This window comes from Humulus lupulus, chromosome 1 (assembly GCF_963169125.1).
Source record: "Humulus lupulus chromosome 1, drHumLupu1.1, whole genome shotgun sequence".
Classification (NCBI taxonomy): domain Eukaryota; kingdom Viridiplantae; phylum Streptophyta; class Magnoliopsida; order Rosales; family Cannabaceae; genus Humulus; species Humulus lupulus.
Window position 1 is genome coordinate 304787320 of NC_084793.1, and position 70597 is coordinate 304857916.

Here is a 70597-nt window from a genome sequence, read left to right on the forward strand (position 1 = left end):
ATCTGAAAGGGTTTCTGAACCTTGTAAAAATTCGCTGTGTTCTTTATTGTTTTGCACTGTCTTTTTATTGTGTTCAGTTTCTGTCGTGACAAGTTTGGTTTCTGTCCTGACAGAACTGTAATCTGTGTAAACAGTTAATTACCATTCCGCACTTTAATTAATTTACTTGGTTTAATTAATTTGGTAATTACTAAAAACGGAATTTCAAATAGGTTACTATTTTTTAATGAAATTTAAATTATGAGTGGTATTTATCTTATTTGGTTATTTAAAGATACTATTTTCTCATTTAACTACTATAAGATAAGGTATTGAGTGAGTGACTATAAAGAGTTAGAGTCACCTTTAAGGTTACTTTTTATAGGTCTTGTAATTTGACGAGTGACCTAACAAGTTACCAATGATCTTCTACACTTACTCATACATACATCTATTGGCCACTTTTGTGAATTATAAACATTACTTATGGTAACTTGTCATATGTAGTGAGGAAGCCAACATTTTATTTGAGGTGGGGCTTGTATGTTACTTTTCTTTAAGTGGGGGCTTATATGCTATTTTCTATAATAAAATTACAATATTTAATTGAATTTTTATTAATACTTTAAATAATTAAACATTTGAGGTAGGGCTTCAACCTCCACTCATCATAACCTCCCTCTGTGTCACTGGTCATATGATTCCAAAATGGTTACTTTGAATCCAATAGGTAATATAATTTATGCCAACCTCTTAAAATACTCGACACATGTTATGATGAGGTAGAATGTAGTCGTGTTCGGAGACCGATCATCATATGAAGTTTATACATTTTTAGACTATATGTGTTTGTCTTATTATCTGTTTGGATCTTGTCTTTTGAGTAATTAGTTTTTGGACTCTGTATTTTATAAAATGATTCAAATAGACTCCTAAATCCAATTTTGATGGAAAAAAAACGAATATAAAAACACAGTTATTAAACAGAATAATAGTACTTTTGTTCTGAATTATTAATTTGGCGAATTATTTGTAATTTAAGTTCAAAAAACTTTGACTGAAATCAAATTTAGGAGCTCAGTTGAACAATTTTACAAAACATAAGGTCCAAAAAAATATGAACCATTATATGAACAATAATAATTATTATGTAATTTAGTCACAAGTGATGTAAAATTACTTAAATGGGACTAGTCCTCGAAGAAGACTTCATTCAAAGCCCTACTATGATATCTAGTATGTATAATAATAATATTATATTATAATATTTTCCCCTTCTAAAAGATTGAATGGAAAGAAAATTACCATGTTACTTTAGATGACGAGATAGCTTGGGTTATTAGGTTACCTAACAACTTACCGTTGCTTGATCTTATTATTAAAGTTAAAGTAAAACAAAAGTAGCCATAAGAAAAGAAAAAAAAAGAAGCACTCTTTATTTTTATTTATATTTATATTGTGAGTATATCAATACATATAGTTTGTATACAATCACTTTGCTAAAAGCATATTCAATTAATGTTAAATATAAAATAGGAGCTAATTTTTTGAAAAATTTGTAAGTCAGTACTTTTTTGCTAAGTTAGTATATATGTATTTTTTTTTTTGCAAAAATATTCGGAATACGTCCGTACTCACCTTAATAAGCTTGGTAAAATTTGACTTGGTGTCCATGTGACACATTATAATTGGTCCAATTATAATTTTTTTAAAATAAATTTAAATTGATTTTAAAATAGAAATAAAATTAATTAAAATACATTTAAAAATTTTAAAAAATTAAATGATTTTTTAAAAAATTATTTAAATTAATTTTAAGATAGAAAAAATTAATAAAATTGTAATTTAAAATTTAAAACTAAAAATATATATCAAATCTAATTATACCGATTATACCAAAACTTATTAATGAGATCAAATTTCTAATCTAAACTTGATAATCAACATACTAAAATTTCATCCAAAATCAATACCCAACATCTCAAATATTTATCTAAGTTTCATTCAAACCAAAATTTACTCAAATTTATAACAACATAATCACAAATTTAATAAAAAAAATAAGCCCAATTTTACAATATGAACACAATTACATAAATGTGTACAAAGCCACACACTAAAGATCAGCACACCTACCCATGCAAGAACCATCTCTGGCAGCGAACCTACCCACGCTAGAACCACTCCCGACAAGAACCCACCCAGGTTCTGGGTGAGATCTCGGAGGCATAGATGGCGGAGGTGTCTAACTACTGGCTTCTAGGTTTAGAGTTGGTTTGGAACTGGAGGGAGAGAGAGAGAAATCGAGGCGACAGACGACTCACTGAGGTGAGAGGAAAATGGTTTTAATCTTTTAATAGATTTAGTTTTTTTTTTTGTTTTTTTTTAATTTTAAATGTATTTTAATTATTTTTTCCATTTTAAAATTAATTTAAATTTATTTTTTAAGAAAAAATGATAAGTGGACCAATCATAATGTACCCCATGTACACCAATTCAGCTTTCACCAAATCTGTTAGGGTAGGTACCGACGAATACCAACAGAACTTAACATTAGGTACTTTTACTACAAAAAAAAATTACGTACTAATTCACGAGTTTTTCAAAACATCGAGTATTTTTGCTGTTAATTTCCTTATAAAATATACACTTTTAATTTTTTTTAAATTTATATTTGGCAAAATATATTAGAGATTTGTTGATATAAAAGGTTATATCTAACATGAACACAAAGATTAAAAAAATAATATGAATCAAGTGTACAAACAAAACAAAACAAAACCGACCAATTTTGTTTCTTTATTTGTCCTTAAAGGTAACAGAAGATTTGCACCATCTTTGAGTAGATAATTGTCCTTAAATGCCAAAAAAATGAAAAGGAAACAGCTAATAATGTCATGTTCAAGTAGAAGAAAAACTTAATAGATAGAGTTGTCTGGGTCCACAGAAGAATATGAATACCAATCATAGGTAACTAGTTAGTATAATCACTAATTAAATTTAAAAAAAAAAGTTATGTATATATGTGCTAGCACAAAGTTTTGATTAGTATTACTGGCCACAGTGGAAAAAAAAATTTGCATTTCGAATAATATATACTACTCTCTATAGTAAAATCTTAGAAGAATAATTTCTATTTTTGTAAGAATATGAAAATTTAATTGAAAAATATTTTGTTTTCTTGCCCTTAAAACGGTAGGGCCAGCTAGTCCATAAAGCAAATTAGGCTCAATTATTATTATTTAAGAATAAGACTTTAGTTCTAAGATTTTGAAAATATTGAGGTCATAGGAAAAAGGAAAAATATATTTTTTAATTTTTTAGTTTCAAAGATTCTAATAGTGATTTCTTTGTGAATAATAATATACTTAGGTTGTGTTTGGTAAAAAAAAATTGTTTTTGAATTTTTTAAACACAAAAATAGAAATATTATTTTATTTTTGTTTCTTTATTTTTAAAAAATAAAAATATGTTTAGTAACTATTTGTTTTTTGTTTTTAAAAACAAAAAATAATAAATATATTTGATAACTTTTATTTTTATTTTTTGTTTGAGGTGTTTGATTTGAATAGGAGAAGAAAAAAAAAAAAGTTGAAAATGGTTTAAAAAAATTTGAAAATGAAAAAATTCTATTTTCGAAATTTAATAAATTTTAATCAAAATTTTAAAAAATAATAAATAAAAGTAGAGTTACCAAACACATTTTATATTTAATTGGCAAATTTTTAATTAATTAAATAAAAAATTATTTTTTTAAGTGTTACCAAACAACACCTTAATTTTTACTTTTTTCGTAATTTTAAATTAAAATCTACCAATGTATGTTTGGTATCTAAAAATATGCATATATTTGTTTCTTTAGAGTAGAAATGGTAACAAATTCCTTTGTTGTAAAACAATTAATACATTCCATGCAAAAATACATGTATGATAAATATATATTTGAATTATTCTTTATTAATTTAACCAGTTGTATGTTCCAAATATACAATAAATAAATGCATAAGAGAAAAGAAAAACGGACCACTTTATTTCAGATTTATATATTTTAGGCTTTGTGTTTTGCGATTACTTGTTTAAATATTATATTTTGATAAATTATTTTTTGGATCTATATTTTGTAAAATGATTAAAATACACTCATAAATTCAATTTTGATAAAAATTTATTGAATTAAATTTACAAATAATTTACCAAACTAACAACTCAAAACAAAAACACAATTATTATATTTACTAATTGTATTATTATATTCAATTTTGTGATCATAAAAAACTTGTTTAGATGTCTATTTGAACTATTTAACAAAATGCAGAATACAAAACAGATAATATGACAAAACATAATATTAAAAAATATATAAACACTTTTCTTTATTTTCATTCCAAAACTCCAATAATTCATTTTTGAAAATTGAAATAATAAAAGTAAAACTTATGGTATATGATCAATCAGAGAAGGACAAGAAGAACAAAGACTGAGAATATAAATTTGGTGACAGACAAAATATAAATAAAAGTAAATTGAATTTGGATTGGTGAAATTCCATTTCATTCTTTAATTTCAACATAAAGTAATAGAATGATTTTTTTTATTCATTGTTTGAATGAAAAGGCTGTATGAGAGAACTGACCATTTTATTCCTTAATAATATATATAAACTTTTAAAATATATTATTATGACCATTTTTTCTTTTCACACCCCTGATAAACTCTTATAAATTTTTAAAAAAAATTTCCACACACATTCTAGAAAGATCAAAGTACAAAACTATTCAGTAATAAATATTTTTGTTTTTTATATTTTCTACTTTTAGAATTTATTATTAAAAAATTAAAACATCTTTGAAACTCTTAATCAAAAAATACTAATCTTTGCAAAACTAAAACACTAAAGGCCGGTTTGGTACAATTGTACTATAGGGGAAAACAGTTGTAATTGTGCTGTGGAGAAAAATAGTTGTACTGTGAGGAAAAACAACTGCAGTTGTGCTGTGGGAAAAAGTTACTGAGTGTTTGATAAATTACAGATTTTAAAATGTTGTGAGTTTGAAAAGTCGATGCCATATTTATTTTATTTTATTAAAACAAATTCACATGTTTAAATTAAATATGTTTTTGATAAGAGACTAATAAAGTAATCATAAATAAAAATATTAAATTATATAATATATATTTTTGTGTATATATAATAACTACTCGATGCAACTAAAATTTGAATTATAATGATAATAGTATTATATCTTGTTCATAATATAATCATAAATATATAAAACTTAAGTTATCTCAAATCTCTCACTTTTTATGTCTTTAATTACATTAAATTAACTTACTAAAGTAAAATAATATATAATAAATATAAATTACAAAATATTTTTTGAACAAAAAAAATATTCAAGAATTAAATATTGTTTATTTTATTATAATATTAATTTATTTTAAATATTTTTATTTTGAGTAATATATAATAAATAAGTTTATTATCAAGTTTTTCAAAAAGTTGTTTTTAGAAAAAGTTAAAAGCAAGTTTTGTCGGTTTTAATTTTTAGCTGGAGCTTCAGCATAAATTTTTCAATAAGTTGTTTTATGACGGTTTATCAAACAATATTATTACACAACTTTTTTAAAAGCTGTCCTAAACAAGTCTTTAATCGCAAATTTTAATTTTATTTTTTTAACTCAAAATAAGAACAAAATATAAACATAAATAATTTAAAATTAAAAACATATATATCATTAGTAAAATCACTTATAAAAATTAGAATAAGTAAAAAAAATATTTAAAACAATAAATTAATAAATATATAAGTGATATATTAACTTTTTGGAGTTATTATCTGATAATATTTAATAAGGATATTTAGATCAATATACAAAAATAATACATTTAATAATAACTAATTAATTAAAAACTATGAAAAGAGGGATAACAATAGTCACACTTATTATTATTTTTTAATTACACTAGATTTTATTCCATTCCAATTTTATTCCTATTTCTAGTTTGATTCTCATTTCACTTTCTTTTTTCTTTTTTCTTTATTCCAAACAAACAAAACCTAAGTTAGTGAGGAGACTTGAATTGAGGAAGTTTGAGATGAGGGCAAATTAGAACTTTTATTTTATTATATTATTATTTTGAGTTTTGACTAGTCTTCTTAATCAAGAATATGCTCCTCCACTCATAAATAAATTTGACTTGTGAACCAAGATTTTTCTTTAGGTACTTTGTGTTTTAGTATTTCTTAAACAATTATAAGCTGCAGTTTTCCTCATAAATGTTTCCAATACAAATATAAATAAATAAGCATAATGTAGACTTAGACTACCCTAGTATCCAAGTATGTGCTCCCCACTAAGCATGCCCAAATGTTTTAATACTAAATTTATATATATATATATATATATGTATGTATGTAAGAAGAGGGGTCCAATCCCATACTTTCTAAAATTTCATGTACTCACCATTCTAACAAAGAATTATTATGTGTAATGTTCCATGATTGGTTTAAAAATGAGGCCCTATGGTAGTGGTGTGTGGTGACATGCAGGGAATAATTTGTGTACTTATTAATTTAAACTAACTTTGATTAAATAAAAAACTAATTGATTATTTTTGGAGGACAGGAATGATGACTTTTGAGCTTTTTTACAATGGGTCTGTCATAAAGTGGCCAACATATGGGCCCATTAGGCCCACTCATTGCATTGGTATTGAAAATTAACATGAAGCTTGTGAGGGAGCCAACCTGGTACTTGGATTCAATAACCAACTAATACCTTTTTTTTATAAAATAAAATAAAATAATAATAATTATTATTTTATTTAAAATATTGTGAATAGTAGTAATGAGAGAGAATTTCAGAAAATAAAATAATGGGAGCTTTGAAGCCAGCACTTTTGCTTTAATTTTTCTCATTCTATTCAAATACACAATTTCTCTGATTTTGAATCTTTGAATGTTTGTTTGAATCAGATAAAGAAATTGGATTTATTTATTTTAATGAAAAAGGAAAACATTGATACTTTTATAGTGAGATTATGACTGATTATGTGGGGAACAAGCTTCAAACTAATCAAAATAGAAGATACTGACAATGTTTTGTTTCTTTTTTTTTTGTTTGATTTTTTTTTGGGTCTAAAATTAATTGAATTCTGATTCTGTCTAACTTTTTGGTTTTACTTTTTTACAAGTTTCAAATTTGCTCTCTTCACTTATACAAAAGACAGATCCAAGGAAGTTGTCTTTGAAAGTAATAAGCATATAGTATAGTATACATATGATTTGAGTTAGTGATAATTAAAGTATCACAACTGTCCCCTTATAATTGTTTATATTTTTATACAAAATGCATGTCAACCCATACACATGTCTACCAATTATTGTTATACATTAATATTGGTTGTGTTTGGTAAATTTATTTTTATTTTTTTATTTTTAAAATATAAAAAATATGTTTGGTAACTATTTTTGTTTTTAAAAATAATAAATGTGTTTGATAACTTTTATTTTTAATTTTTGTCTAACAATATAAAATGAGGTGTTGATTTGAAGAAGAGAATAAACAAAAAGTAAAAAACGGCTTAAAAATTTTTTGAAAATGAAAAAAATTATAGTTTCAAAATTTAATGAATTTTAATTAATTTTTTAAAAAATAATAAATAAAAATAAAATTACCAAATACTATTTTATGTTTAATTATCAAATCTTTAATTAAATAAATAAAAAAATAATTTTTTAAGTGTTACCAAACAACACCATCAAAATTTTTATTTGCTTATATGTATTTTCTTTCTTTCTTATTTGGTGTAATTCCACTTTCAAGATAACATAAAAATGGCTTAATGGTTTGAGATTTGAAATTAGTTTTATAGTTTTAAAAATTTAAACTTGAGAGGAGCTATTTAAAATAATTGATTAATTGAGCATTTTCAAAAATTAAATTTTATATAGTTTTTGAGTTTTCAAATCATTATTTTCAAAAACTCTTCAAACACTCTCCTACTTTTTCATTTTAGGATTACCAACCAATTACAAATTCAACATTTTAAAACTCAATAACAATAAATAAAGTACAAGCACTCATATTTTTAAAAATAAGTTTTCACATACTAAATTTAAATGTTTGTTTTGAATTCACTTTTTTAGAAAATATAAATCATCAATCACAAACTAAACTGTTTTATTAATTAATAAATAAATCAATAAGCTTAACTACTCCACCAGTGGTAATAAGAGGGTCAGAGAGATATGAGTGGAGATTATTTCCATTTCCAGCATTATTTTGCTATTAATATTGTCTTGTTCTAATTCATTAAATTAAGGATTTTAGAATGTGTCTTATTTGATCCCACTTGTATCAATTATTTGTTGAAAAAAAAATATAATTTTTTTTTAAGATAAACCCATTTTAATATACTTTGTAATTATTAAGGTGGGAATTTTGCCAGCTCCATTGATGCAATATAAGGCTTAAGATAAGATAAAAGAGTTTTCATGAGTTGTGTATAGGGACCAAACCCAAATCTTTAATATATATATATATATCTCTTTTATATAATAAGTGCATAGATAAGAAATTATTGATTTTAATGGTTTTTTTTTATTTTTTTAATGTTAATTTTAATGGAATATTTTTATATTTAATAAAATATTATTATATTTAACAGTAGTTTGTAAATACTTAAATTTAAATAAAATAAATAAATAATTAAAAAAAATTAAAAAATAATATTTTTGAGATATTTTACAATGATAATTATTTTAAAATAATAAATAATTAAATAAATTAAAATATGATATTTTTCAGATATTTTAATATGATAATTATTTTAAAATAATAAATAATTAAACAAATTAAAATATGATATTTTTGAGATATTTTACAATGATAATTATTTAAAAATAATAAAATCATACGTTTTATAACTTAAATAAAATTTAATTGAACTTAAACTCATTTATTAGAATAATATCATATTAAACATATAATATAATCTACTGTGAATTAGTAACAAATTGTTTTTTTTTTAAATTATCAAGAAGCTTAAATTTAAAATACACGTATAATATTTAATATTATATTAAATATATAATATATAATTTCTTATTTTCACTCCCAAATTCAAAAATTTAGAACAAACATAAACTTAAACAAAAATAAATAAATTATTTAATTAAAATAGAATATTTATTTCAAAATTTATATGATATTAATATAAAGTTAATAAAAATAATTAATAAATTCTATAAATAAAACTAATCAAATATGCATATTTCACGTATCTCTTATTTATTTATTTATTTATATATATATATTTGTGAGATTTGGGACCAATTAATAATTGAACCAGAAAAAGAGAAGAAGAGGGTACGAAGTTCAAGTCAATTTGGTGCACCAATTTAGAATGATTGGCACTTGGCCCAACTTAAGTTCAAAAATTGCTATCTCAATTGCCCTACCTATGGACCATTAGGCTTCTAATTAATGCTATGCTCTTATGTTACTATCACAACATTACCTATGTAGAGGTGTTTTAAGTTTTGCATGTTATCCATATTATTATCATTATTATTCTCTTCAACTACCCACTTTATATATCATCCATATCTCTATATATTGTAATTTTTTTAAAGACAAATAAAATTAATGGAATCAAGTCCATATAACTTTGAAAAGCTCAAAAAGTGATTACAAATCTCACAAAGAGATGATGGCTTGAATATTTACTAACTTACCCAAGTACAATAAAATTCACATCGGTAACACATAAATTAAGTAAAATCATATATAACTCCCCAAATAGATACATAATATAATGTATTGCCTTTTAAATATATTATAATCAAGCAACGATATTCATTAGCGAATCAGCAACGCACAAAAAGATCTATGATCCAAAACGGTGAAAATATCATACCAAATTAGAAAAAGCCAAAAAAATGGATTGGTAGTGTCCTCGCGTCCCGATGTCATTTTAAGAATTTATTGGAACTATAGGTGGAATGAAAGGAGATTTGTCCCATTCTTTCTTAATGGTCATCCATATAGTTGATCAAGCATCAGGGCTACTTCAACCTAAGAAGGCAGACCCACAAGAGAGGTAATACTTTCAACTTCACAGTGGCTATTTGGAATCGATCCTTAGATGGCGCAAAGGAGAATTTTGGTAGATCATCATTTGCTAGTATGGATACTCGAAATCCAAACCAATCCAAACTAATTTAATTATAAATTATATAAAATTGGATTTGAAAAGCTGGATGTTAATTTAATAAAATTCGATAGTGAATGATACTATGAAAATCTAATTAGGAATCAATTCATACCAACTTTTATTAAAATATATATTATATTAAATATAAATATATTTAATTATGTTAGTTTTTATTAGCTCTCATTTAGTATATGTTATTATTGTTGTTGTTTTGAAGCTATGTCAGCACCTTAGTTATTGGTTTGAGACTCGTTAGTTTGAAATTTTAATGGCTTAGTCATAAACTTAATGTTTCAGTTGTAAACCCAACCTGTTAAGACTTAATGTGGTAAATTTTAGGTTTTAATGTAATATTATTACTGAATATTGTTTAATTTTTTATTTGTTAATATCTTTAATATTAAAATTCAGATAAAAGATAAAAAACCCAATTAAAATAATTGATCCAACCTTTAATTAGAGTAGATTCACTACTATAAAACACAGATTTTTAGGACACTCACCTAGATGCAAGCCCTAAAAATATCTCTTAGATTTTTTAAGACACTTAGTGAGAGTTTTAAAAAAATATATTTTAAGACTCACAGTACGAACCTTAATTACTGATGTGGGTCCTAAAAATTTTATTAAATTTTTTAGCAAAAAATTTATTATTAATTAAACAGGAAAATGAAAATAAAAACACTTAGCCCTCACTTTTCGCTCTCTCTTCCCCCGATTCTCTTTCCCTCTCTCTCTCCTGCATGCGTCATTGTGAGGACTGACTGCCGCCATCCACCGTCGACACGCGCCAAACCAGGCAATGTAGAAGGCTGCCGACCTTCGACCCCCGCGAGCCCAGCCCCCCACGCACCCTCCTCCATCGCGTAGAGTCGTTCGAAGTCGCGATTACTCTATGTTTCCCACACACTTCTAAGTATTTTTTGACTGCCTCGAGTCACCTCGACCCAAACGACCACCACCACTGCATTCCTGTGCTTTGGGCTTCAAAACCTCTTAAAGGATCGAACTCAATAGTCATCAGAATCGGAAGTCGACGTTCGGCGGAATCCATGGAAGTCTGAGAAATCAAAGTGCAAATCCAACAATTCTAGGTCGTTCCAAGAAGAACCACCACCACCACCACGCTCCCCGAGACTGGGCTTGTCTTCTCGAACCACTATCGTGGAGTGGTGGCACCATCGCCAATGTCGGACATTCTTTTAGCGCAAGCCCTAAAGAACTCACTTTTTAAGGCTCTCAAATAGAAAATTTGCAGAGACATGCCCTGCTAGAACTTTTTTTTTCTTTCTTTTTTACCGTAGTGATTGATTAGAGTTAAAAAGTTATATGAGATCGGATGAACACTATTTGCTCACAACTATAGATAGTAGAAAAAGCCAAAGTTTATTTGCAAGTTTTAGATAAGGAAAGATCATTATGAATTATCTTATTCAAAACTCTACCCCTGCGACTCCAAGAGGAACAAAACAATGAAAGTCAGTCAACAACTTTCATTATTTCATTTTTCAACAATACAATTTCACTATTATTTATTTGGTATTATCATTTTATAGTACAGAAAACGCCATTTAAACTGACAGTTTCGACATTCTTGAATGCATTGTCTCTATTTATGAAAGAGTTAGGTGAATGGAATCAAAGGAATGAGTGTCTTTTTTTTCCTCCAAAAAAAAAACAAGACAAAATGAAATGAAATCTATGAAAATAAGATGAAATTTAATTAATGTTAGTTACTTTAAATTAAAAAAAAACAATTATTCTTTTATTTTTTTCTTGAAAGATTTAATTATACAAAAAACGAAATCAAACCAACTGATGGAGATTTAATGCATATGGCTCTTTAACCTCTCTAAACAACAATTTATCAAGTTAGTAGTAGTACCATACCAACTCCTCAAGAGCCACTTAAATGACATTTATTATTATTTTTATTATAATTAGACAAATGCGTTTTATTCCTTATATCAAATAAATAGACACAACTTTATTGAATTATTAAAGAAAAAAAAAACTCCATATATATATATATATATATATGCTAGTTACATTTGTTTAGATTTATTTATAAAATTTATTAATTATTTTTATTAAATTTATATTAATATTATATAAATTTTAAAATAAATATCTTATTTTAATTAAATAATTTATTTATTTTTGTTTAAATTTATATTTGTTATAGTTTTTGAATTTGGGAGTGACAACAAGAAATTATATATTATATATTTAATATAATATTAAATATTATAATTGAATTTTAAATTTAAGTTTCTTACTAGTTTTTTTTAAAATAATTTGTTGCCAATTTACAGTAGATTATATTATATATTTAATTTGATATTATTCTAATAAGTGAGTTTAAGTTTAATTAAATTTTATTTAAGTTATAAAACGTATGATTTTATTATTTTTAAATAATTATTATTATAAAATATCTCAAAAATATTAAATTTTAATTTGTTTAATTATTTATTATTTAAAAATAATTATCATTATAAAATATCTAAAAAATATCATTTTTAATTGTTTTAATTATTTATTATTTTTAAATAATTATTATTGTAAAATATCTCAAAAATATCATATTTTTATTTGTTTAATTATTTATTATTTTAAATAATTATCATTATATAATATCTAAAAAAATATCATATTTTAATTTCTTAATTATTTATTATTTTTAAATAATTTTTATTATAAAATATCTAAAAAATATCATATTTTAATTTTTTTAATTATTTTTATTTAAGTTTAAGTGTTTACAAATTACTATTAAATGTAAAAATATTCTATTAATATTAAAAAAAATAAAAAATTATTAAAATAAAAAATTTATATTATCTACCCACACTTATTATATAGAAGAGATATTAGAGTATTGATATTTGTCACTTTAAGGTACTCAATAGCACATAAAATGATATTCTATAATTGGTAAATGATATCTCGTAATACTTATTAAATTTAAATAAGTAAGATTGAATATTAAATTATATAAGTAATAATATGAAAACTACTTATCTCCCTTCTATGATGTGTTGGACAACAACCTCTCAGCAATTCACTATATATTATGGGCAGAAAAAGATGAAAGATTTTAAAGAAGTGAGAGAGAGAACAGTATAGAGCCACGGTTTAGGGTTGTCCTTATTCACATCTCAAAATCCCACGTTGGAACCAGGTTAATATCCTTTCCTGTTCCCATTTTGGAACACTTGGATTGAAACATGGGACTCTAATTTCTTTTTTTTTTAAATAAGATTCGACTGATATATGAAATTACATTTTTACCCCCACCCTACTACTAAACTTCCCACCGTTTTGATTCCCGCCTCGTCACCGGTTCACCCGTTCTACCTGTCATTCGGAGCTTTTTGAAAAAACAAAATAATCGCCGATTATTACAGCAATACCGCACCTTATTCTTATTTTATTTTTTTAAAAATAAATTAAATTATTCATATTTCCAAACATTTCACATATACCCCTGAAAATTCATTTATTCACTAAACATATTTTGTATATTTTCTTTTGACAAAAAAAAAAAAAAAACCTTTGAATTTGGTTTGCCTTTTATATTTGTCTCATTTTATAAATAATATTTATTTTATTCGGTCAATATATTAAATTAATATTTATTGATTTGGCTGCTTATTTTTTTTCAAGTATTTATAATGGAAAAATTTGAATGTTTATTTATTAATTAATATCACTACATTGTGTTGGTTATAGGGCAATTAGAGGAGCTAATTTTTTAAAATGTAATCATTTCCAACTACTTTTTTTTAAAAAAAAATATAACATCATAAATAAAACGGAAAATTCTTCTAGAGTGTATTTGAAAAACTAATTTATAATTGAGTTAATTGAGTGTAATTCGAGATAGTTATTAAGTTTGACATGTTTGTTTATCTAGATAATTACACACAACTATGTAATTAAAGATGATTGAAGTACCACAATTACACTATCTAATTCTCATCACTAGAAATTAATTGTAATCACTAAATATTATAAGCTTTAAATAGTAATTATTACACAATATATTATTTTGTTACGTAATTACTATCGGTCTTAACAAACATAACAATTTTATTTTAAAATAGAATGTAATTGACTTCCAAATATATCCCTAATTAAATAAATTTGGGTGCATCCAAAAAACATGTACAACTAATTTAGGAGTAGCCTTATTGACAAAAATGCAAAAATGAGACATTAAACTTAAAATATCATTCTCAAATTCTTTGTAAAAAAAAAAAAAAGACTGAAATTCACTTAAATATAATGTTTTTTTAAAAAAAATTAATAGCTATGAATGGTACAACAATAAAAATAATAATAGTAAATTTATATTTATTACATTTTTTAGTTAAGAAGTATAGATGAGAATAATAAAGGGTAATAATGTAATAACACAAAAAGAAAAAAAAGTAAAGAATTTGACAGTGCCAATAAGGAGTCCTATTTGGTAATTTCAACAAATTTCTTTTTCAGGCCTTTCGTCGTCCTCCTCCTCCAGAGTTGTTCTGACTATGCAGCGGAGTCTCTGCAGAGAGAAAAACAAAGAAAGCAAAAGCAGCGAAAAAAAAAAAAAAAAAAACTTGCGACGCTTCCGAAAGTCAAAGAACAAACCCTAAAATCTTCTCGTTTTCATGGCAAATTTCTCACATTCTCGGCATCCAAACCGGGCCACGGCGGCTCTTTCCAAGAAAATTTGCGGCAATGCGGCTGGTGGCTTTGTGCCAGCAAAGACCCTTTACGACGATGTTTACGGAGGTCCTCCCAAGTTTGGAGTCTCTACTCTATCTCCTCGAATGGAGGATTACAGTGAGATTTTTGGTAGCTTTCAGGCTTCCCGAGCTACGTCGATTCCGGTGTTGGATCTTCCGGCGGTCGATGAAGCGGAGGTTTTTTTCGATGTCCGGAGCTCTAGTTTCGACTATGCCGAGGTTTTTGGAGGGTTTAATGGTCTAGATTTCGCTGTATCATATGAGGAGTTGGTCGATCAATCTAAGGGCTTCGATGGTGATTCCTCCGACGAACCTTGGTATGATCATGTATTCATATTTCTCTGCTTAAAGTTCGTAGCTTTTGGTTTTGCCCTCATTTTGTTAAATTGTGTGAACTATTTTTAGTCAAAATGTCTGAACAACATGTCTATTTTCAAGTTTTTTGTTTTCTTCCTTCAGAACAAACAATTTTATTTTTATTTTTTGGCGTGTCTTAATTTTTTGGGTGTGATAATATTGCTCTCGGAAGCTCCTCATGTGAGCTTGCGGTAAAAATGCTCTATGTTTTTTCGAGCATTTTTAGGGAACATGTATCGTCAATTTAATGATTTTTTGAAGTCAAAACTTTCGAAAGCAGCACTGAAATTTTATACAGTTCAGCTGTAAAGATTAAATTACATAAGCAAGGAGCTTTACTGAGCTAGAGTTTTTTGGGGCTTAAAAGTTTTGAAAGATTGTCAGAGGGGTTCTTTCAAGTGAAAAAAAAAAAACTAAATATTATAGACGGAAAATGACAAAGTTTACTGATCAAATACAGTATCATAACGTGTGTAAATTGAGTTTGTAAAATCAGGTTATTGATTGATTGAAACACTGTATTTTTCAGAATATAAATAGAATGGAAAATTGACTTTAGATAGTGAAGTTGGTTTTGAGCTGTACTTCAAAGTTCAAACCCCACATTCCACATTCCACATTAAGTCCTTCACTTGATTTAGTTTGGGATTATCTTTAAGAAAGATGAGTAGTATAACCTTGTGTGCTATCATATACTTTACTTAATTGACTCTGTTTTCTGTTTTAAATGGCTATAACTTCTGTTTAATCTTCTTCATATCGACATAAGTGATGGTATTTTTCTTTCTTGCTTCATATTCATAGGTCTCCTGCCGAGTTTGAATCTCTGTCAGAAGAGTCGGAAATTTCTGGCAAGGATCGATCCTTTTCAAATGGAAGCCCTCATCACTCGCTTGATGGCAGCACAGAGTTCAATATATCTTATCATAAAGCTAATCAAATGAGCAACGAGGACTTATCAAATGGGATGACACATGTAACTCAACTTCATGCTGTTCCTGGATTCACTGTCATGGTTAATTCACCATTGCAACAAACAGAAGATAAGAGAAGACCCTTGCAAGAGGCTGACGATAGCAATGTCAATATGGATTTTAGTGTTGATAAGCTGAAGGCGAAGCATCTTAAAAAAACATTGTCGCAACCCCCTAATGGTAGTGCTGGCGGACATGCATTTGAAAATGATCTTAGACCTCAGAAAGGGAGTGATAATTATGGCTTTTTCCAAAGAGATTCGTTGGTAGGTATTTCTGAAATTAGCCTTCGAACTCAGCCATCCGAATTGCCTCCACCTTGTCGGCCACCTCCTCTGGTAGATGGCGAGAAGGGAGATTCCAGTAAACTGGTCTCACGTCGTAATTGTTTTACTTCTGAAGGATTCTCAGGAGATGATTCGCCACCTTTCTTTGATGTAGAGGTAGATGCCAGTTCATCTGCTGCAGTCTCTGCTGCCGCCATAAAAGAAGCAATGGAGAATGCTCAAGCAAAGATTAAAAGTGCAAGAGAATTAAGGGAGAAGAAAAAAGACGGGCTCCAAACCAGCTCTAAATCAGGTGCAAAAAAGGATGTGAAAGGGAAGGAAGGAAAGAGAGGTAAGATAATTGATGGATCCATTAGAATAAATGACGAGAGTATGAAGGGCACTTGTGAAGGAGAAGACACTGGATCAACTCTGTTTGTGACGGAGGAGAAGCAGAAGGTGACTACTATAGGCCCTGAAGTCCCAGAATTTGTAGAAAGAGAAAAAACTTACACTGCTGCTGAGAAATATGCAAAAGACACGTCTGAGAAGGAATCATGGTCAACTAGAGGACCTTATACTATTGACGAATCTAGTGAATGGAAAAAGGCAACCGAATTTTTTGAGTTGATAACAACAGATGAATCTAAGAATGCTCTTGAACAGGTAAATAGCAAGAATACTGTTGTGCAGAATAAGATTCACGAGCATGGGTGGTTTGAGAAGGCAACTGTGGATTCATTTGATAAGCACTCAGAAAATGGTAGGAAACTAAAAGCAGCTGTGGAAGATCACGAGCTGGAAAATCTTGAGAAGAAACAAGGCACAAAAGAGTCTCGTGGATCTGAGGAAAATCATGTGCAGTCAATATCAATGGAGGAGGTATGTGAGCAAAAGGATGGTGAGAATAAGATAAAAGTAACCAATGAAGTTTGTGAATGGGGAGAAGACAAGAACAGCTTTACAATAGCCAAACAGCTTCTGGGAACCAACAAAAGAAGTGGAGGTGATAGATCCACTAAAGTGAGAAAAACATGGGACAAGTCCAAAGTTGAGCTGACTATAAAGCAGAAAGAGGACGATGAGACATTGGAGGCTGATAAAATGATTGAAATTGAAGAAAAACACAAGCTTTTCCACGAAATTGTAGACAATGAAGATGGGCAAATGGAGGCTTTTGAACAGAATAAAAGCTTCAAAGGGGCATTTGACCAAGATGAAAATGAGAAAAAAGCGCAGAAGGATCTTGAACAGGTGGAAAATCAGAAGGAGTTAAACCATATTTTTGAGAAAGTAGAGAGTGAGAGGAGGCCTAAAGTAGCTGTCAAGCAGCATGAGAACGGAAAGGGATTGAAACAGTCCCTTGAACAGGAAATAAACAAGAAGACACAGAGACAAGCTCTTAAGCTGGAAGAAGAGAAAAGACGTGAAAAGGCTCAGAAAAGAGAAGCAAACAAGAATGTCCATAATTCTGTTAATGGCAATAAAGAGACTAGAAAAAACAAGAAGGCCTGTCAACAAGAAAATAATGAGAAAAGATTCACAGAGGGTCGGGACAAAGAAGATAGGGAAACAAAACTGTCAGAAGAATCTGAGGTGTTAGATACTCAGAACATGCCAAGTGGGGTTATTGAGCAGGAAAAGACTAAGCAGGTGCTTAAAGATGCTGTTGATGGAGAAGATGAGAAGGATCTAGACAAGGAAGATGAAGGAAAGGAGCAGATTGAAAATAATAAGGAAGTAAAATTGGCCAAAGGAGCTCAGGTGCTTGTGGAGGAAGAATATCTACCGCAATCTGATGTGGAGCATAAACTGGATTGTAGTGAGAACACTCAATCAAGCCAATCGTCTTGCGACCTTGATAAAAACAGTGAAAAAGTGAAAACAACTCAGGGCAGCTTTGCCCATGAAGAAAGTAGTGATACAAGGACTGAAGCCTGGGATAATGAAATGCAACCAGGGGCAGTCGGAAGGAAAAATAAAGTCACTGATAAAACTATCAAAGCACCTAGCATGGCTGAGAAGTACTTCAGAATGGAAGGTGCAGGAAATGACTTTAATTTGGATAGCCCTGTGAAGAAAACAAGTGGGGAAATAAAGATTAAACCAAAAGTTAGTGAAACAGAATTAGAAGCATTTGAAATAGAAATTATGCCAAGCGGCAGTGAAAAATTGAAGGCAGTTGGCAAGTCACAAGGAAACTTAGAACATGAGAAGAACCAAGGTAAAGTGGAAGATGCCTTTGAGCTGCCTCATCTAGACAATCGAGTGAAGAAGGTAGGAGAATCAGCCTCTGTTATTGGACAACCTAATGCTGAGAAAATCAAGAGTTCCTCTCAGGTGGGATCTGTTTCCAAAAATCAAGAGAAAGAATTTGCTCGTCAGTGGAAGGAGAGAGAAGATTACTCCCAGGCCCAAGCTACCTTGAATCAGGAAGAAAAGAAAAAAACAGTGCCAAATCATCTGGTGAAAGAAAACACCGAAGATAAGAGAAAAACAGAAGCAGTCCAGCCACCTAGGCCTGAAGAGAAGCAGAGGATTCGGAATTCAGTACAGCAGGGTAATGCAAGCCTGACTGCAGAGAGAAAGGAGAAGACATCTAATGAGGTAGAAACTGAAAGGATGAAAAGAGAAAGAGAGCTAGAAAATGAAAGACTAAGAAAAATAGAGGAGGAGAGGGAGAGAGAAAGAGAAAGAGAAAAGGATAGAATGGCTGTTGACCTAGCAACACTTGAAGCTCGTGAAAGAGCATTTGCAGAATCTCGCGAGAGAGCAGAAAGGGTTGCTTTGGAGAGGTTAACAGCTGAAGCTCGTCAACGAGCAATGTCAGAGGCTCGTGAAAGATTGGAGAAAGCATGTGCAGAGGCCAGGGAGAAGTCATTAGCAGGGAAGGCAGCTATGGAGGCTAGGATCCGGGCTGAGCGTTCTGCAGTAGAGAGAGCAACTGCTGAGGCTCGAGAACGTGCTGCTGAAAAGGCAATGGCTGAAAGGGCTGCTTGTGAGGCCAGAGAACGAGTACAGAGATCTGTTTCTGATAAATTTTCAGCTTCCTCAAGAAATCATGTGTTGAGACAAAGCGCTTCATCCTCTGTTAGTAGTCTCTTTTCTGCACAATTCTTGTTCCTTCAGTTAACTGTAATTTTCCATAACAATCTAAACCCAATCGTTTTGTGCAGGATCTCCAAGACAGCTCACAGGGGCACCTTAGATATCAATATTCCTCAGTATATGGTGGTATGTAATCAAATTTTGATATTTACTAGCTGACTTGTAAATATTTTCTCTACATTCTGCTCAATTTGTTTGGAACTTGATTTTTTGTTTTACAGATAGATTTGAAGGAGTTGAAGTTGAATCAGCTCAAAGATGTAAAGCTAGGTTGGAAAGGCATCGTAGAACAGCTGAGCGCGCGGTATGATATTCAATTATTTGTAGTTAGTGAAACAACTTTTGTTTGTATTTAACTTATAACATCAAGCTTGTCTATTTCAGGCAAAAGCTCTTGCAGAGAAGAATATGCGTGATCTTCTTGCCCAGAGAGAGCAAGCAGAGAGAAATGTAAAAACTTTGCTGAAAAAAAACTTCCAAGATTCAGATTTCCTTCTCATTTCGGGTTAATGAGAAATTATCTTATTGTGTTTGCAGAGATTAGCAGAAACTTTGGATGCTGATGTCAGGAGGTGGTCAAGCGGGAAAGAAGGAAACTTGCGTGCCCTGCTTTCAACTTTGCAATATGTAAGCATTTTTTATTGCTCTGAGATTTGCTTCACAATAACAACAGATGGTCTATTTTTATTTTTCAGAACCATCACAATTCAAGAAATTTGTTACAAGTGTTTTCTTTTTTCATAGAATTAGTGTTTTTATCCAAAGAATTCTTTCTTTGCTGACAGATCCTCGGGCCTGATAGTGGTTGGCACCCAATTCCCTTAACAGAGGTTATTACTTCTGCTGCTGTAAAGAAAGCTTACAGGAAAGCCACTCTTTGTGTTCATCCTGACAAATTACAACAACGTGGTGCAAGTATTCATCAAAAGTACATTTGCGAAAAAGTTTTCGATCTTTTAAAGGTAATTTACAACTCTTTTTCTTCACTTGGTATGTTAATAGTTTATTACTATATTAATCATGTTTTATCAGGTTTATGGATATTAGATGAGTTTAACCTTCTACAACTTATCACAAGACACATTGTTACCAAATAGAAGAATAAGTAGTGTTAATGGATAGCTACTGAACCGTTGATTTATCACTTACATTTTATGGTCTGTATTTACTATTTACTCCAGGAAGCTTGGAACAAATTTAACTCGGAAGAGCGGTAACTCAGGCCCTTACTTTACAATGCTGTAACACTGCAACAGCATGTAATTCTATAAAGCTGTAAGTAGATATAGTCTTATGTGCAATTTTTCCTTATTTTACTAATTTAAGTAGATTATGAATGTAAGCTTAAAAGCTCAAAGAAAATAGTTGCAGGAAATCCAAGTAAATGAAATATGGTTGGCCCCTTCTTTTCTTTTCTTCCAAAATTGATATATATATACATATATACTATCAAAAAGTTGTCCGGTTGAGAGATGACTAAAGGTACAAATCAATACCTGAAAAACTTGGTTAAAAATGAAACATGACTCTGCAGTTTTCACTTTTTACAGCAATATGTATAGTTATTATAGGGAAATTTCCTCAGAAATTTCCTAATTAATTTGAACAATATGGAATGAAGAAATTTCCCCAAATATAAATGTGGGAGGATTGGGTGGTAAGAGGTTGTGTCACTATCAAGTATTAAAAGAAGTTGAGAATCTAATCTGTTTCCCTACCTTAGATTCAGAATCTTTATGGCCCATAAAAAGAATAGTATATGCTCCAGTTGTCGAGTACCCATTGGACCACTTTGCCATAGCTATCGATCTGTTAGTCTTATAGTGCTTGACGATGTGATGGGAACGGTGTCGTTTGCTGTGCCTTTATGGAGGTAGTTGGTACCTGGTGTAGTCTTCAAGTTGCTTATTTTTCAATATTGTTGTGCTATTAACTCTTTTTTTTTATTTTTCCAATTATGTATGATTCTCATTCTTTTCCCAAAATGTCAAAACAAGTTAGCTGGTTTTTCAACTGTACCAAATAGTACTATTACTGTATAGTGATGATTTTAATGGCTCCTTTTTATCCAACACAAGTTTCTTCTTTTTCTCCACATGCCCCCATTTTCTATTGATTGTTGATGAATTATTCAAATACAAACCCATTCATTAATTCCTTTGCACTCAACCAAATGGGAATTTGGTTTAACATTTGAATAAGAGTATTGTAGTAGGGCATCATATGGTATACCAATCACTATCTCGTATTTAGTGGTATAGTGGTGTTCTTTTTAAGATACATGTAACTATTTGGTATTTTGTATTTTTGTAAAGTATTATTTTTGTACTTTTGTTTACAATAATACTCATTAGGTATTCGGTATTTTAAAATTATATATTTGATGCTCTAAAATTAAATTTAATTAATAAAATTTTATCAATATAATTAATTTGTTTTCAATTATATGAGTTTTAAATTTAAATTTGATTATTTAATTGTATGTAATTGATGATAATTTGGCCGATAATTTTATTTATTAAATCTGAATAAAATATAAGATACCATATGTATATTACTGAAATTTTTTTTTTTATCAAAACATTAATTTGCAAGAGTAAATTCCAAAATAGAAACTGGTAAGCCTAATAAAACTAAAGATTAAATCATTGTTAAAAATAATAAACATGTGCAAGAGTATCTTGTTAAAAAGTTGTGTGTTGAAAAAAGCTTAATCAAATTGTTCCCTAAATAATAATAATAATATGGTAAGTAAAATGGATTGGGACCTGATCAAATTGACTTACTATTTGAACGGCGGGGTGGGACAAAATACTATTATTGTTATTTTCTTTTCTTTTTTGAATTATTATTATTTTTTTATTTTCTCTTGACGTGAAAAAGCACGCTGCACTTTTGATCATTGAGGGGTCCGGAAAATAAAATAAAAAATAAAAAATAGTAACATATTTATTAAGTATCAATTTTTTTATTGACAAAATAAAAAAGTGTTAATTGTCGATTATTCATATTGTAACACCAATTAAATTAATCATAAAGAAGCGTGGTTGCTGGCTCTTCTTAAGTCACGAGAGATATTAAATGCATTAAATTAAAATAATTAAATCAAAGAAAGAAGGGAATAAGTCCTTAATGTTTCCACCCATATAATAAATAAAATTTAATTAATAAAATTTGGAATTATATTTTTTTGAACCTTGCGTTTTGTCTTATTACTTGTTTGGATTCTGTGTTTTGACAAATTATTTTTTGGACCTTATGTTTTGTAAAATGATTAAAATAGAACTATAAACTAAATTTTGATAAAGAAAAAATTGAATATAACAACACAGTTTTTAAGCAGAATGATTTTATTTTTGTTCTGAATGGTTAGTTTGGTAAATTATTTGTGATTTTAGTTGAGAAAACATTGACCAAAATCAAGTTTAGGGTTCTATTTTAACTATTTTATAAAACATAGAGTCCAAAAAATAATTTGTCAAAACACATGGTCTAAACATGTAATGACACAAAATACAGAGTCCAAAAAATATAAACCCATAAAATTTTACCTATTTGATTAAATTAGTAATATTGAAAAAATGTATTTATATTTTAGGGTACCATAATTTTAAAATACAAAGTAACAAATGAATATTATTGAAAAAAAATACTAAAATGATACTTTCTAAAAATACAGAATAATAAATGAATAAATTTCCTAAATAAAATAAAAAAAAAATTAAAAGTCCGCTTATGCCGTGAGAACAAAAAAAGAACATGTCTTAATTTCTTGTTTAGTTGGGATACATAGCTATTAATTTTTCTCCACATTTAGCAATCTCATTTATGACTTTTGTTTTTTTTTAATTATAGAGTAAAAGACTAATACAACTACATTGTAGTGCACTACTAATTTAGGCTTCTAATACGGTGACGTTTTGGTTAAAAATAACTTGTAGATACAGATAGATCTCTCTAAAGTGATTATTAACAAAGCCAAAGATTCCATACTACGCCTAAATCAAAATTAAATAAATAAATAAATAATTAATTAATGAAATCATGGGTGAGGTGTGCGTGTGCGTGTGACCCACTTCTTTATTTGTTTGACAAGGCAAAGCCCACGTGCTTATAATTTAAAAAATAAAATAAAAAAGACAACAAAACGGCGTCGTCTCAAAAGCACAAAAATACATTACTACTCACGCTCGAACGCCGTTTCTATTGTCACAAGTAAGGGTAGTTTAGACATTTTCATATAAATATTACGTAATTAGCAAAAAAGTTTTCAAATATTTTCGGAAGCCCTGACCTGACTGACCCCCGTGCGGTGTGTGTGTGTTTAAAAATCCGATCTCAAAAGACCAAAATTTAATTAATTTTCTTTTTTAATTAATTTAATTAAAAAAATAAAAAAGAGAGAGAGAGAAAGAGGCGGTTGTTATTGAAAGAGAGAGAGAGAGAGAGAGAGATTTAAGCTTTGTTTTCCAAAATTCTCTGAAGAACAGGGCAGAATCATCGTGAAGAACCCAAAAGAAGCCCTCAAAAACTATGCAGCTGCCTCTTCTTCTTCTTCTTCTTCTTCATCATCATCTTCTTCGCTCTGATTTTTTGTCTGATCGACTCTGTTGCTGCTGCGCCTAGGGTTTCCCTCCCTTCCTTTCGCAACTCCTCGCTCTTATCGCAAGGTTTCTTATTTTCCGTTTTTTTAATGTTTTAGTTTCTTTGGCTGGTTTTTTTTTATTTTTTTATATATAGATATATATATTGTGTGTACGTGTTGTTGGTTCTGTGTGTGCCTGTTCGGTGGATGAGAAAGAGACATGTGAGGGTGGTAAATTGTGGAATTTTCTTTTTGTGTGGATTTCTTGTGATTTGAGTTTGCTTTTCTGAGGATGTGACCTAAAAGCTGGGTTTGATAGTTGTGTGGGAAGTTTGGTTTGGAGGAAGGTTATGTAGTGCTCTCTCAGGTTTTCTTTGTAATGAATCGGAAGAGCGTTAGCTCTTTTGGATTTGGATTCGGCTATTTTTGAATTGTGAGGTTTTTGATTTCTTCATCTTTGTTTTGCTTATTGTGTGTTCAAAATTATTTTGTTTTAGGGTTCGGTAGCTTTTTGAGAATCAGTTTCTGAGTTTGGAAGCATTACTAATTAGATTATAAAATAGAAAAAATAAACTTTAGAAAATTTTTGCTTGAATGAAATCACAAATCTTATATGTGGTTTAAATGAGGTGACTATAGTTTTAATTTTTTTTTAATCTTGTGGGTTGTGGGTCGTTGTGGATGAATTGCTGTTTCTACTGTTATGTATTGTTTCTCTCCTTTTTCTTGCCTAAATGTTTGGAGCTTTCTTTACATCAGAGTGGTTGGCTATGTCTTTAAATGTTGGCGCTGAAATGGGTTATTGAATGTTTAATTATGCAGAGCTATGCCGACGTTTACTGCTATAGCCTTAGATACCTTGCTGGAACCTGGAGCTTCAAAATCTGTCGATAAGTCTGTTCCGAGACCTGTACCAAAACCACAGCCTGGTCCTAATCCAAAGCTGGAGAGGAGGAATAGTACTTCAGTTACAGAAAGAAGAAGGAATCGCCATCCAATTACTCCTGCACTTTATGCTACTCCCGAATCAACCCCGCTCCCTGATTCGCCTACATCATTCCCCCCGTCTCCTTACATTATCAATCATAAGCGGCGTGGACCACGCCTAAATAAGAGTTCCTCGGAGAGTAGTGTATTGTCACGCCCAAAAGGCCAAGATGAAGAAAAGGTTCATGGGAATGTGAATAATGCAGAATCCAAGGTTACCAGCTCAGGAGAGAAGGATTCTTTTACTTTCCCTGTTGCTGAACCAATTCCTGAGCCTCAGGTGACTGATTATCTTGATTGTGGAAGCAGTAATGGTAAACATGGAAATGGTAGTGTGCAACTTGAAAGCAGTAATGGAAAACTTGTCATGACTAATGAGGTACTTGTGAATGGTAAGGTGGAACATGAAAGCAGTAGTTGGAATAATGGTCAGGTTGTGGTTCTTGATTCAATGAAACAAGCTCCGTTGACTCCCGGAAGAGATAGTGACCGGGAAGATTTCTTTGATCCTCGTGATTCTATGAGTTTCACGAGTAATACTGATGGAGAGGATAATGCTGAAGGAGAACGGTCGGCACAACTCACTACACCTATGGGTGAATTTTATGATGCTTGGGATGGTACATAAGCTGACCTTTTCTCTAAATTTATTATTATTTTGAGTAATGATTGAGATATACACGTTTTATACCCAAAATGTATAAACTATACAGCATTCTAATTGTTGTGAGGTAGTTTTTGACCACCCATAAAAGTTGTGGTCTCACTTTGAAAAACATGCACATTAGTGTGTGCAATTTTGGGGTGTAAAAAAGTGTCCTTAGCATCACTTTTATTTTTAGCGTATATATATATAGTTGTTATATTCTCTCTTGTATCTTTTATGAGTTTTAGTTGGTAAACCGAAGTCTAGATCACTCGTGATTTTACTGAGGCTGGTGTCCTAACAACGTAGGTATATATTAGTTGCATTAATTCTGCACGTTCAAGTGTACATTTGAAGTTTTTTTTACAGAAAAGATGTGTAAATACCCTTAGTGGAATGGAAAACTTTTGGTTTGTATTATATAAAATTTTGATTTTTGTACAACTCTGATTCTCGTGTGAAATAAATTCCTAGTTTTGCTTGCTCACAGGCTGTGTTGTAGGTATATTAGTGCTAACAAAGTTTTTGACACGACTATATATTTTTTTTTCATATGTTCATTACAATTTTGTACTTACTACGACATTTTTTTTCAATGACAGAACTTTCTTCTGAGAGTGGGCAACAGTCTGTTGTTCGTGATGTTGAAGCTGAATTTCGTGAAATGAGAATGAGTTTACTGATGGAAATAGAGAAGCGGAAGCAAGCAGAAGAATCATTAAGTGACATGCAAAAACAATGGGATAGGATCAGGCAACAGTTGTCACTTGTAGGATTAACGATACCTGCCAAGGCCACTCCTGTTGAAGGGGAAGAACAGCTTGATTCCGATTCTGGAGAGGAGCTGTGTAGACAAGTATACATTGCTAGGTTTGTTTCAAATTCTATTGGGAGGGGCTTAGCTAGGGCAGAGTTGGAGACAGAGATGGAAGCACAGATCGAGGCTAAGAACTTCGAGATTGCTCGATTGTGTGACAAACTCCGAAACTACGAGGCTATGAATCAGGAAATGGTTCATAGGAATCGAGATGTTCTCGGTGAGGCTTCTGTTCTTAACTCCTCAACTGTTCAAGATGAATTTTTCTTGACCCTATCGTAATGCTTCTTTCACAACTTATTTGACCATCTAACTTCTGTGTTATTTTTCTCTATGATTTCAGAGTTGGCACGACGAGAGAGGATGAAAAGGGAAAGAAGGCAGAGATGGGTTTGGGGCTCCATCGCTTCTGTTCTTACACTTGGCACGGTCGCATTAGCATGGTCTTACCTTCCTTCGGGAACTGGATCACCGACCCCTGATACCCAGGTTCTTGAGTCTGATGATGGAGCAAAATAATGCTCTCTTTCGAGTGGTAGTAGTTGTGAATCTAATGCCACAACATAGATGAAAAAAGAGAATAAAAAGAAGAAGATAAAAAAGGTCTTATCCACCCTTGTCTTGTGTGGATAAACATTCTCATGTTGTTTAAAGTTCCATTTTCCTGTGATTTGAGAATCTACAGCTCAATCATAACATGGGAGCCGTTACTGGCAAAAACTAAAAAAGTTGATAGGTCACATATATGATGACATGAATAGGATTAGTCCTTATAGTGAAACATGTTTTTTCATGGCTTCTCTTTGACATAGATCTCTATGTCAAAGGCTAAAAACACTTAATTTTCTGCACACACATAAAAGCTTCTTACAGGAGTAAATTGTTTTATTTTATTATATCATCTGTATCTAATCGATCGAATTGAGAAACAATTTTGAAATCTTATTAACATCTAATAGTACCTATAGAGAGAGGTCAGTTTAAAATTTTAATGAGCAAGTTACATTGTTACGGTGAATAATCTTATCTTTGCTGTTTTTCCAAGCACTCCTTTCTACTTGTGAATAAGTTTGTGTACCCTTAAATTAGAAATAACAACTATTTGGTACCTGATTGTTTTATTGGAATACAGACTTGTTATCTTATATTTTCAATAATGCTCATCTAGACTTGTTATCTTATATTTTCAATAATGCTCATCTGATACTCAATATGATTATATGTAATTAAGTTTTTAAATTTGAATTTTAAATTCATATAATTGAGAGGTAGTTTAGTTATAATGAGAAAAATTTATTAATTAAATTTTAGTCTAGGATACTAGAACGATTTCAAATATGGTATCAGGATTTAGATACATAAAACACAAGGTACTGAAAACAAAAGTTTTTTTTGATCTAAGAATTATTTATTTTCATTATATATTTTAGACCATGACAATATGTTTTAATGTAAAGGAGGAATTACACATAAATTTAAATTTATTGTCAAGGAAGAATTTCATTGAGTACAAGATTTGTCTTTCAATAATTATATAAAATAAATGAGTAAAGATGCGTCTAATTTAAACTATATCCTACATTGGACAACAATTGCTAATTAAAAACGAGGGTTTTTATTATTATTAATGTCATAGTTTTTATTTATTTATTAGTAAAAACTCTACCCTACATTTCGTGTGGATGAATGTCAAGTACTAATTAGACATGAATTTTTATTGTCATAAATAATAGTGTGATAATCAATTTCAAAATAATTAAAATTGATAGTATTTTGTAATACACATTTAAAATAAATTTTATCTAATTTTTTTGACAAAATAATTTTTATCTATTTAAAAAAACTTAAATAATAAATATCTCATCATAATTTAAATAAAACAAACTTTATTTTGTTCAAATAACAATTAGTTTTTTTCTCTATATAGCCATAAAATTAAGAGAAATTAAATCTCTTGGATTCAATATTTCTTGAGCTATTCCATTTCTAATATTAAAGATAGGAAATTTCTATGGTAGGGATTTCAAAAAGAGTCAAGGTAGGATTTTTTTTGTGTTATCAACTCGTGAACAATTTTGCGACGCAATTTTTTTTATGATTGTGTATATTGTAGTTATTTAGAGCTTTTTGTAAATTTTCAGAAAATTTGGAATAATTTACAGTATCGAAAACTAGTTTAAAAGCAGGTTATTGCACGCGTGACTAATTTTTTTTATACGAGTGAAAAATAGTATATTTGAACAGAGTTTTCGGCGTTGTAAATTATTCAGAATTTTCTGAAAATTTGCAGGATGTTGTAAATAATTACAATATAGACAATTATAAAAAAAAAATCGCACCAAAAATTGTTCATGAGTCGGAAATAGGAGGCTCTTTTTGCCCCACTGTCGGAGTTCTTTTTTAATCTCCTACCATAGAATACTCCTTAAATAGAATACTCCTTAAAGATAAATTGTTTGTAGTAATCTATGGTCCATCATTAATATTGTTCAAATTTCATCATCATCAATATTTTGGTTTGAATCTAAATCTAAATCTATATTATTCAAATTGTTAGTTACTTCTATAAGAGAAATGGACGAAATGGATTTTAGAAAACAAAACTAGTAACCTAAGAGGAAAAAAGAAATTTTCAGTAAAATAGAACATAGAAAAAGTGAAAAGACTGTACAAAAATAAACCAACATTTTTACATTTTAATAATTATTATTAGTTAGTAATTACATCTTATTCTTGTGGGTGGTACGAGAATTTGAGATTGGAATTGAAAATTTTAATTAATTCTAATTATATAATTATTGCGTAATTACTTGGTTAAATAAAAACACCCTAAATAACAATGTAAAATAATGATATTTTATTGACACTTGTATTTAAGTTTATTAAAAGAAGAATTGATGATTCAATGATGAAAGGAAGGCTAATTGTTGAAGAATGATTTAGCTAACAATAAAAATGTAAAAATCGGTGAATTTTTGTACACGAAGAATATGCTAATAATAGTAATAAAGACACTAGATTTTTAGGGTGGTTTGGTCAAGAATAATATCTACTTTTAAGGGTGTTTAATATATGAAATGCCAATGAATTACAACAAATGAGTAGTTGTAAAATTAACAAACCTTTTTATATGGGAGATGTCTAATTTTCAAAAAATATTCCTTGTTCATATTCTTGAGATATTGTGAATACATCAATTTTTTTCCCTTCTATTTTATGTCTTGCATCAATCTTCTGCCATATCAAACTTGGACAATGAGTTCACATTCCAAAATATTCTTTAAGTTAGATGAGATTGTAGATGGTTAACCTCACTATAAATAAAATATGAGGATAGTTATATAGAGATGTAAAATATGCTCCATCAATTGAAGTTAATCAAATTTAAGGTCGACTCGTTATTACTCATGCATACCGTTTTATAAATTATAGATCATAGTAAAAATTTCAACCATTAGAGCATCCCCAATAAAGTGCCAAAAAGTTGGTGCAATGTTATTTAATACATCTTATAAAAAAATATGACTTGAATAGAGTGCCAAAAAGTTGGTGCAATGCTATATTTAACATATCTTATAAAAAAATATGACTCCAATAGTGTTACAAAAAGTATGTCAAATTTGACACATCAATAAATACTATCTTTTTATTTATCATATTGCTACTAATTACTATAATTTAGTAGTTGGCAAATTTATTGGAGTACAGAATAAAAAATAAAAAATAAAATATTTTTTCTATGTTCTCGATAAGTATTAAATGAATTATTGACTTTTTTTATAAATTTGCATCTTGTGCATTGGAGCGCAATTACAAATATTGAGCCAAATATAACATTAACTCGTTTTTTGTGTTAAATTTGACACAAAATTTACATATTGCATTAGAGATTGTCTTATTTTGCTAATTAATACCCTTGCAAATTTAAATAATTTTAATAAGTAAAAAAATTTCAATTTGTTATTATTTAGAGTGGTAGTATATAGCTTTTTTTTTTTTTTTTAAATAGTGGTAATTTATAGATTTTACATCAAGTACTCATTTTTGTTAAAAAATTACGTTTTTACGATCAAATTTTTTATTTATTTTTTTCAATTTTACGGTTTTAATGAAATTTTTACATTTTTATGGTTTTTTCTTTTTTTTTTTTGTATTGTTTTCAAGTTGTATTTACATTGTTATTAGGTTTTTGGTGTTTAGTTGCTCTGATAAATATATATATATTTTTTGCTTAATTTTTTTTCGTCGATCTAATAAGTTATTTTCAAGTTGTTTTTTCTAAAAATCGTATTTTTGTAAATATGAAACTTTGACAATGGAGTGTGTATTTTTTTAAAAAAAGTAGGACTGTAAAATAGTAAAAAAAAAATGGAGGAAATTACATTTTATATGAGATTTTTATTAGAGTGTGCAAAAATATGGCTTTTTTTCAAAAAAAAGTTAATCTATGGTTTTTTTAATAATTTTAACTTTTATGTGTTTATTTTCCCATATTTTTTTATAAAAGTTAGTTTATGTCATAGTTTTACTCTTAATCAAGTTTTATTAATTTGGAATAGTATGTTTGAAATTTGATTATTATTTTTTAGCTTATTTGTTTTTTATATTGCTTTTATATTACTAATTTTATATTAAATTTTTCTTTGGTTGTTTTGCAATTTTTTTTTTGTAATATGAATTGTTTTTAAAATTATTTTTTATTTATTATAAACAAGTTTTTTTTAGATTGTACGTTTTTTTTTTCAAATTCTGGGTAAGGTAACCAGTTACTTTATTGATCTTTGACATTTATGTAAAAAAATATCTTAGAGCTAGGTTAAATAACATGCACTAGGAGGGGTAACCAGTGGTAACTAGTTATCCTGAGATGAGTAACTTTTTGCCATAAAATGGGTAACCAGTTACCTAAGAGGGGTGACGAGTTACTCATATTAAATATGAAATGAAACATCAAATTTGAAAGAAAAAGTGGAAGAACACTTCATTAAAAAAGGAAGAAGAAGTAACTATGATTTTAGTAACATATGTAACCAGTTACCATAAAGAAACCATAAATATACACACATCAGAATGTGAAGGTAACCGGTTACCCCAAGAAATATACACACAAAGAACATGAAGGTAACCAGTTACCCATTCACGTTTTCATATTTTTATTAGTTTTATTTCCAAATTTTGATATTCCTATAAGTGTTACAGTAAAAAGAAAATGCTAAAAAAATTGATTTAATTTTTTTTTACATATAGTGGAAAAAACTATAAAAAAATTACAATAATAAAAAAAATAGTAAAATAATTATGTAATGTTAAAATATATGTATGAAAAAAATGAAAAAAAAATAAATGGAATGAGAAAAGAATAAGTACAAAAAAGAAAAAAAAACAAGAGAAATGATAAATGAAAAAAAAATAGATGAATAAATAAGAATGAAAAGAAGAAGAAAAATAATAGAAAAATGTAAAGAAAAAAAATGAATGAAAAAATTGGGTAAAAAATTTGAAAAAAAAAGAAGAGAAAAAATGGAAGAAGAAAAAAATCTCATATGTGTGAAAAAAGAAAAAAAAATAGAAGGAGAAAATAATAAATACAAAAATGAAGAAAAAATATAATGAAAAAAAACTGAAAAAATATGAAAAAAAACAAAATAATATAAATGAAAGGAAAAAAATTAATAAATGCATAAAAATGAAAATAAGAAGAGGAAGAATGGAAAATTTTAAAGAAAAAAACGGATGAAGGAAAAAATTGGTAGAAAAAAAAAAAGAAAAATGAAAGAAAAAATAAGTAAGGAAAAAAAAAAGAAAAAAAAAACTGAAAAAATAATAAAAAAAAATGAAGGAAAAAAATTAAAAAATTAAAAAAAATTACCTTCATAATAAAAAAAACATAATTATAATAGAAAAATGTGGCATTTCTATATTTTAGTTAGCTACTAATTGTGTTTTCCATATTTTAACTTATTCTTTAATAAATTTTCCCATATAAATTAAGAAAAGTATAATTCCCATATTTTTGCACATTGATAGTATAAAAGCCATATTTTTGAAAAATTCCCAAAAAAATGTGTATGTAAGAAAAAATCTATAATTAATATACTAACTTATTTTTTACAATAAAAACTGAATTGATAAATAAATATAATTATATGGAAAAAACTAATATTTTCACAGCAAATATTTCTTCAAAATAATACAAAACTTGTTAACATTAAAAAATATATATTATAATTTTGTTTACTATGTATTTTGACAAATTATTTTTTAAACCCTATATTTTATAAAATAGTTTAAATAAACTTATAAATCTGATTTTGATAAATAAATAAATAAATATAACAACACAATTGTACATAATAATTGTACTTTTGTTATGAGTTATTAGTTTGTGAATTTAATTAATTTTTTTTAATCAAAATCAGGTTAATGGTTTATTTGAACCATTTTAAAAAATGCAGAGTCCAAAATATTGTTTATCAAAACACGAGTCCAAATAAATAATAAATCAAAACACAAAGGTTGTGTTTGGTAAAAATTTTGTTTTTGAATTTTTTAAACACATAAATGGAAATATTATTTTTATTTTTGTTTTTATTTTTAAAAAATAAAAATATGTTTGATAATTATTTTTGTTTTTTATTTTTAAAAATAAAAAATAATAAATGCGTTTGATAACTTTTATTTTTATGTTTTGTTTAGTAATATAAAATGAGGTAGCGATTTGAAGAAGAGAAGAAAAAAAAAAACTAAAAGTTGAAAATAATTTAAAAAAAATTTGAAAGTGAAAATTTTCTATTTTTAAAATTTAATAAATTTTGTTTAAAATTTAAAAAAATAAGAAATAAGAATAGAATTACCAAATATTATTTTATATTTAATTATCAAATTTTTAATTAATTAAATAAATAACTTTTTTAATGGTACTAAACAGCACGAAAATAAACCCTTCAAAAAATGGTTAAGTTCACTGCCAGCCCAAAATTATGGTCTTTATGCTACTTTAGGGAGCTTGTGGTAAAGTAAATATCTAAACCAAAAGTTTAGGGGTCAAAATAGGATAATATTATAGTTGAGGGACTATTAAGGAAATTTTATAAATACAATATATCATCAATTCAGACGCAGAAAAGGTTGAACTGGGAATTATCTGTGTATCAGTGTGTTTTTGAAAATTAGGGTTTAAGGGAAAAGAGAAAGATGAAGAAGGTGGTGGGAATGGTGGTCTCCAACAAGATGCAGAAGTCGGTGGTTGTGGCCGTCGACAGGCTCTTCTATCACAAGCTCTACAATCGCTACATCAAGCGCACCTCCAAATTCATGGCCCACGACGAGCAAGACCAGTGCAACATCGGTGACCGAGTATGTCTTCTTCTTCTTCTTCTCATCTCTCTCTCTCTCTCTCTGTATACTCAAAGCCGTTCGATTCAATTTTCAGGTCAGATTGGATCCTTCGAGGCCTATAAGCAAACGCAAGAATTGGGTTGTGGCTGAAATTCTCAAGAAAGCACGCATTTATGTCCCACCATCTGCTGCTGATTCTGCCAATATCAATGCTCAAAAATCTCCTTCGTCTTCTACTTCGCCCTCATCCTCCTGAGGTTTACGGTTATAATGCCTCAACTTAAACCTATTTTTTTAAACAAATTTCATTTTAGATTATATCAATTCTGGGAATTGATTAGAAATTAGGAGAGAGCTGGGCTTTGATTTTGATTTCTCAAATACCCATTTTGGTGATTTACCATAAAAAAAATATTAGCTTGGAAGGTTCTGTTGCTCTTATCTGGAACTGTTAGTCTAGAAAGAGAATTTAACTGAAGATGTTAGCTTTGTGATACTGGTTCCTTGTCATATGACAAATTGCAATCCTTTACTAATGGGTTTCCATTACTTTTTCTGTTCTTGTATTCTTTAGGGCAGCTGAAAGTTTGTGCTAAAACATTTGAAAAGTTTGGATTTTTAGACAAGAGAAGGTCCCCAAGAAAGAATTGCTTTACAATATGCTCCGAGCTAAAGTTTGATGTATATTGTTGTTGGCTTTTTGGAAGTTCAAGAATGCTACTTCTCTTGTTTTGGATCTTTTCATTTGCAAGGATGGATGGTCTTTTCATGTACTAAATATCTTTATAAAAACAAGAGATTTGTATCCTCATCAGTGCATCAGTTTTGCTTGGAGTTTTGATACATTTTTTTCCCCTTCATTTCTTTAATTGCATCTGTTGTCATCAAAGAGAATTTCTAAATAAGAAGGCCATGGAAAAGCTTTTTTTTTGTTTTACGAGAATCTGTATCTATATGTGTATATTGGTGGTGCTTTGGTGAATGATTAGTTGAAATATTAAACAAGATGTGTTAGACAATTTTCCGAGATAATGATGAGGGATTGTTACTTCAGTATGGTAGCCAATTGAGTTTTTAAAACACAATTTCATTCACTAGTTCTTAAATTTAAATACCAAAGCAAGTGTTTTTGTTTTTGAAACACCGTTTCCAAATGGCAAATCAATTTAGTCCATACTGATTCGTTTGGTTTCAGAACAGGATTTAATAAATCAGTAATTGTATTCGTTTTTAAAAAAAAAAAAATTATATATAAAGAATTTGTCAGGTACAGCTTTCATTTTTATAATTTTGAGATTTGTAAACTGGAAATTTGCTAACTAGGTTTGAACTTTGAATATTCAAACACGCATACAAAAGTCTTACAAATCTTATGAATAAGAATGCAAATGAATTCATTTGTTACTGTTACATGTAGCAAACGAAATACTTTTGAATGTACATGGTTGACTAAGAATCGAGCATAAAAGGATATAATATTAAAAATATTGTTTTAAGGGTAAATACTATTTGGTAAATTGTTGTTTTATCGGGGGATGTACATTTGATACCCTATTCAATGCTTTTTATTTGCAATTCGTAACAATTTAGTATTTTTAGCTGTAATTTAGTTGACTCATATTTTAAATACGAATATATTATCCATTTTTTTAATGATTTATTTTTTTTATTATTGTTATTTTAAATTACCTTAATAATATTTTTTAAATTAATGAAATAAAAAAGTTATATAATTAAAACCTTAAAATAATTTTAATAAACAAAAATAAAAAGCTAAATCTAACCGCTAAATTTAAACCAACAAATTAAAATCAACACCCAAAACTTAAAAGAGAAAATGTAAACTAAATTCAAACAAAAATAGTTTAATTAAAACTTAAACAAATTATTAGAGTTTTAATTTACTCTAATTAATTTTAAAATATTGATTTTCATTCTTTTAATTTATATTTGGAATTAAACATATTTATGTTTATTTAAAAATTAATTTATATTATATAAAAATCTACATTTAATTGATCAATTTTATAAAACAATTTTTGTTTGTTTATGTTTTATTAATTCAGAAAATATTTTGAATCATTTTAAAATAATAAAAATAAAAGAAATCATTTTATGATCATATTTGAAATATATGTTGATCATATTGACATTCGAGCGAAGTGTACTAAATCAGTACGAATTATAAACAAACAAAAAGTACTAAATGATTATTATTATAAACATATGGTACCAAGTGTGTATTTCGATAAAACACAGTGTAACAAATTGGGATTTGTCCTTGTCTTAGTCGGTTTATTTTTTGTTTTTTTTGGTATAAAACACATCAAAGAAATCCCCTCCCTTTCTGACTTTATGTCTTCCATATTACTTGCTGTTGAAAGCAGAGGTCCTGGCAAAGCTTCCATTTAAGCTAGCCAATCTCAGCAAAATTACTACTTGAGCGAGTTACCAGTCAGTTGGTTCACAAAATTCCAAAAACTAATAACAATTCAACTCACTAACTCAAACTCAACGTTTTTTTTTTGGATAGAATTATAGAAACCTAGTGCCATTAACTCAAACCCAACTTGTGACAAATAATAATTATATAAAGAAATCAGGAGAGACAAAACCATTAATAGAGAAATGCAAAATAACTAAAAAAACAAGCAAATGAAGAGAGGAGAGAGAGCAGGTTCTTGCCTTCAAAACTTTTATTGAAATAATTCAAAGGAACAATAGTTGGGAAGTATGTGAAAAAATTCAAAATCTAGACTACTTACTAAGTTTGAAGCCTTGACACACAAGGAAATATGAATGTAGAAACTGCCCATTACAATTTGAACCCCCTAAAACTTGAGCTCAAAACCCTTGAAGGAGCTTGACTCTATTGAATCTGGTAAGCAGATCAGTCTATCAACTCAGAGAAAATAATCAGTGCTAGAGTGTTAGGTACATTGTACAAATGAGAGAGAAATGAAGAAACAGGAGATTTCAATGTTTTGGGGTTTATAAAAGAGGATCTGAGTTGGGTACCAAATGGACCCAGAAGTACAAAATTTAATCAAAGAACATAATACAAAAACAGCTCAACACTCTGGAGAAAGAAAAAAAGTAAGCTTAAGGCTACAATGGGCGAGTAACAAAACCCCTAGCAACCATCTTCTCCACCAATTCCTCGTGCTTCTGCAACTGCCCTGCCTGTCTTAGCTGCTGCAGTACCATTTCATAAAGAGACAGACTGGGTTTTAAACATTTCTCTTCAATCATCTCCCTAAAGAACTTGTAAGCATTATTCCAATGCCCCATCCCACAAAACATCACAATGAGAACCTTGTATGTATTCACGTTGGGCTCAACTTCGTTTTGGTCCATTTCTGCTTTCAGCTTCAAAACCATATCAGTAGACTTGAATTCAGTAAACATTTGCATCAAGATATTGTAAGTCACAGTGTTGGGCTTGCAATTCAAGTCCTTCATCCTGGCATACATTCGATGAGCACCATTAACATCCTTAAGCCTCACGATCAACCTAAATATTGGATTAAACGTAGATGCATTCGGATTACACCCTTTCTTAATCATCGAATTAAGCACCTTATTAGCCTCGTCCAGATTCTCATCCTTGCAATGACACTCTATAAGAAAATTATATGTAACGGTATCAGCAGGGCACTGAAGCTTCCTCATCTGATTAAACACTTGCAAAACCTTTTCGGTACGTCCAGCCTTGACATGAACGCGCATCAAGTTATTGAAAGTAATTGAGTTTGGTTGGCAACCAACATCGATCATCTCTGAGAAAACATCATGAGCACGAGTCGTTTGCCCACATCTACACAAGCCGTCAATCACTATTGTATAAGTATACACATTAGGCTTAATCCCTGCCACCTTCATCTCATTAAAAATCCGCTCGGCTTCAGTAATGTTACCAGAACGACACCATCCATGAATCAAATTTGTGTATAAAACGACATCAAGCTCAAACTTGTCCTTTAAGCTATCAAAAAAGGCTTGAGCTTCACTTGCTCTTCTTTTCTTGCACAAATTACTGATCACTACAGAGAAAGCAATCTTATCAGGCTTGCAACCATAATCCTCCATACGATTAAAGGCGTGCACTGCTTCTGCAGCAAATCCGGCCCTAACATAACGCCGCACAAGGATTGCGAAGGTCTCAACTTGGATCTCCACATTACGAGCTTTCATCAAATCAATAATGTACCAAGCAATGTCAAATTGTCTCACCTTCCCAGCAAGGTCAATCATCTCATTGTACGGCTCCGGCGAGTGATTGAAACTATCAAGTGCTGTGGCCCAGTTGAAGAACGCTAGAGCTTGGAGAACAGGGATGCCATGGCGAACCCCACCACATTTCTCAACCACACGGCGAACGACAGCAGGTGAGATAGAATGGAGGGCTGATACTTGGGAGAAACTGAGAGAAAGATCTGTGATTGTGAAGTTATGGTTCGGAGGAGAGGGATTAGAGTCTGGACTAGGATTTTTCTGGTGGTGACTTTTGATAAGAAAGTGTAATTTTTCAGTTATTAGGGTTTCGTCTGCCGATAGATTGGTGTTGCAGGTAGTTTGTGGAATTTCATTGACATCTTCATCCGAAAGATGAGCTTCAGAAGCTGAAGAAAAAGTGAACAGGCTGAGTTGGCGTTGAAATGGAAGAGAAAGAAGCTGAGTTCCTGATACACAAAAAAAATATATAGTTAATACCATCCAAAACAATTAGAAAAAAACTGCTGGAGCATGCATTCAAAGCTAAAAAAATTGGCCAAAATCATCATCTTCCACCACAAAGACTTAGCACAACACAATCACATTAGCTATAATGGAAAAATATCCAATGAGGAAAGACATCATCACAATCTTTCAACTTTATGATCCACTGCTCAAATTGGAACAGCAATACTTAATGAAGGAAAACAAAACCCTCTAGGAGCCTTGAGAAGTAGTAGTACCATGCCCTTCAACTAAAAGCAGCCTAAACTAAAATATTTGATCACAAAACGACCATTTCTAAGTTTGAGAATAGCTCTCTAATCCAAAACATCATGTAACTTGGAGTGACTAATAAAATTAACGTACCACGAGAACACTTATTCGCCAAATTCAGAGCCATTATTATGTGATTTGAGCTATTGTTCTGAATCAAAGTGAAGAACTTTAATTTCTCTTGCCTGAAAATAACGAAACCCAGAAACAAAAATTACAACATAACACAATAGTTCTCCTTACAAGAAGAAGTAGATATTAATTGGTAAATGAAAAACTCCAAACCTGAAATGAAAACAAAAAATTGAAAGAAATCAAGTTTGCTTACCTGACTGAAACGACGGCTGTGAGAGAGAGAGAGAGAGAGAGAGAGAGGTGTTGAGTGTTAAGGCGGCGAGGGGTGGTTCGGTTAGGGCACTGGCGGGAGAAAGAGGGAGGCCGCTGCTATGGTATGTCGCTCCACCGGTTTTTGCTTCTCCATTCTTATACGTTCAAACTTTTCGGCACAGCTTATCACGTGACAAACACGTGATTTTTTTGTTTTAGGTTTATGTTTTTGCAATAGTCATGTAAATTTGAAATATTTTCTTTTTAATATTCTTAATAATTTATAAATGATTTAGCTGATTTTGTGAAAATATTTATATAAGATTTAGGTTTATTAAAGAAAAACTTTAATAATTAATTTTAGTCAAATGTCTACATAAGATTGGATGAGATTAATAAAAACAATGTTAGACACCACATGTCTCCTTAGCATTTTCTAGCAATAAAACTTTATTTAGTTTTTAAATAAATTTATATTTCACTAAAATACTATTACAATCAAAATCTAAATTTAAACAAAAGAAACTTAAAATATAATTAAATACACTTTTTTTTTGTTGCGGATTCATTATTTATATTATTCATTTAACAATTTTGGTTTTTTTTTTAAAAAAATTGTACTCTAATTTTTAGGATTGAAACTTATATTTTGACATTAATAATTTGGTTAGTTTTGTTTTTGATAGAATTTTAACTTAGGGATTATACTATCTTGAACCATGTATTTTGTCTCATTACCTGTTTGACTTCGATAAAAGTTTTTTTTAACTAATTTCACAAATAATTCACTAAGTTAACAACTCAGAACAAATTCATAATTATTTTGCCTGAAAATTGTGTTGTATATTCAATTTTTTGTTTATCAAAATTGAGTTTAAGGGTCTATTTGAAACATTTTACAAAATATAGGATCTAAAAAGTAATTTGTTAAAAGAAAAAATCCAAACAATTAATGAGACAAAATACATGGTCCAAAATAATATTAATGAATGACTTTTGTATTTTCTATAAATAAAGTGAATTATATTTTATGTAAGTGTGATTATATTTGTACTCCAAAATTTGATTACGATACTCATTTTTATTAAAAATTAATATATAATATATATTTTTATCAACTTATACTCAAAATTTTCTAATTTTTTCCCTTTTTCATATTCTAAAAAATACATATAAATAATATATATTTTACCTATATAAATAAAATAACATTTTAAACAAAAAAATATATAAAAAAATTCAAAGTAAGAGTTTTTTTTTTCTAAAAAATTACACATTATTTAAAAAAAAAGTTATGAAAACAAGATGAAATAAAATTATTGAAATTAACAAAAAAAAGAATTTAAAGAATGTCAAAAAATTTATCGATAAAATGTGTTAAAAATAATTTTAAATATTAATTTCTTTTAATTAATGAAGTGCTTATATATATTTAAGGAAATAAAAAAGAGTTAATCGAAACGACACCGGATTGGTGTTTCCTAAATCCTAGAGTCTAATCCTTTTCTCTGTAAGAGATAGAAATATTATTAAAAAAAAGGCTATCGATAACTCTGTCTGGAGCTCCGGCAATGGAGCTTGTTTCGTACAACTCTGCAACTTCAACTCTTACAAGAGAAAAGTTTTTAGCTAGTTCCTCCTTTTCCAAATTCCGCACTATCCGAGATAGCCGCTGGCCTCTGGTTCCTTCTTCTATCAGAAAATATCCACGACAAATCCATTTCCATGTCGAACCCAGAAACCGTACCCATAAATTTGTATTGTTAAGTGCAAGACAGCAGCTTTTGGTTAGCGAACAAGAAAATGACGACGGCGAAGAAGAAGATGAAGAAGAAGAATATTCGGACGGCGAAGCTTCTTTACTGTCTCTGAGCGTGAAGCCTGACAGGAACATGGCCTTACTGGACGACTATGAATTGGAAGAGCTCGAATACTCTGACCCTAACCATCGGAGCGGTTAGTCTCTATCGTTCCTCTTCTAAGTGGGTTTTTATCTCTATTGATTTTTTATATATATGGAAGAGTGCTCTGACTTCTTCAACTGGTAAATTCATCATTGCATCTTATGGTGATTTATTACAGAGCAGTGGTGGTGAGTTTGTGAAGTTCGAAACAAGAATGATTAATGAATTTTTTTGCTTATATAAAAAATGTGCTTTCTTTGGCAGTGAATTGATACTATTATTTATAGTATTCATTCTTGGTTTTGAATTTAAACCAGTAAAAGACACAAAAATTAGACATTTTTATTTGCTTTTATCTTCTTTATGCTTTTTCCCGTTAGTTTGTCATAGTTCTATTGTACAATGAATCAAATGCAGGCTATGTGGCTGTACTTGGGAAGCCAAATGTTGGAAAGAGTACACTGTCAAACCAAATGATAGGTCAAAAGTTGTCAATAGTTACTGATAAACCACAAACTACAAGGCATCGAGTTCTTGGTATATGTTCTGGCCCAGAATATCAGGTTTGGTTTTCTTAATTACTTGTATTCTTACTTAATGTTGCTGATTTATCTTACTGGTTGAACTCTGATGAACAAGTTACAATGCCTGAAACCACAGAATCAATATAGTTATTTCACAGTGATTCATTGCATTCTAAAACCTTATTTAGGTGCTCTTCATGAATTAATATTAGGGATGGTGGGCTAGAGATTTTGGTAGTTTTCTAAAGGCGATTGGATTTGAATGCTAAGAGTTCCAATAGCTGTGTACTTTTCTTGGAGTTAGCTAGTGCTCAACAGGGCTACTGGACAAATTGTTAAGGAAAATATGTGGTGTATTGACCTTACAAATAATGTTGATCAGGGCCCTGCTTTTCTTTCATAAGTTCTTGGCTCGATTCTTTATGAGACCTACTTAGCAAAGTTTCCTGCTTCTTCTGTATGGTTCAGCTGGAGAACTAGTATTAAAAAGAGAAAAAAAAAATGTATGGATTCAAGGTTGGATCAATGGAAAAAGAATATACAATGTGGAGATAGGATAACATTTAAATCTATTTTTCCTGCTTAATTATGCAGGAATTTAATAAATAAGTGAAAATTTAAATCTGTTTTTCCCACTTTATGTAAGCCTTTAATATTTTGTTCAAGTGGAAATTCCATTTAGTGCATTCGTATTTAGATTTAGCTTTACTTTTCTTGTGCTTCCTAAGCTTCATGGATTTATCTCCTTTTGACACGAGGGTTTGTTTCAGATGATACTTTATGATACACCTGGTGTTATTGAGAAGAAGATGCACATGTTAGATTCTATGATGATGAAGAATGTCAGAAATGCTGCTGTCAATGCAGACTGTGTACTTGTTCTTGTTGATGCATGTAAAGTGCCCGAGAAAGTATGCTTCTTAAGTTTGTAGAACTGATCTAAATTTTTTGTTCTTGTCCTAATGTGTTATTGGTTATTTTAGATTGATGAAATATTGGAGGAAGGTCTTGGTGACGTCACAGAAAAAAAGCCACCCATTTTGCTGGTTTTGAATAAACGAGATATGATTAAACCTGGTGAACTTGCAAAGAAGCTGGAGGTCAGGACTTGTAGATTGATATTTGTATCGAGGTTTCTTTGATTTTGTGATTGTAAATTTTCTTAATTCAATAAATTTTTACGGTAAATCTCGCAGTGGTATGAAAAATTTACAAATGTTGATGAGGTCATACCAGTGAGTGCCAAATATGGTCAGGGAGTGGAAGATATCAAGAATTGGATTCTGTCAAAACTTCCTGTTGGGCCAGCTTACTATCCAAAGGTACACAGAATGTGAAGTTTCTTCTGTTTTTTCAATCAACTACACCTACAACAATGAAGATCATGCTAAGCCATTTTTAATATAGTAAAATCTTTAGCCTATCTGTTTTGCTATGTCTCATGTCATGGGACAAAGTGAAGGGGTTTGTGGAACGAGTCTCGCAACCAAATTATTATCATAAGAATGAAGATAACACATCTTTCATTTTATGTTTTCTCAGGACATTGTCAGTGAGCATCCTGAAAGATTCTTTGTTTCTGAAATTGTAAGAGAAAAGATATTTATTCAGTATCGGAAGGAAATTCCTTATGTATGCCAGGTACTCATTTGATTGCAAGTAATAAAAGACGGTAGTAATCTATTTTCATTTATTTGTTTAAGTTATGCCTGTTGTTTATAATCTTTTAGGTGAATGTGGTGAGCTACAAAACTAGGCCAACTGCAAAGGATTTTATACAAGTGGAAATTGTTGTTGAAAAAAACTCACAGAAGATCATCATTATAGGAAAGGTAATTCTTGATTGTAGAAAGTCTTTGACATATTGTTTCACTTGATTTTCTTGTATTCTGCATGATGAATAAAGTTTTAGGACTTGATATATTTGGTCATGAACCCAGGAAGAGTTCCTTCTGGGTACTTACATAGCAATTTCTATAGTTTTCTGGTCCCCAAATATTGTAGGGTTAGGCGGGAAGCATAGTTAAAAAAAAAAAAAAATTTGGTCAAGACAAGTAAAGCATCGATTATAATTAACATTTGAAAGGCTTTAGAGAAATTTTCATTTCATTATCTAGAGAGTAACAAGATGAAGAACGAAGTTCCTGTCTTTTTGTTTCGCTTTCTATTGAAAGGATGTTGTTTTAGTTTGTTGCAACTATCATGGCAGCAGTACAAAACTGTTCTCTTATGCTAAACTGATTTATCTTATGATTAATTATAAATTTGCACAACCATAAATGGCCACTTCCGTCTCATATGATAATTTTTTGTTGTCCTAAATCACTGTAGGATGGTAAGGCTCTAAAAATACTTGCGACAGCTGCGCGGCTTGACATTGAGGATTTCTTACAGAAGAAGGTTTATCTTGAGGTACCACTTTACGGTTTCGTAATTACATAACAGTTCTTATTCTCTACATAGAGTTTACTTGGTTTTCCTGCTATGTATAGTCTGAAATATATCATTTATATAATGCCACCAACCCAATTTTGATTAAACAGGTTGAAGTGAAAGTGAAAGAAAATTGGAGGCAAGACGAAGGGCTGTTGAAGTACTATGGCTATGGGGGGCAAATTAAAGCATTATGATGATAAGAAGAGTTGGTCAACAATCCTTTTTTAGATTGTAATTTGTAAGTTAAATTAAATTGGTCTTGTAATACTATACTAGCTAGCTTTAGATTTTTCATTTATTCATTAGTGGAAACTGTAGAAGAAGTGAATTTTTGTAGTTTTGACTTGTTTTTCATCCCAATTTTTCCCAAAGCCGAAATGGTCTTGTAATTAGTAGTAGTCTTCCTTTTGAGCAGTTTATGTATATGTATGTATAACGTATGTACTAACTAGCTACAGAAGTAACATCATCTGTTTGTTTAGCTTTATGTAAGGCCCATCAGAACTCTAAAGAAAAAAAGCCCATTTCTGAAGTGGATCTAGTTTCAATATAGTGGGCTTGGTGTGGCCCAGGAAGGTGATTGATGAGAGTGTATCATGTTATGTGCTCATTTTGGGGCCCACAACATGGGGTGTTCCTGGGAGGTTGTACCTTTTGGGGCCTTTCCTAGGCTTACGGCGATGATGATAATGATAATATAGTGATGACACCTCTCAATAACCTCCGCAATTCTAGCATGTAATTCTCGTAGTCGGTATTTGCTGACTAACACTTCCACAGAAAAGAAAAATAGTATGGATGGAAACAAAATTATTTTATAATTATTTATTGTTTTTTTAAAATTAAATAAACAAGAATACACTAGTAATATAATCTTTACATCAATTTTAACAAAAAAAAATTACTTTCCATTAAATAGCTACAATAATGTACACTTTTATATATAAAAAAATGAATGTGTTACAGTGGTGCACTATATATATATATATAAGGGAATTTTTCGGGCTTCATTTTAAGCCTTACCGGTATGGCTCTCAGTGTTCTCAACCTGTGAACAGTTTTTGGCGCGATTTTTTTTTTATGACCGTGTATATTGTAGCTATTTAGAGCATCCTACAAATTTTCAGAAAATTCCGAATAGTTTACAATACTGAAAATTAGGTTCAAATATGTTGTTGCACGCGTGACTAATTTTTTTTATGTGCGTGGAAAACAACATGTTTGAACTTAGTTTTCGATACTGTAAACTATTTGAAATTTTCTGAAAATTTGCAAGATGCTCTAAATAGCTACAATATACATGGTCATAAAAAAAAGTCGCGCCGAAAACTGTTCACGGGTCGAGAAACACTGAGAGCCCTACCGATAGGACTTAAAGTGAAGCCCCTATAAAAAAATTATCCTATATATATTATTTTCTATTTCTTTTATCATCAAGATTTTCTTTCTTATCCCTTTTTTTTTACCAAACATTGGTTTAATTTATTTATTTTCTTTTTTCCAATAGTAAAAAATATATTAAATCAAGAAGACAATTTTATATCACAAATATTGTTGTTATAAAGCAACTTAGGACTCAACGTGTTACTTTATATGTGGTTGATGGTATCCAACATTACTTGTAAATTATAATATCTAATATTAATCTTTATTTATATATATATATTTCATATTTAAGATTTAAGTTTGTAATTTTTCCTTTAAATAACTTAGCTAGGAAAATTTTATTGTATAGTATATCAATATATATTTAATTTTTTTTATTTAATATTTAAACATATAAGGTATACATTGTATTGGAACAATTATTTTCAATGTAGAAGATACATTCAATGTACTAATATCAAATTTATAATTAAAATAAATATGGACAAAAGCAAGTTTTTGTACTTTTATGAATTGAATTATGCATATTAATTTGGCTCATGGATTTCGAGCATGTATTAGTACAACTATAGAATAATAAAAAGAGTATTGCTATTTGGCATTTTAAGGTGTCCAACAACACATGAAGTGGTACTATAGAATAATAAAAAGAGTATTGCTATAATAATTATTAAATTCAAATATATGAATCGATATTGAATTGTACCGATAACATTATGCCGTCTCCTTGTGGTGTTGGATACCAATGATGCCTCTTAACAATTCTCATAGAAAAAGTATGCTATAGATTCTAATTATAACTTGGTTTCCAATTTTAGTTGGCTTTAGTACTTGATAAATACTAATGAGAATTATGATAAAAACTAACTTGCTCACATCACATTCATGAGAAATCTTGTGGTTCCCCTAATAAAAAGCACCAAATCTGACTTAGGGGACCATTAGCATAAATGATATAATATTATCATACCTCCTCACATGGGTTCATATCTATCAACGTCCATGATTTTGTACAAGGTATAAATCAAATGGAAACTTGTAGAAGATTTCATTTGTACCCTTTTGGCCCCATTTTTTTTTATTACATGTACTTTCTATCCCAACTTCCAATTGAAAATTTTAAATTTATTGGAGTGGAAGTTTCCTTTTTTTCTATTTAATTTGGTGAGTGCCCAAAAAATAGTCATAAAAGTAAAAGAAGTGTAAACAAAATAAAATAAAAAAAACAAAACTTTATCTCTTTTTGACTATTCTACCGGTTTTCGTGGCTTTAATTAAGCTGTGTATGGAGTATATGTACACATTTGTACGGTCAAATTTTGTCGGTTGGAAATGAGCCACTGGTTCGTGGAGTGTATATTTTGGTTGGTCCACAAAGCAATGTAAGGTATCGAGCTTTAGTTCATAAAAATGATAAAGTTATAATTTAGTTGTGAATCAAAAATAGGAGAGAGCCCATGTGAGTAACATACTCTTATTAGTACTTGAGACTGTTTTAATTAAGATTTACATTGAAATTTAAGGAGTGAGTGGGGAGAGACTTTTAGGTGACTTTCTTTGGTGGGAAATTTATATGAGAATTCATGAATGTGGGAACCACAAATATTGAGCAGAGATGGAAATTTTATTTTCTTGACATAAATATTGATCTTGAAACTTCATTCCAGCTACCCTTTTCATGAAAACTTCACATGTTGCATGGTCTTTAAGTGTGATTGAAGCAAACAAAAAGATTGGAACAATTTTGATGAATAAATATATAATTATTTTTGCAGTAAGATATTGTGTCTTTAGTATTCTGGCGATCAACACCAAAATTAAAGAATCTTAGTGTTATATTTTTTTCCATTCTAACCACAACACAAAAAATTACACGAAAATATATATTCTTTATTATTTTATTTTATATATAAAATAATATACATATATTTATTATTAAATATTAATATAAAAAACAAAATAATAAATAATTTTTTTTTACCGTTGCTATAGTACTCGATCATATAATAACCAAATAAGGTTGAGATTGATTTTTAACTTTTTGCCACTATATTTACTTTTCTGAACTCCAGTTAAAGCTACACTAGAAACATTCTCTTAAAAAAGTAGGAAAAGGGTAAAGATTCATACTTCCAATAGTAAATTTGAGTGAACCAATTTACTGAAATCAGGACAAAAAGAAATCTGAGGAGGATATGAATGAAGTGTGAGTAGGAAAGTTTAATACTACTTGTCAAATTCTCTACTGTGACAGTTGCTGTCATTATTTAGTTATTTCTTTATATATTTATTATTTCAGTTGTACCAAGACAAAGGTCCATGTTTAAGTGCTTAAACAGCCTCCTCTTTATAAGCTATCCTTTCTTTTCTTTCTTCTTCTTCTTCTTCTTCACATTGAGAGTGAGAGAGAAAAAATGAAGCACTTTTCTTTGGCTATTCTTTTGGCCATTTTGATACACCAACTGGGTCTCCACAGTTTTGTAGAAGCAGGAAGAAATGGTTTCATCAGAACTTGGGGGCACCATTTTGTGCTGAATGGTAGTCCGTACTATGCAAATGGGTTCAATGCCTACTGGCTAATGTATATGGCTTCTGACCCATCTCAGAGGTTCAAAGTTTCAGCTGCTTTTCAAGAAGCTTCTAGCCATGGACTCACTGTGGCTAGAACTTGGGCTTTCAGTGATGGAGGTTACAGACCTCTTCAGTATGCTCCTGGCTCCTATAATGACCAAACTTTCAAGGTTAACTTTTAGTACTTTTAGATCTTTTATTTGTCCTTTTTTTAACAAAGAAAATGGTGTTAAATCTGTTCTTTTCTTTTTTGGTCTTGAAGGGGCTTGATTTTGTTATAGCTGAGGCCAGAAAGCATGGAATCAAGCTTATACTGAGTTTGGTTAACAACTATGAGAGCTTTGGAGGGAAGAAGCAGTATGTGAACTGGGCTAGAAATCAAGGGCAGTATTTGACATCTGATGATGATTTTTTTAGGAACCCTGTTGTCAAAGGCTACTACAAGAATCATGTATCTGTGAGTTTTAGGCCAACTCCTTCTCTTTTTATATTTAGATTTTGGTATAATGGAATGAGTCTTGATTTTTATACTGAACTCATTTTGTCTATAAGAAAGTTCACTGTTTGTTATTATGAAGAGGGAACTGTGTACTGTGCTTCTCCAATTCTGACTATATATGTATCTGTCTTTTGTAGACTGTTCTTAACAGATACAACAGCTTCACTGGGCTTCACTACAAAAATGACCCAACAATCATGGCTTGGGAGCTTATGAATGAGCCCAGATGTACTTCTGATCCTTCAGGAAGGACTATTCAGGTTTGGATTCTTCTCTGTCTCATAAGTTAGGATATTGGAGTTAGAAAGTTTTTAAGGCAAAAAGAAAGAAACTTTGTGCATTCTTCCAGAACTGGCTTGGCCATTATGACTGGTTCAGATGACCAATATACTGATACTATTACTAACAATAGCTAAAAAGAAAATTGTACCATGCTAATTATTTCTTGTTATAACTAGGCATGGATTATGGAAATGGCAGCCCATGTGAAGTCCATAGACAGAAATCACTTGCTTGAAGTTGGTTTAGAAGGATTTTATGGACAATCATCTCCTCAGAGGAGGAGTCTCAATCCTGGTTTAAATATTGGGACAGATTTCATTGCAAACAACAAAATCCCTGGCATTGATTTTGCCACAGTTCATTCCTATCCTGACCAATGGTAATTTTCAACTATTTACCATACTTTCACACTCCATGAAAAGTACTACAATTTGATATGGACAATATCTAGTTTTTACTTGATTGTGTTAGTCTGAATTGGGTTCAAATCAATGACTAATACTGATAAGCAATTATCAATTTGTACTAAGATATCTGACAAACCTTATCAGGTTATCTGGAGCAAATGATCAAAACCAGCTCTCTTTCTTGAACAATTGGCTAGACGCACACATCCAAGATTCACAAAACATTCTTCGAAAGCCGCTACTTCTGACTGAGTTCGGAAAATCTTCAAAAGATTCTGGTTTCAACACATACCAGAGAGACCAGCTCTTCAACACAGTCTACAACAAGATATACTCATCAGCTAGAAGAGGAGGAGTTGCAGCTGGGGGAATGTTCTGGCAACTTTTAACCGATGGAATGGACTCTTTTCGAGATGGTTACGAGATAATTCTGAGCCAAAGTTCCTCAACAGCAAATATAATAGCTCAACAGTCTCACAAGCTCTATCAGGTTCGACAAATCTTTGCCAGGATGAGAAATGTTGAGAGGTGGAAGAAGGCAAAAGCAGCTAGAAGGGCCCAATGGTTAAGCAGAAACAGAGGAAAACGCATAGGAAACTAAGAAAAATACAAGGACAATGTCAAAATTATAGAATGGACATGCCTTAAAAGTACTTATATATACTCGTTTGAGCTTAGTTTGTTTAGTGTTGCTTAACATTGTTTCTCTCTTAGAGATGAGTAAGTTCTTCGTCCAGGAGGGTATCTCAGGTTACTGAGTAGTGAGTATTGTTTTTGTTTCTTTGTTATATGTCCCAAGTTGCTATTTTTAATCAACAAGAGAGACTGAAGTCTGTGTCATTTTGTTTCTAGTTGTAACCAAAAAAAAAAGCAGATGCCTTGGTGTTTAAGGTATTTGTTCTTCGATTTTTTTGTTTGCTGAGCTGAAAAATATAAGAATTGTTGGAATTATGTTGGTGTGCTGTGTGTGAAGTTTTGAACCAGTTCAATAATGGGACTATATGCTATAAGGGGTGAGGGATATAACTAAAGTTAACCACTTTTAGAAGAAGCAAACGAGCATTTATTGTACTGAAATATTATTATGCCATTTAGCTCTAGAAATAAGAAAACTAAAATTACAAAAATGAAATAAAAGAAAGACAACTACTTTCATTTCTCATTAAGAAATGCAGTAAAATTAAATGTTTATACTATTACCTACTACTGCCTAGTTCTCTCTATTAAAGTAGATGTTCTACCACTTTTAAGAGAAATAAAGTATGTTAGAATGTTGATTTATTGGCCTCCTTTTTTAATTGAATAAATAATCTACTTTATATCACTTCTTGCTTATGCGGATGTGTACCACTTTTTGTATTAACATTGTTCAAGTAAACCATAAGACTAATTGGGCCCTTATTATTACATTTTGTTATCTTTACTCCCTCATTCTTTATTATTGGTGTCAAAACCTTATAAGTATCGTTTCGATAGTAAAGCATGGAGTCACGTGGCCATCTATCACCAATGTCACGTTATAATTAATTAATTATTTTAAATTAAAAATAAATAAATAATATTTAAACTAAACAAAAAAGTTGTTTTAAAAGTATTAAAAAATATATTTTAAATTTAATTTATAATTTATTAAAATCTAAACTAAAATAAAAATTAAAAAGAACCCTAAATCTGAAAATCAAACCCTAAAACTAAACACTCTTCTTCTTTTTCTTCTTCGATTTGCTTATTCTTCTCAGGCGGAGGCTTGCGGCTAGGCTGTGGAGGAAGCTCTTCTTCATCGCCGTGCAAGTGACTGCAGGTAGGCGGACGAATCTGGGGATGCCTACGGGTTGGAGACACACAGGCTTGCAGCTAGGATGCCCATTATATTAATAGTCAGATTTTTTTTCTTCTCTCCCTCTCTTTTGATTTCTTTGCTTAAACTCTGGTTTTTGGGGTGGGGTGGAGTTGAAATTTGAGATGGAGATGGTCATGTAGCTCATGGTGGCAGATAACTGCGACAAATAGACGAGAGTGTAGATTTACTAACAGAACAGTGGTTTTGCCACAAAAAATAAAAAATGAGGATTTAAGTGTAACAAAATGAAAAAATAAGCACGTTTTGATGCTAATTAACTCAACCATTAATATGAAGGTAACATTCAATATTCCAATAAATTAATATAGAGATTATTTTGGTTAGTGTATTACTATTATAAAGATATTCTATTAATGATATATATTTTTTTACACTATTGATACAAAAACACTTAAATGTGGTGCACAAATCTAAAAGTAATGAGGTTTAATTGATGGAAATTACACATTAATTGTTCATATGTGTCATGGAAATTACAAATACCAGTCAATTAATTAAAAATCTTTTAATTTATTTTTTGCTGATAATAAATTGTAGAATTTATCATGGTAATGAATTGTTTACCAAATAAGTTAGAAATATTTTTAATAAAATAAAAGATTGTGAAACATGTATTTAACTAGTTGCTTTATAATTACAAATCACCAAAATGTGAAAGTATTGGTAATATGTAGTTAAAACATACAAGAAAAACTTATTGCAGGATCTTTATTTATTTTAATGCAATTTACATATTATCAAACAAACATGCAAATTCCTAGAACATGCTCCTATGAAATTGATACAAATACAGAGTAAAGTAAAAACTTACATTACGCAACGGAACTGGAACAACTTCATCCTTCAATCTCTCTAACCCTTGATTCCTTTCTGTAGCAGAGTATTATCAAGAGATTGAACAAGATCAGCAACACAATCTTCCTCACCAAGCCTTTGATCAACCTAGAACTACTGTGGGCTGGTTCTCAACACATGAGATAGAGATCTTGAAGAGAAGAAGAAGAGAGAGTGGCCAAGAAATGTTAGACTGTTTAGGTTTTCACTTACCAATCAACTGAAACTCACTTCCTTATGAAAACCATAGATATCATATTCCTTATATAGGCAACTTAATGAGATTTATTTAAATTTAAATTAATTAAAAATAATAAACAAAAATAAAAGCATTGGGCTGCCATAAATGGACTTAGGCCCAATCTCTTTGTTTTGAATTTAAATCTCAACTGGGCCTAAATTCAAAACATTTTATTTATTTATTTTTAGTTAATTAATTAAATCTTTATTCAAATTAACTAATTATAATTTGAAACTTGATTTAATATTATTTATTTATATTGATACCAATTTATCAATATTAATAAATTTACCCAAAGATTCTATTTTATTCTCTAAATCTCATATCTCTGTAAATTTTCTAAAATTGACCTAGTCAACTTTTAAAAATCCTAATTGATAATTAAATCAATTAATTGAGACATTCTATATGATTTACTTAAAGGTGATGCGGGGACCATGGATCCATGAAATCAAGCTCCAACAAGTTACTGTGAATTTATTTACGAATAATTTCACTACCTTATTAATTCCTCGTGACTCCACTATAGACTCGGAATTGTACTCTTAAATTCATAGAACGTATTTTCAAAACCATAAATACGTTATCCATTGTTATAACCATTACAATCAGTCAATCCTCTATCGATGACTTACTAACAAGCTCGGTGCAAATTACCGTTTTACCCCTCATCAGTATTTTATCCTTAACTCCCACTAAGTTCCTTATAAATGATATTTCCGTGAACTTAATCACAGAAATGAGATCTCAATCATTTAACCTTTTGAACAAAGCAATTAAGGAAATCATCTTTTCACTTCTCTTACAAAAGTTATAGATTTCGTATCTACGAATAATACTCCCACTCAATTACACTAATAAATCTCCAAGATGTAAGTATGGGCTAGACAGTAGGGTAAGTTGGTAACGAACAAGTCAAAAGATTTAAATAATATAATTAGCAGAATATTATCACTCAGAATTAAGATCGACTTAACATATAGTCAACGTTGTGACATTGATTAGATTTGATAACAACGATACTTATTTATCAATCAATAATCATTATCGATCCTAGTCCGATGTAACTAAATACATCCGATCTGTAACGACCCAAATTCACTAATTAGGCTTAAGGGCCTTGATTAGTGTGCCCGGAGAGCATAATGAGAATTATGTGTGATTTTAATGATTAAGATGCATGACTATGATTCAAAGCATGTTATATGACTATGTGTACTATGTTATGTGATAATTATGCTATATGATTTGTACCACGTGGGTGTGGTGATATCAATGTGATGCACGTGCCGAGACGGTCCTAGAAAGCTAGATAATGGTAACTGGTGATTTGGTAACTTGTGTAACTGTTAGTAACCATAGAGAGTAACAGGTTTTGTTGGAGAAGTGGTAGAATTGTAATGTAAGTAAAGGACAAGTGTGCCCTTGAGGTTTAGTTAGGAAGGGGTATTAGTGGAGGGATAAGGTGGTCTTTTGGTAGTGGTTTAGATGAGTTTCAGCTGAAGGAAAATGTAATCACGTATAACACTTTGGAAATTGATTTATGCTGAATTTTGGAGACCTAGAAATAGAGTAAAAGAAAAGTAGAAGAAGGAAGCTAAATTTGAGTCTTGGAAGGAGAATCAAGGTGTTTGAAGTAATTAAATCAAGCCTAGGCCAAGATTACTCAGAGGTAAGGATTTGTCTATGATTTTTTTAAGTTTCAAGTCTAGTTTTTAGAGAATAAGCATGAATTGAAACAAGATAGTGGCTGGTTTTGCATGAATTCAGAGTTGGAATAATCAAAAGAGAAGGTGATTTGAAGCTAGAGTTGAGGAGAATTCAAGCTGGGTTCTTGACTGAGGTAAGAGTGTATCATGTTTAATTTTCGTAACTGTTATGGTTTAAGAATCTAAAGGTCTGGTTTGCACTTTTCTCAAGTTTTGATTCAAGGGTTTGAATATGAATTTAAGTATGAATTCTGTGAGTGGTTGTGTAATTGAGCTAGATTATAATGTTTATAGGTTGTTGAACGGTCTATTTGGGGTTTTGAATTGGTTTTGGAGCTTAGGTATGAGTTTGGAATGATTTGGAGTGATTTGGGTTCGGGAAAAACGCAAGGGAAAACCCAAAAATCTGGGTTCGCGAGGGAGCTCCGCGGCCCTGTTCTTGGGCGCCGCGGCGCGAGGCTGATTCTGGGAAGAGCAAGCTCTCTGACTTTCTGGGCACCGCGGCTCTAACTGGCTGGGCGCCGCGGCCCTATAGGGCAACGCCGCGGCGCTAGGCCAATTTCAGAGCATGGGATTTTGCAATTTTGAGCCTTTGCTCCGGGGGTTCGGGGGATGTCTTCGGTGCATTGTTTTAGGGATTTGGGGGATTCCGAGAGTGTGGGATTGGTTCTGGGAAGTAGTTTTGGATTGGTTAGTGACAAAGAATGTTTCATTTGTGTTGTGTTGGAGAGGCTCGGGGTAGAGGACCGTGCTCGCGGCTTTGAGGCATCGGAAACTAGTGAATTGAAAGGTAAGAAAACTGCACCCGGTTGTATGATTGTGATGGGACTAAGTGCTCCCGAGAGTTGTATCGTGTCAATGTTGGTATTACGCCATGGGACATGTAAAAGCGGTCTAAGAGTGCCGTGCATGATTTTAGCGCACAGGACGCGGATTGGCCACTGGTAGCCAAGGACAACGGGATAACAGAGGGAGCAGCCTGAGGGCGATAGCCCTAGTTATCATTTGTGAACTGTGCATGTTATGAATTGATATGTCTAGTATGTGGAATACTTGATTATACAGACTGATGATTTGGCTGAGTTTATGTGATGCAATGTGAGATGTTGACTTGTCTGCTAATTGTTTATGCTCTGTTGTTGTTGTGTTTTCTTGCTGGGCCTTGGCTCACGGGTGCTACGTGGTGCAGGTAAAGGCAAGGGTAAGCTGGACCAAGCCTGAGGTGGAGAGCTCCGAGGTGGAATGTACATAGCCAGTGGTTCGACCGCCACGGTCGAGGAGTGAACCAGGACAGGGATCACCTAACTGCTTGTTTTTCCTTAGTATGGCCGGTTGTTGTACATAAACCTTGTGTCTTTTGCAAACGGTCTTTGAACTTAATATTTTTGGGATCCCATGTAACAGATGATGCTTTTTAATGAAAATGTGGCTTTTGAGACCAAAACGCTTTTAACCCTAGTTCTTTTATAGTTTCAATAACACGATTTTATTTAAATGACTTGATTAGCAAGTCTGGCACTTTATAAACACACAGTGTAACGGTCTTGGCTATCCAGGGCGTTACAACTTGGTATCAGAGCGTCCTAGGTTTATGGGTCCTGAAGACTGGCTGGATATGTACATTCGCCGCGAGAGACAAGCTCAACTCAGGGTTTGGTAATTGTGTATGCATGATTATGTGCTTAAATGATTTGAGTGAGATATGATTGTTGATATCTGTTTGATGAATAGGGAGCATGAGATACTGATAGGGCCTGGCCCTTGTCTATTGCATGATGTTATTGAGGCGTGCTTATCAGCACTACTGTGCATGTGGATTAATATTTGGGTAAATTGCTATACTTTGATTGCTTGAGAATGAGTGGAGTTCCTGTGTTGGAGTGTGAAAGGATTATTACCTTGTCATCATGGCCTAATTGCCGAGTCGTTGATTGCAGATTGACTTGAATAGTTATGCGTTCAAGGAAATCCACACGGCTAGTCGGCAGGTCTGGGGCTAGAGATGATGACCGGGGTCAAACCCCTCCGCCAGTCCCTGAGAACTGGCAGCAGTTAATGGCAGATATGCAAGCTAGGCTTCAGAGCCAAGATGAACAGATTCGAATTCTGCAACAGGCTCCATCTGAGAGTGTTGCCCCTACTGTGCCACCGGCGATGGTACCTATGGTACAGCCAGTTGATGTTGGGAATAGGTTGGAACCGTTGTATGAGCGGTTTAGGAAGCAATAACCCCCGATCTTTGAGGGTGGACCAGATCCACTGAAGGCTGAGCAGTGGATGACTTTGATCACTACCATTCTTGATTTTATGAGAGTGGAAGGACATGACAGGGTGGCCTGTGCCACTTATATGCTGAGGGAGGATGCCCGAATCTGGTGGGAGGTGGCATCACAGACTAGAGAAGTTGCTACATTGACTTGGGAAGGGTTTAAGGACCTGTTCAATCAGAAGTATCATAACGTTGCCATCAGGGCAGCGAAAGTGAGTGAGTTCGTGGGGCTGGTTCAGGGCAGTATGACAGTTACAGAATATGCCTTGAAGTTTGACAGACTTGCGAAGTTTGCACCAGATCTTGTGCCTACTGATGCAGCTAGGCAAGACAGATTTGTTAGAGGGCTGAATGCTATGATAGCCCGAGATGTAAGAATTACCACAGTTCCTGGAGTGACTACTTATGCCCAGGCTGTGGAGAGGCCTCTGACCGCTGAGGAAGCGAAGAATAAGATATGGAAAGATAGTGCTGTGAGAAGGGAGGGCCGCAGGGCAGTGCCTCCATACTTTGGTTCTGGTAGGGGCGGAGACCCCAGTGACTTAAAGAGAAAGACTCCTGATGCACCGGCCGCTCCTGGTCCTGATAGAAGAGGTCGGGGTACTCAAGGTGTTCGCCAGGGAGGCAGTGATTCATGGAGGACTTATCCAGAGTGCACGAGGTGCAATAGGCGCCATCCGGGCGAGTGTCGGGCTAAAGCTTGCTATGTGTGCGGGGTGGTGGGACACCTCAGAAAGGATTGCCCGACAGTGAAGAAGGAAGAGACAGAAAGGATATACAGTTACTCAGTCCAAACATAGAGAGAAACTCCATTGTAAAAGACTTTCCGAGCTCTAATACAACTGACTCGTGGACTAAGGCTTATTAACGCCCCAACCACGTAAAAATCTTGTGTTAATCCTCTAAATTCCATATCATTAGTCTTAGCTGATATTCTTTAGTATAGTTACCGAAAATCTCGGTAAACAGTTTGGTGCTTTCATTGAGAGCTGAAGAAAGCCAGTGATAAAGTCAAGCCTTTACTACAATGGTGAACACACAATCACTTCCAAAAAGTCCTTAGATTTCGTCATCAATAACATAGTGTGTCGGTACGACCTCCCCTACAAAATCGTGTCCGACAACGGAAAGCAGTTCGACAGCGCCCACTTCACGGATTTTTGTGAAAGGCACGGTATCGTCAAGAGCTTCTCGGCGGTCGCCAGGCCCCAAGCAAATGGGCAGGCAGAAGCCGTGAACAAAATCCTAAAGGGGACGCTGAAGAAAAAACTCCAGGCCTGCAAGAGCAAATGGCCCGAGGAACTGCCCCGCGTACTATGGGCTTACCGGACGACCGAGAGGACATCAATCGGCCACACCCCCTACTCCATGGTCTATGGATGCGAAGCCATCATCCCGATCGAAACGACCATCCCGTCCCACCGAAGAGACACGTATGACCCCGCCCAGAACCACGCCTTACTCCAAGAATCACTAGATCTCATTGAAGAGATCTGGGAGGAATCGCAGGTGCAGCTAAAGATGTACCAAGGCAAGATCGCACGACACTTCAACTCCAAAGTCAAAAGCCGAAAGTTTGGAACCGGCGACTTGGTCTTGCGAAGAGTCTTCCCTGCTACTCAAGATCCGGGAGTGGGGGTTCTGGGCCCAAATTGGGAGGGGTCGTACGAGGTCCAGCACGAGGTGTGCCCCGGGACATACCACTTAAAGCGGCTCGATGGCTCGGAAGTCCCGCGAGCCTGGAATGCGGAGCATCTCCGTAAATACTATCAGTAGTCGGGAGAGCGCATTCCAATTTAGTATTTTCATTGTAAACCGTGTACGCCTCAGGGCGACCCCCTTTGAATAATAAAAATGGCGTGTACAAAATGTCATAAAGAAATGTTGTAAAACAATGATAATCTTTCTCAAGTGACCCCAGCCCCGTCTCCGCTCACTTGCGGGGGGTATCCCGGGTATAGGAAAATACCTGTTGGGGCGCAAGCTCAGGCTAGTCCCGGCTCGGACCAACGAGGTCCGGGTGACGCAAACCCCACGGCGGTCCCACCCCGGACGAACGATGTCCGGGGGAATAACTAAAGAGGACCGAGCCCAAGGCCGTTCCCACCCCGGACGAGCAATGTCCGGGGGTATAAAGTTAAGAGGACCGAGCCCGAGGCCGGTCACACCCCGGACGAACAATGTCCGGGGGTACAAAAGTTAAGAGGACCGAGCCCGAGGCCGGTCCCACCCCGGACGATCGAGGTCCGGGGGTATAAAAGTTAAGAGGACCGAGCCCAAGGCCGGTCCCACCCCGGACGAACAATGTCCGGGGGTACAAAGTTAAGAGGATCGAGCCCGAGGCCGGTCCCACCCCGGACGAGCAATGTCCGAGGGTATAAAGTTAAGAGGACCGAGCCCAAGGCCAGTCCCACCTCGGACGAACAATGTCTGGGGTACAAAAGTCAAGACGACCGGGCCCATGGCCGGTCCCACCCCGGACGAACAATGTCTGGGGGTACAAAGTTAAAGAGGACCGAGCCCAAGGCCGGTCCCACGCCGGACGAGCAATGTCCGGGGGTATAAAGTTAAGAGGACCGAGCCCAAGGTCGGTCCCACCCCGAACGAACAATGTCCGGGGGTACAAAAGTCAAGAGGACCGAGCCCGAGGCCGGTCCCACCCCGGATGAACAATGTTCGAGGGTACAAAGTTAAGAGGACTGAGCCCGAGGCTGGTCCCACCCCGGACGAGCAATGTCCGAGGGTACAAAATTAAGAGGACCGAGCCCGAGGCCGGTCCCACCCCGGACGAGCAATGTCCAGGGGTAGAAAGTTAAGAGGACCGAGCCCAAGGCCGGTCCCACCCCAGACGAACAATGTCCGGGGGTACAAAAGTCAAGAGGACCGAGCCCGAGGCCGGTCCCACCCCGGACGAACAATGTCCGGGGGTACAAAAGTTAAGAGGACCGAGCCCGAGGCCGGTCCCACCCCGGACGATCAATGTCCGGGGGAACAAAGTTAAGAGGACCGGGCCCAAGGCCGATCCCACCCCGGACGAACAATGTCCGGGGGTACAAAGTTAAAGAGGACCGAGCCCAAGGCCGGTCCCACCCCGGACGAACAATGTCCGCGGATACAAAGTTAAAAGGACCGAGCCCAAGGCTCATGCCGCACCGGATGAGTGGTGTCCGAGAAAAAGGAGCATCCGGTATGCCCCAGGGCAAAGCCATGGTGCATAACTGATAAAGGGAGAACAAGGTTCCAGGTTAAACTAAGCCCCGGTGGCCCTGGCCTTGGAGCCAGGATTAAAAAACTCGGCGAGTTAAGTCGTTTGGTCTAGTCCAGGCCGTTGGAACCGGGACCAAACCCTCACAATCAATTAGTCGCAGCGACAAAATGAAATTTCTACTCGAGATAACAAAAAGAAACCTATATAAAAACCGGAGAAAACAGCAATGTTTTGAACTTAGTTACAAGTCAAAATTACAAAGAAAATATAAAAAAAAAAAAAAAAAAAAGAGAAGGGAGGACAAGGCCGAGATTCGGGCCTAGACTTCATCCGCCCGGAGCTCCGCGTCCTCCTTCTCCTTGGCCTCGAACTCGGCCTGCTTTGACTCCGGATCAGGGAAGACAAGGAGGTTCATATTCTTGTCCTTGCACCAGGCCATGTAAATGGCCTCATCGAAGGTAACCTCCAGCATGCCCTCGGCCTCCTCCTTTTCGTGGCAGGATATTTCGCGCGCCGCCTTCTTCTCAAGGAGAAAGTCGCCCAGTTCGCAGACCCGGACCTTCAAGGTCTGGATCTCCTCCTTATCCAGGATGGACTAAGCCGCGGCCGCCTCCAAAAGTGTGCCTGCTCATCGGCCTCCTTTGATTTCCGGGACAACGCCTCTTCCAGTCCGGCCTTGGCGCGGTTGAACTCCTCACGCTCCGTCTGGGCACGGGCCATTTCCCGGCCAAGGGCCTCCCTCTGATTCACGGCCGCCTCCAGCTCCAACTTGGCCGTCTCCATCTTCATGGCCAACTCGGCCACCAGATCGGCACTCCGATGGGACAACAGATCAACCTCGAGCAAAGAAAAGTTAGGAAAAATCCTCATCGACATGTAAGAAGGGGAAAATAAGAGATAAGTAAAAATTACTGCAGTGGCCTGGTGGCGGAGCGCCTGGGAGATGAACAACACGTCCGGGTTGGCTATCGTGGCATACCTCTTGAGCTGGAGGTTGGACATGGTGTTCCCCACCTGGTCTAGCAGGTCAGTCCCCAGGGGGGCCGTGTCCTGTCCGAGTTTAAGGCGAAAGCCCGTTTCGGCGGTAGGCCGATCAACGATCGGCTGAGGAGCACTGAACGTGGCCGGACGTTGCGCAAACTCTACCTGACGGCGGGTCGTCAGGGCCCTGTACGTTTTGTCCCTCCAGCCCCGACCGTTTTCCCAGGTCCGGTTGATTAGCTGGGACTGCTCATCCCGCAAGGCAGACTCCCCCTCCTCGAGAAGAGTCGGACGTATTGGGAGAACGGGCAGGGCGGGGACCTCCTTCGCGGCCAGCCGATTCTCACCGTGTGACTCATCAGCCGAGCCAGCCTGCCTCGACCGGGGCCTCTTCCTAGTGTTGCCCTCTTCGGCGCCAGCGTCCGGGCCCCTTTTCCCAGAGCCTTGGCTAGCCGCTGCACTCGCCTCCAAGTCAATTACCGGGTATTGGGCGGGGGCGGAGACTGCAGCGTGCTCCACGGCTTGAATGGGGACCGCGGCCAGGGCTCCCCCACCGGGACGAAGCTCTGTTCCGGACGCTTCCTTGTTGAGGCTGGGCTCCGAGCCCGTCACCTCACTGTTTTTCCTGGCCGCCCTGTCCTTGAGGAGCCGCCTCAATTCGCTGGCAGGAGTTGACATATCGGAGTCTCCTGTAAAAGCACAGAAAAGGGAGTTAGGATGGCAAACCAAACAGAAACAAAAACACACGTCAGAGCTAATAATGACCCGAGACGAACCCTCATCTATGCCCCGGGCGCGACTCAACTCCCCTAAAGCAAATGAATGGACTCGATCCCCCATGTCGTCCGGGTTCAGGAAATTCCCATACTGAAGGAACCCGGATAAGAACATAAGGACCTCCGAGCCTACGGGTACGGGGGTTGAAGGTCTCATCTCCCTGTCGGCCCCGAACGCGGGGCCCGGGGGTGCTAGCCTATCCCTAGCTAAGTCCCCGACTTGGGGAGCATAAGTTAAGATTAAAGGGGAGTTACCTCGCCCCGATACGCTAGCCCCGAGAGTCCCAGTGTTTGGTAGGGCCTTCTCGAAGAGCTCCTCCAGCTCCCCCGAAGTGGCCGCCTCCGTCGGGGCCTGGTCCTTCTTGCGCTGGGCTGCATCATCTCGCGCCGCTTTGTCCACTCTGGCAATGTGGTCCAAGGCCAACTGCTCCCGGATGGCGACGTTCTTCTTGCAAGCGATGCCCCGAAGGTTCGGGATGACGATTGTTTGGGTGGCCGTGAGCATCCCGACCAATCGGAGGTTGTCCGTGCTGACGTAGCCGCCCACGTCCAGTTCGTCCGCGCTCAGTTCGGAGTAAAACTTCCTCCTGTCCATAATGAACTTGGTGAGGGGAGTTTGAGCGAAAGGCCCTACCACCTGGGAGACATGATGAGAAACGACGAAAAAGAATGAAACAAAGTAAAAAAAAAAAAGGGGGGGGGGGGGGGGGGGGACCAGGAAAGTACTTACCCACTCGTTGGAAGTCCAGCAGCAATGTGGGGTTCTTCTCCACGAGGAACCCGAACGTCATGAACCAGTCGCGACGGACGTCCGGGAGGTGCTTCCAGGAGCTGGTAGGAGCGGGGTAGCTACTCCGCGACTTCAGTCTGTAAAAGTCTTCCAGGGTTTTGTCCTTAACGTTGACCTGCAGCTCCATCTTGTAGAAGTACAAGATCTCCGCGGGGGTCGGCTCCGCAATCTCCTTCGCCATACAAAACACCCGCCATCCAGCGAGTAGCCGGTACGCTTGAGGCAGAAGCTGGAACGGCGCGATCCCCACATACGTCAGGAACCGCACAAAGTAATCATGAAGCGGGAGCGTGGCTCACGCGCTGATGTGGCCTGTGCTCCAGGCCCCGAATCCCTCGACGGACGTGTGCGCCTGCTCCTCGATCCTGGCCATGCGATTATGGAAGAGTCCGGGAGTGGACTCTATGCCCAGACTCTTCTCCAGGTGGTACATCATCCGGTAATTCCGAAACAGGTTGGGCGCCACGTCCATTTCCCACCTATTACCCTTGAGTTCCCGGGATCCAGAGATGACGATCGGGGCCGTGTTGACTTCTTCCTCGGAATGGAGAGTAATGCCCGTGGCCATAGTTGGTGATATGGGAACAAAGAAAGAAAGCCAAGCAGTCAGCACCCGAACCTAAGAAAGTCGGTTAAGGTACAAGGGGTCTCCTAAGGACTGCTTGGAGCCCCTTCGGATCGGGTCCGAGATTGCCGAGGAACCACGGGATCTCGATCGGGAACGGAAAAAGAGCTACCAAGGCTCCACCATCTGTCCGGATACGGAGCAACCCGAACCAGGCGGCCTCCCTAACAACTCCTAAATGTAATCAAGGTCTAGCAGCCTAAACATGCGAATTAAAAGAACATCATAAGTTCGTATATTCATCAAGAAGGTCAAGAGGACTTACTGTGAGTTGTTGGCCGTAGAAGGTGGTGGTTGTCCGACGGTAAGAACGGCAAAACTTCGTTCTTGAAATGGTGCAGCCGGTCCAGCAGTTCGTCGACAAGACAGGCCCAGGACGTGTCTTCAGGCGGGAAGGCAGACGCTGGGGTTCTGGGGAATAGGCAACGACGCAGAGTCAACAGAAGATGGTGTATGTCGTCGGCGATATCGAACATGCAAAGCTTAGGCAAAGCTTATTGGTTCTTGAAATGGCTCGAGAGTGTAAAAATGTCAAATTGGCGTTCGTGGGGTATTTATAAAGGCCCTGAATCCTGGCCTCAGATCCAACGGATAGGTGTCTCCCCATCGGACGGTCCAGACTCGTGCAGGGATATTTATGAGCCCTCTTAGGTCGGATCCTCGCCATCTCAGATCTAACGGCGGCGGATGCCAAAGGTCGCCCCATCCTACGGTCCACCTCAACCCAAGAGTATTAATGATGGACCCCCATGCGGATGGGACGCTTCGTGATCTGTGCTGACACACTAGCCTAGGCCTAGCGACCCTTGAGATGGCTAGGTGACCTTTCAAGATCCGTGCAGCAATCACCTGGTGACACGTGTACCCTTGCCACGAAGCGGGACTAAGGTAAACGTACCCGGACACTGGTCAACGGTCCGGGCCCAGCATACGACCAGCATCCCCGCCTCTGTCACGGACCACGATCCCAAGCAGGAACTGAGAAGGCAACCGTGCGAGTGTCCGGGAGCAATGCAAGCCTCCTCCTGGTGGGCCTAGGCGAAGGATTGGGGGGTAAATGTTATCCCCATTCCTGCGTGGCCCCGGAACGACCGTCCAGGCCCATGGGCAGGGCATTCAAAATGTGGGCCCGGCCCAAGGCCTCTTGGTACGGGAATATCCAAGGGGGCACGGGGCCTAGTGCAATTCTGGGCCAGACGGGGGTCCGGTATGGTTATCCGGGACAGTCATCCGGGAGACATGCAGACAGCTCGGACCCCCCCGGCGGTATACGTGCCTGGTCCCGGAGCCTGATACGGTCCGGGCCTATGGTAAATGAAGAGGGACAAGGTAAACGAACCCGGATCACATCGTCCCCGGTTAGTGGGAAAAGCGTCCAGGACCCTGAAGCCGCCCCACTCCGCGTGGATGTTGTCCCTACTTTTCACCTGCGGAGAATGCCACCTCGGGATTGCACGCCGTTGTTTCAGATCTGCACTGCCAAGTACTCTGACTGGTCTTGTCCCCTGAATCTGCCTCGTAACTCGAAGTGTCCAGACCAAAAGCACGGTTTTGTCGGGCGAAATATAGTTCTTGGGCCAACTTATTGGGCCTTAATTGGTCTGGAATTTATGTATGTTTTATCTTTTATATTGGGCTTCCACCAGGGAGGCCAAGAATATCCATATCTCTGATGGGCCCGGGTCGTACCCGGTCCAGACCCAGTGTTCCCATGAGCCTATAAATACGGGCAATAGAACACTGGAGAGGGGACCTCTCTTCGACGGATATACAGTTACTCTGTCCAAACATAGAGAGAAACTCCATTGTAAAAGACTTTCCAAGCTCTAATACAACTGACTCGTGGACTAAGGCTTATTAACGCCCCAACCACGTAAAAATCTTGTGTTAATTCTCTAAATTCCATATCATTAGTCTTAGCTGATATTCTTTAGTATAGTTACCGAAAATCTCGGTAAACACCTTGGACAAGACATCACACCCTGAATGTGTAAGTAGATTATATCGTAGATTGTCTAATAAGTGAAAATCCAATGCACTGATCTAATCTTAGGACTCGTTCTTTTGAACATATAATTACAACTATAATCCACTGTGACCTAGTCACTATAATTGTAACTATCCATATGTTCGGGATTTTATAAATGTTTGTATTATTTTAATAATCATGTAATAAAACAAGCAAGCAACACAGTTGTCAAACTACATGATTTCTACTACTTTTATTGATAATATGAAATCGTGCTACATGTCCGACATAGTTTTATAAGGGCATAAAATCCAACAAAACAACAATGTGCTAGTTTATTTCTAGCAAAAAAACAAGATTATGGTTCAAAACAAATTACATATTTTTCAAATAATAAACTAATTGTATTTTTATGTCAATGTCAATATTCTACTGCACCACTAACCATTGCTAAAACGTTTTTGTAAACTATATGGTTTATGACAAAAAAACCATGAAAAAATAAATTAAACGTTTTTTTCAACTAAAACATATTATATCATCAAATTTATAAACTAAACAATAATCATTTTTATAATGTCTACAACAAAACAAAATAATAATGTAAACTAAATAGTTTAAAAGCCATGTTAAAGGACAAACAAAAAAACAAAATAAGCTATTTAGTTAAGCATATCAAAATAAAACACAAAACATAAAATACACAAACAAAAATAAACTAATTAGTTAAATTTTCGAAAATTGAACACAATTGCCCCATTCAATTTAGAAATAAATTAGATAGTAATAGAACAAAATATTAATAATAAACTAAAAAGTTTATTCATTCAAGCTATAAACGATTTGGTTTGTTAAAGTGGGTAATGTTAAAAATAGAAGTTACTAAAGGAAAAGAAAGAAAAACGTAGGGACTGGAATAACTTCCCTTTTAATTGAATTAGAATGATGACTTTCCATTTCAAATTAAATTGACTATTAAAATTAAATAAAGTATAATTGTTAAAAAAAATTAAAATTTGTAACCAATTAATGTAAATATAATATATAAATGTACTAAAAACTATAAATATGAAAAATTACCATAATAATGTGATTTTTTTTTTGTAGTAACTAGTGTAAATTTCTCATTTATATTTGGTACAGTTAGCCCACTTGATTTAAGTTCATCATTTGAGAAGGTCTGAGTATAATTTGAGAGAGCCCCATCCATTAAACTTGAAAGGGAAATTCACAAAAATACTCGAGGTTTAAAAAAAATATTAAGAATATAAAATTTGTAAGAAATTACAAAAATACGAATGGACATAATCGTAAATACGAAGTTTTTTTTTACACAAAGTTCACAAATTTGTAACAATAGGGTTTTTTGGTAACAAAAGTTTGCAAATTTATAAACAACATTTACAGACTTAGAAAATTATAACAGATAGATTATAAAACTGTTATTCGTATTTTTGTAATTATTGTAAAATTTCATATTTTTTAAAAATGTATGAAATTTACAATGCTATATGTAATTTAGCCCAAGATTGAAAAGACTTTTGGAAAGTAAGCACTTTGCATGGCGAAACTACCAAAGTATATTGTTATTAGTTAAACTTTTCATAGGACCATCCGTCGTTTCCACATAAATTGAAATTCTTCTTAGTCATAAGAAAATCCCTTAATTTTAATCATGCTATTTCGCTTAGTTGAAGAAGGTATTTGAATGTTGGAAAAGTGTCCGATGAAATGCCACAAAGAGATGATATTTCTCAGAACAACAAGATTTCTGTCTCATATCAATACATCAACCCTCTTAGATTTTGTATTTATTTCAACTACGTAAGTTCATCCCTAACTGCAACTTGTACACGAAAATTGGTAGGATTGAGCAAGGTTGTAAATGGAAATTAGAACCATAGATGACGTTATGGTCATTAATCCATCAATAGAGATTGGCATGGACGATATTTAGAAAGGAATATACCAATTTCGAATTAGGCCTACACGATTGTCATGTATTTTGTTGAATGACAATTCAGATCGTGTGTTTTACAACATAGATCAAAATAATACCATAACCAAATTTTGGTCATAATATTTTCAAATATAATTTTTCATACTCAGCTCATCAACTATATTCTCTACTACGGTGAACATTTCTCATCACCAACGACCAAAAAAAATTGATCTTATAAATAAAAATATTTTTAATAAAAATTGAGTCCATGGTACTATTTTGATCGATTTTGTAAAACATATGATTTGAATTGTCATTTAATTAACAAAACATAGAGGTGAAAATGATATTCTCTTTATTTAGAACTCTTAAATGACTATCTTTCTTGTATAACCGTTGTTTAAATTTCTTTTCTTCTTCCGAAAAAAAAACTGCTGTAATTTACCAAAATGAAGAAAGAGGAACTTTTTTACAATTCTGGAATAATTGGTACAACAGTTAGACCGAGCTTACAATTTTGTGTGAATTTGTATTTTGTACAGTTCATTGTTCATCCCTAAACCAGTACTGAAACACGTAGAAAACAAATCCCAAGCATAGTCCAGCAGCTACCAAAAGGACAATTATTTGAACCCACAAAGAGGATTCAAAAGCCTGCAGCAAGAAGGCATTCCATGACCAATACCAAAAAACAGAGAAAATTGTACCTATAATTGCACCAACCACCACTTGGCTTAGCGTATGAAGCCGTTGCGAGACTCGTAACCATGTCTGCAAACAAGGATCAAAGGATCATCAGCCACCTATCTTTCTCAAGTTTATGTCAAAGAAAAAATGGCTTCTGGTTCACAAGCAATCCATTTATGGAATTGAAAGAACTATCTTGTTTTCGACCGAATAGTATAAGGATCATCATACTTACAAGATATGAGCCAAGAATCAAGATGAATCCACTGATTGCAAGTGTAATATCATTAATCCCTAGCCATTCCACAACTGCCACAGTGGAAGAAAAGAGCAACATCACCATATGATTAAGATATAAGGCTAATACTTCTTTCTTATTTCCTTGGAAGGAAGGAAGCTGTAAACATGGTAAGGAAAGGGGATTACTTACCTGAGAAATTGACAAACATAAAATTGAAGAAAATGGATTGAGCATGAGAAGAGGGCATTCCAGGGTCCGATTTCAATGCAGAAGCAGGTCTTTCTTGGTTTAGTATTCGTTTTAATGCAACAGATAGCAAAGCATTTACAATAGACCCCATGGCAAACCAAACGGCTTCTGCATCATGCCTCCCAAGAAGCACAGCAGCAAAAATTCCAGACACAATCCACTTACTCTGTCCACCATCAAATGACACATTAGCACCATCAAGAAAAAAAAACTAATCAGCTAAAAGTTCAATATTTTTCAGATACACATTCTTTCAGAGCCCAAGTTTTTGAAATTTCACAAGAATCTCTCTTTTAGTAATCCAATCTCTAATTTTATTACTAATCTACATACCAAGATAAGAAGACCATCTGTGCAGTTCTGAGGATGTATATAGATAAATCCATTCTCCACAAATGAACTCTTGTAACCATTAGTTACTCTATCCAAGCTGTTAATTTGTAGGCATGCATATAACAGCAAGAGAAACAACACTACATAACTGCTTAGAGACCATTACTTTGAATTGGATTTTTAGACAAACACTTGATAAGCTTTTTTTTCACATGAAAATCTTGAAAGAGTACATAATACATATGCGTTGAAACATCAAGAAATAATTATGCTTAATCCATCAGATAAAAACTAGTGGAACCCAGAATTCTGGTAACCGAGATTCAGCCAAAAAAAAACCAACCCATGATTGAGAAAGCAATGAATAAATTACTAACCAGTCGATTAAGGGTTGATTCGAACCCATTACTCAACAACCCAGAAGACCCACCAACTAAAGCTTCTTGTTCAATCGTTTTAATACCTTCTTCACCACCATTACCGTTCCTAAAAGAAGAAGTTTTAATCAACTCAAACATGGTATTGGAACCCAAGTAAGTAAGTTTCCTCCGACTGTGAGACAGGCCTTTGGTGAGCACAAAAGCGCTCGAAAGAACCAATTTTGATGTGGGAAAATAGGCAAGCGTGGGAGAAGCTGTGATGGGTTTGAAAGATTTAAGGCAACAAGAAAGGCCGGGAAAGAAGTTTATATTGGGCTGTGGTAGACCAAGGGTGGTCGTCCCTGCCATTGTCAGTCCACTTGAGATGGCAGAATGTGTCGTATACAACATCAGCCACGCTAATCCCACTATTCATTAAGCTTTGTTTGGATTAAAAAAAGAAAATGGAATATTCATTAGGTCCGGTAACTGTATTATTTTTGAAGAGTTAGATTCTGAAATGGAAATATTAAAATTATATTTCTGAAAATGAGATTGGTTCAATATCTGTAAACTGTTTGAGTTGTAAACGTGTTTCTGAATATGTGATTGATTCAGTTTAATCTAAATATTATTTTAACTTTATATATTTTATATATGATATTAAATTTTGATTTATTAATAGATTTAATTAAGTAAAATTTAATAATAATGCATTGATTAAATTCATAACAATATTGCATTGTTATTAGAATTTGGTTTTAGGGTTTCTAGAAAATAAATTTAGAAAGTTTTGAAAACGTGATTTTCTCATTTTCCGTTTTTCTTCATAAAATTAGGATATAGTTTTGAATTTTATTTTAAAAAACAGACAATTAATATGATGGACCCACATATTTTAAGTATTCCAAAACAAAAGATTTTATCTTAAATAGATACCACTCAGATTTTCAAGATTGTGTCTTTTCTATTTTGTTGTTCTTTCTTTTTGGTGCTAATGTTAAGTTCTTCCTAATTAGTTCTTGCAAAACTTTATATAAAAATAATTTTAGGACCAAACTAATTATATTCTAATTAAAAGATTATAATTAAATAGAGGTATTGATACAAAATAACTTCCAAATATCTAAAAGTATTAATTTTAACAATAATAACAATAAAACTTCTTAATAACTATTACATATTGAAAAGTAATTGAAGCAATTCAAATGTGGAATAAATATTTAATTTTCTCCTTTGAGTACAAATAAATAATATAATATATATTTATTTGACTATATACATAATTATCTATATATATCTATATATATATATATAAAGGAGAGCTTCAAGGAGATGACGTGGCACTCTAAAATTACTCCAAACTATTTTTTCTATTTTCTCATTTAATTTAATTTGTTTATTCATTTTAATTATTAATTATTTAAAATTTATTTTTTTAAATATTTAAATAAGATATTTTTTTAATATATATATATAAAGGAGAGCTTCAAGGAGATGATGAGACACTCTAAAATTACTCCAAACTATTTTTTATATTTTCTCCTTTAATCTAATTTTTTTATTCATTTTTATTATTAATAACTATTTTTTCTATTTTCTCCTTTAATGTAATTTTTTATTCATTTTTATTATTAATTATTTAAACTTTATTTTTTTAAATATTTAAATAAGATATTTTTTTAATTAAATACCTAATAAACTAACAAAAAATAAAATAATAAAAAAACTACATAATATACTAATAAAATAAAAATTTTGAAGCGGCATATAAAAAATCATATGGTGTGGTGATATATAGTTAGTTTGGAAAAAACATAGACACTCTATTATGTTAATCTATATCTATATATTATGAGTAATGATTGGAACACACTTAAATTGCACACAATTTTTACACACAATGATATGTATTTAATCTCAACCACATGATCAAAAGTGATGCGTCCCCACTTAAGAATATCTATGGCTAAAATTGAATATACATCATAGTGTGTAAAAAGTGTGTGCAATTAGAGTGTATATCTAACATTACTTGTATATTATATAAGGGAGAACTTCAATGAGATAATGTGGCAGTCTAAAATTTTACAAAATATTATTATTTACTCTATATATTTTAATCGTTTAAAAAACTAAAATTGCTCCAAAGCACTCTATTTATTTTCTCCTTTACACATTTA

General features: G+C 33.1%; 7 protein-coding genes across 11 annotated transcripts; 5 read left to right on the forward strand and 2 right to left on the reverse strand.

Annotated features, from left to right (window-relative positions):
* The first annotated feature begins 14684 nt into the window (after window positions 1-14684).
* Window positions 14685-21050, forward strand: LOC133812657 (auxilin-like protein 1). Its single transcript, XM_062246450.1, has 8 exons — window positions 14685-15251; window positions 16096-19621; window positions 19708-19765; window positions 19861-19943; window positions 20024-20089; window positions 20177-20266; window positions 20425-20601; window positions 20821-21050. Exons 1-8 carry the CDS (start codon window positions 14857-14859, stop codon window positions 20854-20856), a joined length of 4431 nt encoding a protein of 1476 aa, XP_062102434.1. The 5' UTR covers window positions 14685-14856; the 3' UTR covers window positions 20857-21050.
* Window positions 21051-24036: 2986 nt separating this feature from the next.
* Window positions 24037-27695, forward strand: LOC133812658 (uncharacterized). Of its 2 annotated transcripts, none has more exons than XM_062246451.1 (4): window positions 24037-24309; window positions 25047-25831; window positions 26460-26894; window positions 27018-27695. In XM_062246451.1, exons 2-4 carry the CDS (start codon window positions 25051-25053, stop codon window positions 27191-27193), a joined length of 1392 nt encoding a protein of 463 aa, XP_062102435.1. In that variant the 5' UTR covers window positions 24037-24309; window positions 25047-25050; the 3' UTR covers window positions 27194-27695. The 2 variants fall into 2 exon arrangements, with proteins under 2 accessions (XP_062102435.1, XP_062102436.1); XM_062246452.1 differs by lacking the exon at window positions 24037-24309 and adding an exon at window positions 24501-24657.
* A 6102-nt stretch (window positions 27696-33797) lies between these two features.
* On the forward strand, window positions 33798-34949 carry LOC133812659 (uncharacterized). Of its 4 annotated transcripts, none has more exons than XM_062246455.1 (3): window positions 33798-34030; window positions 34107-34276; window positions 34592-34949. In XM_062246455.1, exons 1-2 carry the CDS (start codon window positions 33869-33871, stop codon window positions 34266-34268), a joined length of 324 nt encoding a protein of 107 aa, XP_062102439.1. In that variant the 5' UTR covers window positions 33798-33868; the 3' UTR covers window positions 34269-34276; window positions 34592-34949. The 4 variants fall into 4 exon arrangements, with proteins under 4 accessions (XP_062102439.1, XP_062102438.1, XP_062102440.1 ...); XM_062246454.1 differs by having other exon boundaries at window positions 34107-34269; window positions 34587-34949; XM_062246456.1 differs by having other exon boundaries at window positions 34107-34269.
* Window positions 34950-36668: 1719 nt separating this feature from the next.
* LOC133812661 (pentatricopeptide repeat-containing protein At1g20300, mitochondrial) lies at window positions 36669-39467 on the reverse strand. The gene is made up of 3 exons (XM_062246457.1): window positions 39333-39467; window positions 39098-39189; window positions 36669-38694 (listed from the first exon to the last, which is right to left on the reverse strand). Exons 2-3 carry the CDS (start codon window positions 39129-39131, stop codon window positions 37121-37123), a joined length of 1608 nt encoding a protein of 535 aa, XP_062102441.1. The 5' UTR covers window positions 39132-39189; window positions 39333-39467; the 3' UTR covers window positions 36669-37120.
* A 1370-nt stretch (window positions 39468-40837) lies between these two features.
* Window positions 40838-44609, forward strand: LOC133812662 (GTPase ERA-like, chloroplastic). The gene is made up of 9 exons (XM_062246458.1): window positions 40838-41287; window positions 41653-41798; window positions 42530-42670; window positions 42743-42859; window positions 42956-43081; window positions 43302-43400; window positions 43490-43591; window positions 44091-44171; window positions 44303-44609. The coding sequence occupies exons 1-9, from the start codon at window positions 40903-40905 to the stop codon at window positions 44387-44389; spliced, it is 1284 nt and encodes a 427-aa protein (XP_062102442.1). The 5' UTR covers window positions 40838-40902; the 3' UTR covers window positions 44390-44609.
* Window positions 44610-47890: 3281 nt separating this feature from the next.
* LOC133812663 (mannan endo-1,4-beta-mannosidase 7) lies at window positions 47891-50291 on the forward strand. The gene is made up of 5 exons (XM_062246460.1): window positions 47891-48322; window positions 48415-48609; window positions 48789-48911; window positions 49110-49312; window positions 49485-50291. The coding sequence occupies exons 1-5, from the start codon at window positions 47996-47998 to the stop codon at window positions 49939-49941; spliced, it is 1305 nt and encodes a 434-aa protein (XP_062102444.1). The 5' UTR covers window positions 47891-47995; the 3' UTR covers window positions 49942-50291.
* Window positions 50292-66995: 16704 nt separating this feature from the next.
* LOC133812664 (lipid phosphate phosphatase epsilon 2, chloroplastic) lies at window positions 66996-68844 on the reverse strand. The gene is made up of 4 exons (XM_062246461.1): window positions 68433-68844; window positions 67663-67888; window positions 67468-67541; window positions 66996-67316 (listed from the first exon to the last, which is right to left on the reverse strand). Exons 1-4 carry the CDS (start codon window positions 68823-68825, stop codon window positions 67089-67091), a joined length of 921 nt encoding a protein of 306 aa, XP_062102445.1. The 5' UTR covers window positions 68826-68844; the 3' UTR covers window positions 66996-67088.
* Window positions 68845-70597: the final 1753 nt, after the last annotated feature.

What these genes read in the sequence shown, in the direction of transcription:
- LOC133812657 (XM_062246450.1), top strand. Translation starts at nt 14,857, where the DNA reads ATGGCAAATTTCTCACATTCTCGGCATCCAAACCGGGCCACGGCGGCT. An exon ending in GACAAAGCGCTTCATCCTCT is followed by an intron (nt 19,622 to 19,707) that starts GTTAGTAGTCTC and finishes CGTTTTGTGCAG; the next exon opens with GATCTCCAAGACAGCTCACA. An exon ending in GAGAGCAAGCAGAGAGAAAT is followed by an intron (nt 20,090 to 20,176) that starts GTAAAAACTTTG and finishes TTGTGTTTGCAG; the next exon opens with AGATTAGCAGAAACTTTGGA.
- LOC133812658 (XM_062246451.1), top strand. Translation starts at nt 25,051, where the DNA reads ATGCCGACGTTTACTGCTATAGCCTTAGATACCTTGCTGGAACCTGGA. An exon ending in ATTTTATGATGCTTGGGATG is followed by an intron (nt 25,832 to 26,459) that starts GTACATAAGCTG and finishes TTTCAATGACAG; the next exon opens with AACTTTCTTCTGAGAGTGGG. An exon ending in TAGGAATCGAGATGTTCTCG is followed by an intron (nt 26,895 to 27,017) that starts GTGAGGCTTCTG and finishes CTATGATTTCAG; the next exon opens with AGTTGGCACGACGAGAGAGG.
- LOC133812659 (XM_062246455.1), top strand. Translation starts at nt 33,869, where the DNA reads ATGAAGAAGGTGGTGGGAATGGTGGTCTCCAACAAGATGCAGAAGTCG. An exon ending in AGTGCAACATCGGTGACCGA is followed by an intron (nt 34,031 to 34,106) that starts GTATGTCTTCTT and finishes TTCAATTTTCAG; the next exon opens with GTCAGATTGGATCCTTCGAG.
- LOC133812661 (XM_062246457.1), bottom strand. Translation starts at nt 39,131, where the DNA reads ATGGCTCTGAATTTGGCGAATAAGTGTTCTCGTG. An exon ending in GGCGAATAAGTGTTCTCGTG is followed by an intron (nt 38,695 to 39,097) that starts GTACGTTAATTT and finishes TTTGTGTATCAG; the next exon opens with GAACTCAGCTTCTTTCTCTT.
- LOC133812662 (XM_062246458.1), top strand. Translation starts at nt 40,903, where the DNA reads ATGGAGCTTGTTTCGTACAACTCTGCAACTTCAACTCTTACAAGAGAA. An exon ending in AACTTGCAAAGAAGCTGGAG is followed by an intron (nt 42,860 to 42,955) that starts GTCAGGACTTGT and finishes TAAATCTCGCAG; the next exon opens with TGGTATGAAAAATTTACAAA. An exon ending in GGCCAGCTTACTATCCAAAG is followed by an intron (nt 43,082 to 43,301) that starts GTACACAGAATG and finishes ATGTTTTCTCAG; the next exon opens with GACATTGTCAGTGAGCATCC.
- LOC133812663 (XM_062246460.1), top strand. Translation starts at nt 47,996, where the DNA reads ATGAAGCACTTTTCTTTGGCTATTCTTTTGGCCATTTTGATACACCAA. An exon ending in ACTACAAGAATCATGTATCT is followed by an intron (nt 48,610 to 48,788) that starts GTGAGTTTTAGG and finishes TGTCTTTTGTAG; the next exon opens with ACTGTTCTTAACAGATACAA. An exon ending in CATTCCTATCCTGACCAATG is followed by an intron (nt 49,313 to 49,484) that starts GTAATTTTCAAC and finishes AAACCTTATCAG; the next exon opens with GTTATCTGGAGCAAATGATC.
- LOC133812664 (XM_062246461.1), bottom strand. Translation starts at nt 68,825, where the DNA reads ATGTTGTATACGACACATTCTGCCATCTCAAGTGGACTGACAATGGCA. An exon ending in TATGTTTGTCAATTTCTCAG is followed by an intron (nt 67,542 to 67,662) that starts GTAAGTAATCCC and finishes CCACTGTGGCAG; the next exon opens with TTGTGGAATGGCTAGGGATT. An exon ending in TGATTCTTGGCTCATATCTT is followed by an intron (nt 67,317 to 67,467) that starts GTAAGTATGATG and finishes CCTTGTTTGCAG; the next exon opens with ACATGGTTACGAGTCTCGCA.